This window comes from Malania oleifera, chromosome 9 (assembly GCF_029873635.1).
Source record: "Malania oleifera isolate guangnan ecotype guangnan chromosome 9, ASM2987363v1, whole genome shotgun sequence".
NCBI lineage: Eukaryota > Viridiplantae > Streptophyta > Magnoliopsida > Santalales > Ximeniaceae > Malania > Malania oleifera.
This window is the reverse complement of record NC_080425.1, coordinates 67,855,519-67,927,607: the sequence shown is the minus strand read 5'-3', so window position 1 is coordinate 67,927,607 and position 72,089 is coordinate 67,855,519. Positions and strand designations below refer to the sequence as shown.

General features: G+C 33.5%; 1 protein-coding gene across 3 annotated transcripts; it reads left to right on the top strand.

Annotated features, from left to right (window-relative positions):
• Positions 1 to 21,375: 21,375 nt before the first annotated feature.
• Positions 21,376 to 50,338, top strand: LOC131164065 (kinesin-like protein KIN-UA). 3 transcript variants are annotated; one of them, XM_058121008.1, is made up of 20 exons: positions 21,421 to 21,566; positions 21,675 to 21,925; positions 24,293 to 24,393; positions 24,495 to 24,617; positions 25,223 to 25,408; positions 25,522 to 25,743; positions 25,871 to 26,027; positions 38,684 to 38,833; positions 39,562 to 39,650; positions 40,152 to 40,355; positions 42,685 to 42,831; positions 43,266 to 43,400; positions 43,518 to 43,649; positions 45,104 to 45,242; positions 45,350 to 45,442; positions 46,163 to 46,288; positions 46,370 to 46,495; positions 49,091 to 49,234; positions 49,623 to 49,751; positions 49,839 to 50,338. In XM_058121008.1, the coding sequence occupies exons 2-20, from the start codon at positions 21,718 to 21,720 to the stop codon at positions 49,997 to 49,999; spliced, it is 2,772 nt and encodes a 923-aa protein (XP_057976991.1). In that variant the 5' UTR covers positions 21,421 to 21,566; positions 21,675 to 21,717; the 3' UTR covers positions 50,000 to 50,338. The 3 variants fall into 3 exon arrangements, with proteins under 3 accessions (XP_057976990.1, XP_057976991.1, XP_057976992.1); XM_058121007.1 differs by having other exon boundaries at positions 21,376 to 21,925; XM_058121009.1 differs by having other exon boundaries at positions 21,433 to 21,925; positions 25,223 to 25,336.
• The last annotated feature ends 21,751 nt before the right edge of the window (positions 50,339 to 72,089 follow it).

The window sequence follows — 72,089 nt, the reverse complement described above, 5'->3', positions numbered from 1 at the left end:
GGATATTCTTTTCCTCTTGTACCCTTTTATCAGTTCTTGCACCAAGTATATATTTTCCACCATATTTCTCCGTTTGACAAATGCAGCTTTGGCTAGGTTTATCAGGTCTTCCAGGCATGGTTTAATTCTACCAGAAATCAATTTAGCAATGACTTTATACAAAACATTGCAGCAGGATATTTGACGATAATCACTTACTATACAGGCATGACTAGTCTTAGAAATTAAAACAATAGCAATATGATTTATCTGTTTTAAGAGTTTGCCACTCTGAAAGAACTCATTTACTGCTAAACAAAATTCATGACCAATGGTATTCCAAGCCTTCTTATAGAAACCTGCAGAGTAACCATCAGGACCTGGAGCTTTATCATTCCCAATACTGAACAAAGCCTCTTTTATCTCCTCTTCTGATATAGGTCTTAACATGTCATTTCTTCTTGATTCATTCAATATAGCTCCTCTTTATACTTTTAAAAGTAGTTTAATAGTTTAATAGTCCTGTGCTTGAGAGCTCGAAATTTGCACCTTCATTTTAATTTATAATGTAGTATTATAATGTTCCAATATACTAAACCACTTGAATAAATTTGAAGGAATTACCCAACTAAGAGTTTATATATATATATATATATATATATATATATATTTATGAGAGGAAGCAATCTTAATCCAATCTATCTGTATCCATATCTTTTAGAGAAGCAATCTTAATCCAATCTATCTGTATCCATATCTTTTAGGACCACTTCCCTTGGGACTCCACGCTCTCACGAAAGGTCATAGTCATCACAAAAGTGTAAAAGCAAATTAAGTGAGGAAGAGGGAGGAGTATATGTGCCTTTATTTTGAAGGGACCCCTGCCCTTTTATAAATGTAAACTGAAAAGTGTGGAGAAAGGTCAGGGCTCAGCCGCCAAATTGGACCCTTCTAAATGGCGCACCAGCTGGTTCCCTCATTGCTTCTTTTATATATATTCCAAACACTATAATTAGTTTATTTATTGGTTCAGCATTCTCCTCCCCCAGATCTCGCTGATCAGGATAATGTTCAGATTCGGACATGACTTCGGCACAAATACTATCATTAAGTCATTGCATGTAATCTTGTATTTGGTAAAAGAAAAAATATTAGTCTCCCCAAAAATACTGCATATGAGAGTATTGATTTCAGATTTTGAATTTGAATTTAGATAAATTGGACAAATTTTAATATAATTTTATATCACATTTTATTCAAATCTAATATAAATATAAATTTAAAAACTTCCCAAATATAGGATAAATATTTTTTTTTTCTTTTTACATTTGTGTACTAAGAAAAAATAGAGGTACTATATAACACATCAACTCCTTTCAAAATCTATCTCCATCATCCTAATACTTATATAAAGCTTGAAACTTCTATATAAAGTTTAAGTTTAAATCATAAGATTGAAAGATTTAAATAGAAGAAGGTATAAAATGAAACATAAATTACTTTTTATGGCGTCGGGTTGGTCCAATTCTAATAAACTTTTAATGAACCAAAAAAACATATCAATTCGCTCAACATTGCAATTGTCTCTCTCCATATCTATCAAAAATTCAACACTTATTACTATTAGAACTAGGCATGGTTTAACCAAACTAGATTATATTCTCAACCATGAGCTAAACCCAAACAATTAATTGAAATTTAATTAACTAGTTTTGTTGCTAATGTTTAATGATTAGATGAATCAAATTGTTAGATTCAATCCAAAATTTCAAACTCCCCTAGGAATAATATCTTTTTCTCTTTTAAAATCAAATGTGAATTTTGAAATTCAATCATCAATGGGGAGTCAGCAAAAAATTTATAAGCTTTAAATTAGAATATTACATAAATTTAAAAACATATATGCATGAATTGGGCATAAATAAAATACACAATCCAAATTCTAATTCTTAAAAATAAGGTAAAAGTTCTAAATTGTTATTGAAAAACAAAATTTTATTCAAATTATTAAAATGTTATGTTCTATGTAACCATCATACAATATATATTTTTATATATTCGTAATATATGGAACCAAAACCAAATTGTTAGTAAAAAAAGTGAAAACTCCAAACCAAAATCGAATAGAAAAATCAACTGGAAATATGGTTAATTGATTTTTCGGTTCGATTTAATTGATTCTGTTTTGCAATCTGGCTTGATTTTCCTTACCTGCAGCTATTTATCACTTGTACACCACATATTTTATCATGATATGATATTTAAGGCAAAAATATACTTATCTTCATGTTTGCTAAAAAGATGTAAACCTCTTTTGAGATTTCAAAAATTTTACGGATTTTTTTTTTGAAATTTCGAGAATTTCATGGACCTATACTAACTTTCCCTAATATTTTGGAAGAAAGGGGTATAACTATCACATAAATCAATTATCAGGAAAAAATTGTGTGATTTTTAAAATTTCAAGTGAGATTTATATCTTTATTTCATACATAAAGATTTAGAAGACTTTGAAAACCTCAAATGAAGGTTTTTTATTTTCTATCAAACCTCATGGAAATTGTGTATATTGTAAGATTGGAATATAATGGAAACAAATTGGATGATTACATTTTTCCCTCAATACGTTAGAAGGTTCATCCGAACTAAATCTATGTAACACATCATCCCATATTTACTCTTTACCAATGTTAAAATCCTAAGCTTCTAATATAAGATTCTAGTTTTTCTAGAACACGAATTTATTTGCTATGTAATATTTTATTCTCAAATAAACACTTTGTTAGCTTCATATGCAATATGTCATATGCATAGTACAAACTATATATGAAAGCAAGCAATGGTGAAAAGGGATTCATAGTGAAAGACTAACGCTTTCATTTTCCTTTTCATTGGGTGCAATTAGACCTGACAAAGTGAATCGGGTCGAATAATATGTGACAGATTAAGCAGATTATCGGGTGAGAACATTGTAATCTATATCTGACTTATTTAAGTTGCGAATTTATGACGGTCCAGATCGGATAATCCATAGCGAATGACGGATAATTCGTCATTCTCATCCCTAATATAATTTTTTTTTACCATCTAATAAATAATTTATTTTTACAGCACAATAAGTGAAGTTGTTTAAAATTATAATTTGGTAATATATTAAACATTTAACAACTAATTACAAAATTATAATTGTTACTTTTTAGAGCATAAATTTAGAGACTTTTATTTTGATCACAAAAAAACTGAGCATTTGGGTTTGAGTTTGAATGTGGGCATTGGGTCGACCTAAAGACCTATATAATAGTGCAAAAGTTGAGAATGTGAGACTAGACCTTGGCCAATAGAGTTCGTGCTAATTGATTTGATGTTTAATAAGTATGAGAATATTGGATTATCAATGAATTTAAACATTAGTTGTTAGCGGATAAGCATATATCCATCGAATACAATTCTAAATATGCCAACCGACTCATTTAAAGGCAGATAAAAAAAGTTCAAACCATGTTCAACCCATTTAATATACGGATCGATTATGAGTCAATTTAAGTGGGTTAGATTTGATTTGAATTAACAATTTTTTATCCATTTTGTCAGATCTAGGCGCAATAGATTGTTCTCATTCATATTAATTGCTAACATCAAATTAACATTGATTCTTTAGTCACGTAGATTATTTAACTAGCATAATGAAAATATGGAAAAAATATATGTAAGTGTCGCTTAGGGTATTGTATTCCAACTTTATAATTGTGTGTTAGGACCCTGTGGGCAATCAGAAAGATATGACACTAGAAATTTAATGTGGTTCGATCAAGATCGACCTACATCCACGGAGCACACCACAAATTCACTATTCGCTGGAAAAAATACAACTCTCTCACTCTTTTCCTCCTCTCTCTCTTCTCTCTGCTCTCTGAGCTTCTCTTTCTCCTCTTGTACATATTACAACTTCCTCAGCTCTCTATTTATAGGGCTGATATTTAATCACAATTTAATACAATAAATTATAAATTTGGGAGGTTATAATCATGTAGATAAATGGTGGATAAATGTTCAGCTTGCAATGCATAAATGGGGGATAAATGTCCAGCTTGCAACGCCAATGTTTCATGCCTGGCTCTAGCTGTATCTCCTGTCTCTAGCTACAACAATCTCCCAATTGGAGACGGAGATGCCTCCTCATGAATAAATGATGTGCTCAAAAAATATGTCTTCAAGCATGAAGACCAATTGAAGTCGAACACAATTTCAGCATCTTTATAGTCACCACCTTAGTTAACATATCTGTCGAATTTCTACTACCTTGGGATTTTTTCAAGTATCAACACGCCATCCTCTATCAAAGATCTAACGAAGTAGTAACGCAATCCAATGTGCTTAGTTCTAGGATGAAATGTGAAGTTCTTTACCAGATGTATCGCACTCTGACTATCACTGTACAAAACATTCCTCTCCTACTTTAATCCAAGCTCCATTAACAAACCCTAAAACCAAGTCATTTCTTTACTGGCTTCTGTCACTGCTACATATTCAGCTTTTGTAGTGGATAAAATAACAATCTTCTGTATATGTGATATCCAACTTGTTAGCCTTAGAGGCTACGTAAACTTAATTGTCTTGTTTTGATGATAACAACCCATTAGTGGTTCTAAGTAGGATTATCTTTGCACAATAAGCCTTAGTAAGAACAAACACAAATGCAAAGATTAAGTAGATTCTTAATAGGTTAGACATCATCAAAAAGGGGGAGAATGTTAGCCCTGTCAACTACACTATCTTGGCTTATATGTTTTGATAATATTAACCTAATTGTTGTTTCTAGTATTTTCCATCCTTATAGATCTTATCTAGTATAGGTACATAGTGTCAGATACACAGAGGTACCAAATCAGAAGCAAAGATTGGACCTAGTAGACAATAAATAGAAAAGTTCGGAAGGACACTGACTCAGAAGCACCAAAACACATCCCGAAGTTTTTATTGTGTATAAATTAATTGTAATAAGGGTTGTGTGAGTGAGTGCATATTATAACTCTTGCGGTGTGTGTCTTGCATGATTTTTTAAGAAGAGTTGAGCCATTGCATAAGCATATTAGGACACATGAGTTTATAGGATTGCACTAAAGACATAAACACAAATTCACCTTTCATGGCTTTCTAAGTTAAAATAAGAGTTTGTCAAATGAATCCTAAAACTCAAATATGTTTTCAAAGGGACAAGTTTTTAACATCCTAGTTTTAAGAACATTTTTATATTTAGTCCTGATTGTATTAAAACAAGTTTAATGTCCTAAAGGTTCAAGAAAGTCAAGTATTTTTACAAGAGGACATATTAAGCATATAAGATATCAAAATGGGTTTTCAAATGTGTTTTATTAATTAAAATATCTTATATTCAAAAGGAAACTCATTTGGACAAGTTTTAATCTTCATTAGACTTAATATATTTCATATAATTTTGTCCAAGAATGATTTGAGTCATTAAAACACTTTTTGACAAGGAAAAACAAAGTAATCGTCACTGCTGTAGTGCAATCTTGAGTCTTGAACATCTTATGGTATTTTGAGCATAACTTTTTATAAAAAAAGTACAAATGGGATGATCTTGGTGTCCCTGGAAAGCTAAGACAAAATTCCACAACTTTCATATCGGTGAATTTTTCTATTTCAGAGACCTCATCGACTAAATTCAAATTTCGTCGACAAATTTTGGGCAGAAGCGCTCCAACGGGCAGAAAACGGCTAGTTTGCCAAATAAAATATTTTTTCTTCCCCCCAATGGCTAGTTAACAGCTCCTAAGGTTCTTGGGCTATAAATACAAGCTTTTAGACTTGTATTAATATGGTTTTGAGCATTGTTGATCATATTTGTAAAAAATATTATTTTATCCAAAACCTAAGCATTTTGCACTTTGCATTTTAGTTATTCTTCACAAGTGCTCAATCCTCTCTTGCTCACTTATCTTGTAAGATTCATTCCTTGAGAGAATAGAGTGAGGATTTGGTTGTGTTTCATATTGGCTCATTTAAGGAGCATTAAATTGTATTTCCAATCTCTTGTAAGGTTCTTTGTGAACCATTGTTGTAAGGTTCTTTGTGAATCGAAGCGAAGGCTCTTGGTGAGCGCGGTAGGGATTTGTTCTCAAGTGTAGGGATTTGTTCTCGAGTTGTAAGGCTTCTCTGCCAGTGAAGGAGTATCTTTAGTGGATTTTGGAATCCTTAGCTTGGTGCTAAGGCGTGGACGTAGGCTTGGAGCCGAACCACGTAAAAATACCGGTGTTGTTCTTTCTCTCCCTTACACTCTTTATTTTATATCTTGTGCATGATTTATATTTATATTGCGATATAATTTCTTGTATCTTGCGAAGAGTTTTTATTTTCTAGAAAAAAACGTATTCCGCAAAAAGATTCTATTCACCCCCCCTCTAGACTATATACTTCGGGCTGGGACTCCCAACACAACTAATAGCTGTTGTACCAACAGTGAATATGTACCCGATGGTGCTTCTGCGATAATCAATTTCACTTACAAAATCAGCATCTACAAATCCTCGAATTTTCATATCACTTTTGCCGAAACATAGGCACTTATCAATAGTGCTACGAAGATATCTCAAAATCCACTTCACTACTTCCAATGTGTCTTCCTTGGATTAGACATATACCTGCTAACAGCTCCCACTACTTGGCCAATATCTGGTTTGGTACCAACCATAGCATACATTAGACTTCCAACGGTTGAGGCCTATGGTACCTTAGCCATGAAGTCTTTCTCTTCATCTATCTGGAGAGACTGATCCTTTGAGAAACGGAAATGACCTGCCAATGGTGTATTTACAGCCTTGGCGCTGCTCATATTGAACCTTTGTAAAACATAACTGATGTACTCTAACTGAGATAACTGCAGCGTGCCTTGTTGCTTATTTCTAGAGATCCGCATCCCAAGAATCTGCTTTGCAGGATCCAAGTCTTTTATATCAAATTCCTCTGACAATTGCTGTTTCAATTTTCTGATCTTTTTTATATCTAATCCTGCAACTAACATATCATCAACATATAACAGTAGAATAATATAGCTAGCATGATACCTTTTGAAGTAGCAACAATGGTCAGCATTGCACTTCTGAAAATCGTTCCTCTGCATACAGCTATCGAATTTCTTGTACCATTGTCTAGGAGTACCATACAAACTCTTCTTCAATTTGTATACAAGATTCTCTTTACCTTTTACTAAGAAAGCTTCTAGTTGTTGCATATAGATTTCCTCGTCAAGATCACCATGAAGAAATGTCGTCTTCACATCCAACTGCTCAAGATGTAAACCCTCTGAGGCAACAATACTCAGAACAGATCTGATGGTTCTCAGCTTCACAATTGGTGCAAAGATGTTGGTGTAGTCAATTCCTTCCTTCTGCTCGAAGCCTTTAACTACCAACCAAGCCTTGTACCTCCTAAAGCTGTCATGCTCCTCTTTGATTCTATACACCCACTTATTATGAAGAGCTTTCTTACCATTGGGCAACTTAGCTAGTTCCCATGTTTTGTTGGAGTTAAGAGACTTCATCTTGTCTTTCATTGCAAACTCCCACTTGCTCGCATCTCCTGTTTGACATGCTTCAATATAGTATTTAGGTTCTCCTCCATTTGTAAGAAGTACATGGTTCACATACCCCCTGTTTGGTACGTGCTTCCAAGAAGATCTTCTAAGCTCTGGTGCTGTAGTAGGAGGTGGTGGTGCAACAATCTGCTCCACATGTTCCTCTTCCTAAGGAATCTCGGTATTCTACTGAGGATTCTCGGTGTTCTACTGACGTGTCCTTACACCTTGTAAAACATCATCCACATCTACAAAGGTCATTTCAGGCTCTATAGATTCTATTGTGTGTCTATCTTTGTACATCACCTTTTCATCAAAAATCACATCTTTGTTACTGGTTCTTGTAATGACCAATTTTTCCACAATTCCAGCACTCAATAACTTTTGTGCTCTGTTAACCTATGTCTTGAGAACTTATGGTATTTCTGGATTTAGATCGCTTGGGCCTAGATCCGCCACTGTTTTTTGATTGTCCATGCCTGTTTCCTTTGCCTCGACTTTCCATGTTTAAGGATGAACTCAAAGTGGAGCCATGGTTCGACTGCATTCTGATTTCCTCCGTCAAAATTATGCTAACGACTTGATCATATACAAACTTTGATTTTCCTGCGGAGCTACTGATTACAGTAATAACGCCATTCCAACTTTTGGGAAACTAACTAAGAATCAGTAGGACACGAATCTCATTATCAAACATTATCCCAACTGAGATGAGTTGATCTGACAACTCATTGAAATTATTCAAATGTCTGCTGAAACTTTCACTTGCAGACATGCTCATAGTAAATAGTCTTTTCATGAGATGTAACTTGTTTGCTACTGAAGGCTACTCGTACATATTAGAGAGCGCATCCATGAGAAACTTGGTGGATGATATATGCTTGATATTGAATACCACAGACTTTGACAACATTATTCTGATGGCTTCGAGAGCTTTTCGATCAAGTAACTCCCACTCGTCCTTGTTCATAGATGCTGGCTTACCCTTCAATGGTAAGTGCAATTTCTTTCCAAACAAATAATCTTCTATCTGCATCTTCTAGAAACCGAAATTGTTGCCTTTGAACATTTTGATTTTTAAGCTCTTTTTGCATCTCGATTCACTAATCTAGAGATAAAATTAGCTCAAATGGATAACACGGTTGGATCCGGAATGGTTGAAAACCTTAGAAATTGTTCAAGTCGTTCAAAAAACATACGCAAAATGACTCTGAAAAGCTCAGTCAAAGTTATGGTCAAACTGGTCAACTATGCTGGCGTGGCACGCTGACGTGGCAGTGGGGTTCACCTACTGACGTGGCACTGTGGGCCCAGCTGTCGTGGTTGCTGACTCAGCACCACTGGCGTGGCAGGATGACATGGCGCCCCGGGTCTGAATCAATTTGGGTCGGATATAGATCTGTGAACCAGGTTTTGGGTTGATCCGGTCTGAGTGAGTCTCTGGGTCGAGTCGAGTGTATACCGGGTTGGGTTAAGGAGGTCCAGGAGAAGAAGACGCGTGGCAATGCATAAGGCGCATGAGCAGCAAGTCACCGGCATGTGGTGAAGCGTCCTGCTCCAATTAGGTGCGTGGTGGTGCATGAGGCTTTGTCTGAGCTACTTTTGAGCTCCAGATTACACGGTTGGCTTTGTCTCGGCGAGCTAAAGGTGATGGCGACCTCAAAATTCAGTTTCGAGCCACTTGATAGAACTCTGTTTTCAGTGTACCACTCCAATCTGGGGTTTCTGCTCCAACTGGGCTTTGATCAAGATCGACCTACATTCACAAAACACACCACAAATTCACTATTCGTTAGAAAAAATACAACTCTCTCACTCTCTTCCTCCTCTCTCTCTTCTTTCTGCTCTTTGAGCTTTTCGTCCTCCTCTTGTACATATTACAACTTCCTCAGCTCTCTATTTATAGGGTTGATATTTAATCACAATTTAATACAATAAATTATAAATTTGGGAGGTTATAATCATGGAGATAATTGGTGGATAAATGTCTAGCTTGCAACGCATAAATGGTGGATAAATGCCCAGCTTGCAACGCCAATGTTTCACGCCTAACTCCAGCTGTATCTTCTGTCTCCAGCTACGACATTGTGTTACATAAGTTTGTGTGAAATCATATTATTTATATGACATAAATTTAGTTGAATGAACGCAATTGCCTGAGGGATCCAATGTTATATTTGATTCGTGAAATGTTAATATTAAAAATAAAATACCCACAAATAGAAGAATTTGATAGTTCATACAAATAAAAAATATTTTTATCATAAAGCAAATAACAATGTAAAAAATTTTATGACTCAATAATAAAAAATAAATATGGAATAATTATTTTAAAATTTTAAAATGAGAACATATGTTTAATTTTTATTCCAACTTGAACAGGCACTAAAGCCACTTGATTGGCCAAATCAATTAAATCGGCTAGACAAGTAGTTAGTGATCGAACTAGAAATAATACACACACATTTATATATGTTGATCATGACTATTTATTAGTTAATTATAACAAAACTAATTAATAAATATTTTTTGAACTATTTCCTTCTTACTTTTAAAATTATTCTTGAAATAATAATAATAATAATAATAATAATAATAATAATAATAATAATAATAATAACAGTGATATCTTGAAACTATTTAGTAGTGAGAAAATCTTTGATTCAATTAAAAGTTTACTTAAAGATGTGCGAGTTAATAATTCAATTAATTAACATTCATACTTTAACTAGTAAATGGAATATAAGGGAGAAAAAATGCCTACCCTAACGATATTGCATCCCTCCCACTAAAATTATGCCATGTAAGTTTGTGTAGAGTCGCATTGTTTACATTGTTTACATGACATATCTTTAGTTGACTAGACACTCTAGTCCTAGGGCATCTAATTAAGGTTACATTTGATTAGTAAAATGTCTATTCTTAAGAATAGGGCTACAAAATATATATTCACAATAAAATAAATAACAAAGCCAAATAAAATTATAACTCGATAATAAGAAATAAATACGACATAAATATTCTCAAATTTTTAAATGAGAATATATTTTTCTTTTTTTATTTCATGTTAGATGGAATAATAATGAAAAAGGCCAAAAGTAATTGACAAATATTTCTTTTCAAATTTCTCATTGCAATTCATCTATAGTTTCAAGTAATAATTATTTGTAAACCAAAACTTCACCCTATTATACATTTGACGCTTAGATTTTAAACATTAATTTAAATTGAGCAAAAAAAAATTGCACAAATTATAATTAATTTAAATTGATTTAAATTCATAGAATTTAAGTTTAAACTGCGTTCAGGAGTATAGATTTCAGACTTATAAATTTGAACAATTTTAATTCAATTTTCTATTACATTTTACCCAATCCAATACAAATCTAAATCCAAAAACTACTAAACATAAGGTTAAGATTCAAAATTCATACTGTCAAATCTGTACAAGTCTATCAAATATATATTAGTCGAATTTTAGGGATTTCCATGGTGAATGGTGAGGGTAAAATTAACCCTAAATTTAAGGGTTTTTTTTTTTTTTGATTGATATGAGACATGGCTAACCACCAAAAATGGAAAAGATTGTCCTTATTTAATTTTATTAAATGTCTTAAAAGCATACTTATTATTCATTAACAACCACTAATACAATTTAGGAGGGTAGGGTGAGGCCCATATGGAATTGGAACCTTCAACCTCTCCAAACGTTTGTGTTTACAACATCAAAGAGAAATAGAGAAAGAAAAGGCACATCCAACGAGTCTTGATCATAATGAGATGATATATTTGTGATGGCCCCATTTATTCCCGGCAAATTGAGTTGTGTACAAATTGCACGTGTAGGGTACGATGATCATTCATCTCATTCCCCACCATGCATGTGATCTAATTTTGAAGCACATCATATGGAGTGATGCCTAAGGGATGGATCCATCTCAACCCCTCCTGCCATTAAAATGGAAAAGTGGGGTATCTTGATTTGTCTCATGTTTACATTAATACTATAAAAAAATAGAGAATAATTCTAAAATATTACTATTTCGCAAACCAAACGAGACTTATAAATAAAGAAATTAAATAACATTTCACCCATAAGCTTTACCTTTATTTTCAGAGAGAGAACCCAGTTGCACATGCATTGAGCTTCCTCCCACATGTCAACCGATCTTTGTCTATCCCTCAACCTAGTTCGTGTTGAGAATTAGGAATAAATTCTCAAAACAATGTGAGAAACAAATAGACAAAAATATACGCCAAAGAAAAATCAATCACACGCATAAGACAGTATTTACGTAATTCAACAATTTTGCGTACGTCAAGGAGTTGTAGGGATTTCCCACTATTATCATGAAGAAAAATACAAAGAGTGCGGCGGTACAATGCCTCTCTCATCCGACTCTCTCGCAAGTGTGACCGCATACCCTAATCACCCAAAAACAATCATTTTATATGTTGCGCACAAGGTTCTGAATGTGCTACAAAACGGGTCCAAAATTTTTTTCCCCAATCCTTCGCTCCATAGACTAAACCTTATGATAGAAATATCTTATTAAAGAAGGTCGGATCTATTAGGACCGAAGGAGTCTATGGGCGGGCTTGATACACATAGATGAATACTAACTTGACCCAAAAAACTTAAGTCTATTGGGTCTTTCGTCCAATCAGGTATATAAGCAACCCATTATTCACTTAAATTTTTCAATGTGGGACAAGCGCACAAGTGAATTCTCAACAGGGTCATCATCCAAATTTAACGCAACTAGGTTCCACAAAAAGCCCAAAGAGTTCGAATCTCCCTTTACTTGGTTCAATAAGAAGTTAACAGTCATTTGTTGGTGTAGTTGGTTCTTATTTTTTTTTTTGTAGTTGGTTCTTTTCGTTTTGATCTTTTCTTTATATATGTATATATATAGACATTGTAAATGGTATATTGATTGTTCAAAAGTTAAAAACACCCTTATCTATTTGTTTGAGATCTTGAATTTCAAACTTTAAATTTGAGATTATATGAATTTGTAAAAAATGTTATACACAATTATACTAAGTTTTGTCTAACTATATATATGAATCCTGAATCCATATAGAAAACTCAAAATTTATACTCCTAAATACAACTTTATTCAAACTCTAAAATTTCAAATAAGAATCGGATAAATGAAACGAATAACACAAAATAAAATATAAAAAAATAAAATAAAAAAAGACTTAAAGGTGAAGAGTGTAGATGTGACCTAAGCAAAATCTCAACTTTAGATCTTTCTTTCCTTTTTAAAAATTTCATGATTTGAAGGTAGCTTGCTAGCTAGATTGATGCTAACAACTGAACTCTCCAACAATGAAATCATTTCCCCATTTTTTTTTTTTTTTTAAAAAAATTGTTGCTGTCTTGGAAATAATTGATGGGTGTGAATTTGTAAGGAGATTTAGGCCACGCCAGCACTACCAATATTTAAAGATGCCTGTCAATTGCCTTTATACAATATTTAATTCATATATTTTAAAGCTATGGTACTCTTTTGCCCCCTTTTAAAATTTGTGTTCTTGTTAGTACACAAAATTTCAGGGCCTATTTTATTTTTATGCCCATTTCCCTCTTTTCCCCTTTTGCAATTTGAATGATCTCTCTCTCTCTCTCTCTTCGAATCTATTTCTTCACTTTAAAATTTAAATGCCATAGTCTGTTTTTCAATTATGCAACTTTGTTAGATTGTTATACGCATTTATATATATAGATTTAACTAATTAGGTTTGTGATAGATAAAAATTAAATTGAGTTTAAATTTAATTTATTACTTATTTTTTAATATAATTTTTATTTTATTTTTAGCTATTTCATTTCATTTTTACTCCATTACTTTATGTGAACATAAATATTTTAATGATACATTTTTATTTTGTGGATGAGGCCATCATTATTTGCAATTAATGGTAGATGAGAGCAAAGTACATCCATAAAAAAAGTAACAAATTTATGAAAAAATTTAATGGCTTGCATGTTTTAGAGATGGTCTCTTCACACCTGAAATCTCTTCATAATTATTTGAAATCTTCTTTATATGTTTTTCATAAAGTTGGTCTGCCCCATATAATATTTTATAAAAGAAAGAAACAAATAGGTAAAACAAGAAGTAAAAAAATAAAAAAAAGGGGAAAAAAGAAGAATCTTTATCTTTAAAAGGGGAAAAAGAAAGAAGAACCTTTATCTTTAAAGGAATAAAAATAAAATAAAAGATAATTATTGCTTAAGAAAAATAATGACAAGATTTTGCTCTTCCTATTTGCATTTATGTCTTTCTTTCATAATAACTAGAATGATAAAAAAAATCTAGAATATATTCCCGTGATTAAAATATAAAATTTATATATCGAAGATCTTTTTAGCGTTCGCAAACCTCAAAAGGATACAAACAAAAGATTGGAATATTTTTCTTGATAATCAGATGTTGTCTAAACTATGAAAGAAAAAAAGGAAAAAAGTCCAGTTAGTCACAAGTAATTAATTAGTTGGAGAGCCGCGAGGCATGGCAATTGGCACTCGGACTGCTTTGGAAAATGCTAGCTGGGACTATATTCTTGGTCCACAGATAAACAGTCAAACATGTAGATAGAAAAAAAACCAGAAATCTAATTAGATGAAGATTGTTTGCTAATTTAAGAAGCATGGCCTTAAAACAGGATATTCGTCAATAGCATGTAAGTTTAATTTGAGATATAACCTCGAATGGATAGTGTAAATTATTTTATGAACAAATGTAATTAGAATTTTTATTTTTTAAAAATTATAGTATGGATAAAAAATTATTAAAAGTCTTCAATAGATAAAAAATTATGATGAAAATACGATAAAATTCTTCAAATCAATTTTTCAAATATAAATGATTATTAGTTTTCATATTTTCTTTTTGGATTTTTAATAGTTCACTATAATTTTAAACGTACTAATGTGGTGGTCTTTGTTGATTCGATCACAAATTTTGTGAATCATGTTATTTTCTTAAAAATACGTTAAAATAATTCTTGAACGGAAAAAATCCCGATTCTTTAAAAATCTATATTATAAAGATGTTGGTGGGTAAAGTTATTTGTATTAAAAATAAGACAAACTTCTATTATCATCTATGACCTCAATATAGTGATTACTTAACAATTGCTTTCTGGTTTTGTTTGGACTAAATCTTTTCCTTTACCATCTTGATAATTTCTTATCAAACAAAAAATTGGGAAAGTTTTGAATGATTGAAGTTCATATGTTTCACTATATAGTTAAATTTAAAGAAATAAAGTAAAGATAATTCGATGGCGTGGACAAACCGTGGTTAATATAATAATAATAACAGTGATATCTGAAACTATTTAGTACTGAGAAAAATCTTTGATTTCAATTTACAGTTTACTTCAAGATGTGCGAGTTCATCATTCCTATTTAATTAACATTCATCACTTTAACTATAAATGGAATATAAGGGAGAAAAAATCCTACCCGAACGTATTGCATCCTCCCCCCAAACCCGCTCTGCCCAAGGAGCCACACCGGAAAAAAAAAAAACTCCCCCCCTCACTAAAATTATGCCATGTAAGTTTTGGTGTAGAGTCGCATTGTTTACATTGTTACATGATCATTCTTTAGTGACTAGACACTCTAGTCCTAGGGCATCTAATTAAGGTTACATTTGATTAGTAAAATGTCTATTCTTAAGAATAGGGCTACAAAATATATATTCACAATAAAATAAATAACAAAGCCAAATAAAATTATAACTCGATAATAAGAAATAAATACGACATAAATATTCTCAAATTTTTAAATGAGAATATATTTTTCTTTTTTTATTTCATGTTAGATGGAATAATAATGAAAAAGGCCAAAAGTAATTGACAAATATTTCTTTTCAAATTTCTCATTGCAATTCATCTATATTTCAAGTAATAATTATTTTGTAAACCAAACTTCACCTATTATACATTTGGACGCTTAGATTTTAAACATTAAATTTAAATTGAGCAAAAAAAAATTGCACAAAATTATATTAAATTGATTTAAATTCATAGAAATTTAAGTTTAAACTGCGTTCAGGAGTATAGATTTCAGACTTTAAATTTGAACAAATTTTAATTCAATTTTCTATTACATTTTACCCAGATCCAATACAAATCTAAATCCAAAAACTATCTAAACATAAGGTTAAGATTCAAAATTCATACTGTCAAATACTGTACAAGTCTATCAAAATATATATTAGTCAGAATTTTAGGGATTTCCATGGTGAATGGTGAGGGTAAAATTAACCCTAAAATTTAAGGGTTTTTTTTTTTTTTTGATTGAATGGACATGCTAACCACCAAAATGGAAAAGATTGTCCCTTTTTAATTTTTATTAAATGTCTTAAAAGCATACTTATTATTCATTAACAACCACTAATCAATTTAGGAGGGTAGGTGAGGCCATGATGGAATTGGAACCTTCAACCTCTCCAAACGTTTGTGTTTAAACATCAAAGAGAAAGAGAGAAGAAAAGGCACATCCAACGGAGTCTTGATCATAATGAGATGATTATATTTGTGATGGCCCCATTTATTCCCGGCAAATTGAGTTGTGTACAAATTGCACGTGTAGGGTACGATGATCATTCATCTCATTCCCCACCATGCATGTGATCTAATTTGAAGCACATCATATGGAGTGATGCCTAAGGGATGGATCCATCTCAACCCCTCCTGCCATTAAAATGGAAAAGTGGGGTATCTTGATTTGTCTCATGTTTACATTAATACTTAAAAAAAATAGAGAATAATTCTAAAAATATTACTATTTCGCAAACCAAACGAGACTTATAAATAAAGAAATTAAATAACATTTCACCCATAAGCTTTACCTTTATTTTCAGAGAGAGAAACCCAGTTGCACATGCATTGAGCTTCCTCCCACATGTCAACCGATCTTTGTCTATCCCCTCAACCTAGTTCGTGTTGAGAATTAGGAATAAATTCTCAAAACATGTGAGAAACAAAATAGACAAAAAATATACGCCAAAGAAAAATCAATCACACGCATAAGACAGTATTTACGTAATTCAACAATTTTGCGTACGTCCAAGGAGTTGTAGGGATTTCACTATTATCATGAAGAAAAATACAAAGAGTGCGGCGGTACAATGCTCTCTCTCTCGCTCTCTCGCAAAGTGTGACCGCATACCCTAATCACCCAAAAACAATCATTTTATATGTTGCGCACAAGGTTCTGAATGTGCTACAAAACGGGTCCAAAATTTTTTTCCCCAATCCTTCGCTCCATAGACTAAACCTTATGATAGAAATATCTTATTAAAGAAAGGTCGGATCTATTAGGACCGAAGGAGTCTATGGGCGGGCTTGATACACATAGATGAATACTAACTTGACCCAAAAACTTAAGTCTATTGGGTCTTCGGTCCAATCATGTATATAAGCACCCATTATTCACTTAAATTTTTCAATGTGGGACAAGCGCACAAGTGGAATTCTCAACAGGGTCATCATCCAAATTTAACGCAACTAGGTTCCACAAAAGCCCAAGAGTTCGATCTCCCTTTACTGGTTCAATAAGAAGTTAACAGTCATTTGTTGGTGTAGTTGGTTCTTATTTTTTTTTTTGTAGTTGGTTCTTTTCGTTTTGATCTTTTCTTTATATATGTATATATATAGACATTGTAAATGGTATATTGATTGTTCAAAAGTTAAAAACACCCTTATCTATTTGTTTGAGATCTTGAATTTCAAACTTTAAATTTGAGATTATATGAATTTGTAAAAAATGTTATACACAATTATACTAAGTTTTGTCTAACTATATATATGAATCCTGAATCCATATAGAAAACTCAAAATTTATACTCCTAAATACAACTTTATTCAAACTCTAAAATTTCAAATAGAATCGGATAAATGAAACGAATAACACAAAATAAAATATAAAAAATAAATAAAAAACACTTAAAGGTGAAGAGTGTAGATGTGACCTAAGCAAAATCTCAACTTTAGATCTTTCTTTCCTTTTAAAATTTCATGAGTTGAAGGGTAGCTTGCTAGCTAGATTGATGATAACAACTGAACTCTCCAACAATGAAATCATTTCCCCATTTTTTTTTTTTTTTTAAAAAAATTGTTGCTGTCTTGGAAAATAATTGATGGGTGTGAATTTGTAAGGAGATTTAGGCCACGCCAGCACTACCAATATTTAAAGATTGCCTGTCAATTGCCTTTATTACAATATTTAATTCATATATTTTAAAGCTATGGTACTCTTTTGCCCCCTTTTAAAATTTGTGTTCTTGTTAGTACACAAAATTTCAGGGCCCTCTATTTTATTTTTTATGCCCATTTCCCTCTTTTTCCCCTTTGCAATTGAATGATCTCTCTCTCTCTATCTCTTCGAATCTATTCTTCACTTTTTAAAATTTAAATGCCATAGTCTGTTTTTCAATTATGCAAACTTTGTTAGATTGTTATACGCATTTATATATATAGATTTAAACTAATTAGGTTTGTGATAGATAAAATTAAATTGAGTTTAAATTTAAATTATTACTTATTTTTTAATATAATTTTTATTTTATTTTTTTAGCTATTTCATTTCATTTTTACTCCATTACTTTATTGTGAACATAAATATTTTAATGATACATTTTTATTTGTGGTGAGGGCCATCATTATTTGCAATTAATGGTAGATGAGAGCAAAGTACATCCATAAAAAAAGTAACAAATTTATGAAAAAATTTAATGGCTTGCATGTTTTAGAGATGGTCTCTTCACACCTGAAATCTCTTCATAATTATTTGAAATCTTCTTTATATGTTTTTCATAAAGTTGGTCTGCCCCATATAATATTTTATAAAAGAAAGAAACAAATAGGTAAAACAAGAAGTAAAAAAATAAAAAAAAAGGGGAAAAAAGAAGAATCTTTATCTTTAAAAGGGGAAAAAAGAAGAACCTTTATCTTTAAAGGAATAAAAATAAAATAAAAGATAATTATTGCTTAAGAAAAATAATGACAAGATTTTGCTCTTCCTATTTGCATTTATGTCTTTCTTTCATAATAACTAGAATGATAAAAAAAATCTAGAATATATTCCCGTGATTAAAATATAAAATTTTTATATATCGAAGATCTTTCTTAGGATCAAACTCTCAAAAGGATACAAATAAAAGATTGAATTATTTTTCATTGTATAATTCATATTTGTATAAACCTCTAATGAAAAAAAAAAAGGTAAAAAGTCCAATAGTCACAAGTTAATTAATTAGTTGGAGAGCCGCGAGGCATTGGCAATTGGCATCGGACTGAATTTGGGAAATGCTAGCTGGACTATATTCTTGGTCAAAGCTACAAAAGTCAACATTACATAGAAAAAAAACCAGAAATATAATTAATGAAGATGTTGATAATTTAAGAGCATTGCCTTACAACAAGGATATTCGTCATAGCATGAAGTTAATTTTGAGATATAACATAGCAATGGCATAGTGTAAATTATTTTATGAACAAAACATAGATATTTTTATTTTTTAAAAATTATATTATGTATAAAAAATTATTAAAATTATTCAATAGATAAAAAATTATGAAAAATAAGATAAATTTCTTCAAATCAATTTTTCAAATAAATGATTATTTCGTTTCCTATTTTTCTTTTTTGGAGTCTCACTATAATTTAAACGTACTAATGTGTTGTCTCTTGTTGATTCGATCACAAATTTTGTGAATCTATGTTATTTATAAAAATACGTAAAATAATTCTTGAACGAAAAATCCCGATTTCTTAAAAATCTATATTATAAATGAGTTGGTGGGTAAAAGTATTTTTATTAAAAATAAGACAAAACTTCTATTATCATATATGACCCTCAATTATAGTTGATTACTTTAACAATTGCTTTCTTGTTTTGTTTGACTAAATCTTTTCCTTTCACCATCTTGATTAATTTCTTATCAAACAAAAAATTGGGAAAGTTTTTGAATGATTGAAGTTCATATATAGTAATTAAAGAATATAAAGTAACAGCTAATTCGATGCGTGGACAAACCTTGGTTAAAAAATTTGATCAAAATTTAAATAGTTCTAAATCTGAAAAATTAAATTTACATCGAATGCTTAAATATTTTACTTATGTTCACCCAATAATTCATTTATGTATGCTTTTGATTTTGTAAGAATTTTTCAAGAAATAAAAAATAAAAAATATTTATTTATTTTTGAAAAAGAATGAGGCTTATGGTTTCACTAATTAAGATAATCATATTTAATAATCTAGTCATCTCATTTCTTATAATATTGTAATGTTTCTTGAAATTTGTGTTAACAAATTTACATCAATCACTTGCAAATAGAGAGTAGGTAAAATTCCAACTTCATACTTTAGTTTCTTCAAAATAGTTCCTTGCCTATACTGTCTATTTTCAAGCTGGCTAGTTTTTATATTTTTTATTGTTATATCTATTTTAAAAAGGATTAATAAAAAATTAGAAGCATAAAATGGTCTCTAACTATTAATATTTTAACTAGTATATAGATTTATAAATTTAATAATCATTTGAGAAAATATGCGATGTGCACAACAAATTTACTATATTCTCTTTGGACTATGAAAATAAAAATTAAATGAATCTCTGTTACTTCATAAATTATGCCAATAAACAAGCATCATGTCTGCATTGAAAATCTAACTATTGACTTTTTCATGTAATGAAGAATAAATATAATTATTTTTAATTGACTTGTTGCATAATCAAATTAAATAGTAGATTAGACCATCTATAAAATTAGCAGACCATTCTCTTATCTTAACTTTTAATTTTTAAAAATGCATTTTAGGATAGTGTTTCTAACCATAAAATTTTAAAATTTTAATTTTAATTTATTTAGATTTAAAAGGAATTTAATATTATCTTATGTTATATTTTTCCTAAATTTATATTAAAAAAATAAAATTATAATTGGGTGGGTCTCTAATAGACTAAAAAATAATTGATTGATGGGAGGGATTGACCAACTTAGGCTAAGAAAACTTAAAAAATAAAAAATAAAAAATTTATATTTTATCACTATTATTAAAAGTCGTAGAATATATATGAGATAGAATAATTATTTTGTTTTGTTTACTCGAGAAGTCAAATTTTACTTAAGAGTTACCGCAGAAATTTTTTTTTTTCAAAGAATTATAGGCATGTAATTTTTTTTTCAATGTCCAACACTTGTATTAAAATATTTAAAAATAATAAAACTCAAATTTTAATAAAAAGATTAAAAATAAAAAATAAGGTGATATTTTTATAGTTTAGAAAAATTAAAAATAAAAATAACATTATTTTTCACAACTATATATACTGTAGTTGTGAAAAATTAATCCATGTTTGAGGGTTAAAAGCTCGAATTTTAAATTTAAATCTGTACGAATTATAATGTAATTTAAGATAAGATTAAGATATAATTTTTATTTTTATATTTTTGGCCTCAAAATTTACAGAAATACAAACAAATACGGAGTAACGACTAAATATTTGTAATATAAAAAGCTAATAACTGTACGAAGAAGCTTGAGAGATTAGTTTGTTTTTTTAATCCGATCCCTCCCGCCTGTCGGTTTCCAGCTTATGGCCTATGGGGTGAGGGTGGAGGGGTAGTTCTGACATTTCAGTTCTCCCGCACCATTACACGACGCGCCCGGTCGGCGCAATTTAAGACCCCTCACGAGCGAGCACTCTACGCCAACATTATTCAAATTTTGAAGGCCATTTTCGTCATTCCAAGCAAAGGCGTTTCACCGGACCCACCTAACCGCGACCTGGACGCTTCCCTCTCCCCTGTTCTCCATTTCCTCCTCCTCTCTGGTCCTCTCTTCCCCCTCTGGCCTCTCTCTCTCTCTCTCTCTCTCTCTCTCTCTCTCTCTCATCTGAGGGAGCCAGCCCCCGATATTTCTGAGTCACACCTCTCACGATTTGGACCACTTCTGTAGTTCGGTGCCCCTCTGTACCTCTGTTTCTTCAATTTTCCATGACTTTCTCTGGGATAATTTTCGCTCCCCTCAAGTGAAAGAAAGTTTCTGAGAGAAAAAATCTGCAGGTTATTCAATGGTCGAAGGCTTTTAGGCTGTTCTGGGAGTGTAATGGCTGCTTCAGGGGCTTACAGAAACGGCACTCATAGTCACAGGGGCAGTGGGAAGGTCGAGAGGCCTCTCTCTCTCTATTCGAACACCAAGGCTTCTTCTCTCAAGTCCAAGCCATCGGTGGCTTCGCCTGCCGCTTCTGGGCTCCGCCGCAGCACCACTGGCTCTCTCGGCGGCTCCGCCGCAGCTCCCAAGGACGATGCGGGAGGTTAGTCTTTTGCTTGGATTGTTCCATTTGTGTAACGGTTGCTTTGTTGTGTTGTAGATGTAGTAGTACATTTGTTTCAAACATTTTGTTGAACTGTTAAAGGTCATGTTTGAAGAACGCATGAGCAATTGAGTGTTTGACGTTCATACGAGAACAAATCGCAGCAGAGAAAAAAAGGAAATTTTGTTCTTGTGGTGTGGTTAACTACTCCTTATATTTTCTTTTGTTATTTTGCGTTCAACTTATTGTTGCATAATTCCTTTGAGGCGCTGGTGATTGAAGATTCAAACTGTTTTGTTGGATCAAGGATCACATTTTGTTTGTATTATGTAGCTTACTGATTTGGATGATTCGACCTCCTTTCGCTAGAAGTTTATAGATTTGTCTCTGTTTTTTTTGCGCTTGTGTGATTCCCTGATTTTTAATGAAGAACTGGATTATAAAACATATCCTAGGCGCAGCTCCTGAGATGGGTACTAATATACGCCATTGATCAAACAAGACTTAATGAGTAGTCTGAAAAAATTGATATAGCGTTCAAATATTTGCTTATTTTAATAATGACTATAGTTTAGTTAGTTCTTTTTTACCTGAAATATTTCCCGATGACACACTCAGATTTTTAAAATATCTGTGTTTACATGTTGATCTTGTGGGGTTGTGGGCACAGGTTTTAATGTGGAAGATTTTGTCAAGTTGGTATCCAAACACTAAAAGCATTAATAAATGCTATCTTCCAAGGCTCTGCTGCTGTAGCTTGTTTGTCAAGAAGTTTTTAGGCAATTCATTGAGGAATTAGACGTAAAGTTCTATGGTTGGTTTTAGAAGAGAAGGGAGTATGCAGTAGGTATATTAATTTATATATTAGAATAACTTCTAGTGTTAGGACTGCAGAAAGAGAGTCTAGAGAAATTTCAATCCACAATAAGGGTACATCAAGGTTTTACCTTGAGCCTTTGTATTTTTGCTTTATTGACTGATAAACTTAATAGGAATAAATGAGGCTTCATGGTGTATGTTCTTTGCAGATGATATTGTTTTGATTGATGAAAGTAGGAGAGTAGAATCTAAGTTAGAACTATGGAGAGCAACTTTAGAGTCTTGAAACTTTAGGATAAGTAGAAATAAGACATAATGTAATGGATTGCAATTTCAATCGCTCAAGGAGGAATATTGGAGATAAGATTAAACTCAATGATCAAGTAATGAATAGTACTAGTAGAATTAGATACCTTGGATCTATAATGCAAGCGGAAGGAGAAATCGAAGAGGATGTAATACACATAGTTAAAGCAACTTGGGTAAAATGGAGTGGTTCAAGCGTGCTATGTGATCTTATAATACACCTAAATTAAAGGGAAAATTCTATAGGATAGCTATAACATCAACTGTGCAGCTTTGCTTTTATGGATTAGAATGTTAGGCAACTAAGAAAAAACATATTTACAAAGTAAAAGTTGCAAAAACTTGAATTCTAAGGTGGATGAGTGGTATAACATTAGAGGATAAATTAACAAACGAACATATTCGTAATAAGTTAGGCATAACACTGGCAAAAGATAAGATAAGGGAGGGGCGGCTGAGGTGGTTTGGGCATTTGAATCGCAGGACAAATAATGCCCCATTGGGGAGGAGTGAGTTAGTTGTTATTGCTGGTAATAGAAGGTGTAGGTGTAGGCCTAAAATAACATGTAATGAGACAGTGAGGAAGGGTTTAATAGCTCTTAATATGGCCAAGGGAAATGCCCTCAATGTTGTGAATTGGTGGGAAATGATTCATATAACTAACCTCACCTAGTTGGACTTAAGGCTTGTTGTTTTTGTTGTGCGCAAGAATCAGATACTCAGGTAATTGTCAATCTTTTATTTATAGATCCCAATGTCTGTGATGTAAATTGTTTGAAGGAAAATTTCTGCAATCTAACTTTTGTGCAACTGATCAAATACTCCTCAACATATTGAATGCCTTTCACCAGATTCCTCTTTAAACTAGGGTTTAAAACTAAATGCAAATTACAAGTTCCTTTGAAACCAGATGTTCTTTAGACTAATGCTGATAAATCGTTGCTGGCCCTCAGATTACTGCAGCAATGTTTATTTCATCTGATGCTCTTGACTCTTGCACTTCGCTTATTTGAGCTCTCCCTCTCTTTATTGCATGCACGGGAGTTGTTCAATGCGTAATGCTTCATTGTCGAATGTCGTAGTATGGTTCATTTGAAAAGTTTGATCATCATTATCTTCATTGGGATATCCGTTAGAAAGGGGATTGCTGGTGTGATTTATTTCTTGATGCTTTATTTATTTATTTTTACTTTTATGACTATCAAAGTGTTATTATTAATTTGATGTTATACTTGTCTGCAGTTCCTGGAAGAGTACGAGTAGCTGTAAGGTTACGGCCGCGAAATGCAGAAGAGTTGGTTGCAGATGCTGATTTTGCTGATTGTGTGGAATTGCAGCCAGAGGTACTTCCAGTGTCATTTTCACTGTCGTACAATGCCTAATAAAAATGGATAATTCTGCAGTTTTTGATGCTTTTTCATGGTTCTATTTTCACTTGATTCAGCTTAAAAGGCTAAAACTTCGAAAAAACAATTGGGACTCAGACACCTATGAGTTTGATGAAGTGCTTACTGAATTTGCATCACAAAAGCGTGTTTATGAAGTTGTGGCAAAGCCTGTTGTGGAGGTAGGCATGCATGAACATCTTGTTGCAATAATTGATGCACTCATATATTCATAGAAGTACTCATTGATATAGCAATTTATCTATTTATAAGAAAACATTTCCCTGTCTAGCCAGATGCCTATTATAACTGCAATTTTATTTGAATTGCTGTATAGTCTTGAAGACAGCTTTCTTTTCTTCCCAAGTGATGAGTTTTGCAACTTGGTATATCTACTTCTGGCTGGCAGATGCGTCATAATTTTAACAAATTTGTTACCTTTATCTCACATAATATATAGGTGGTGCGTTGTTCAGGTAATCAGGTTATTCATGCATTTGTAGGATCGGGGTTCTGGTCCGTAGGTTGGATAAAGTGATGCTGATTATGATTGAACTGAGAATCTAAAGATCATAAGTGGTGGAAAAAAAAGTATAATGCTGCATCATCTGCACATATTTTTTAAGCATAGTTTTTTTGTCATATATAAAATCGCCATGTTGTGCAAATGCTGTCATAATTTACAGGAGTACTTTATTTGAGTTGGGATGACTTTTTATCCAGTCAATGTGTTCGTATGATGCTTGATGGAGCTCATCAGATTTTTATTTGCCATTTACTACTGCAGAGTGTTCTGGATGGTTACAATGGGACAGTTATGGCTTATGGACAAACTGGTACAGGGAAAACATACACACTTGGACGACTTGGGGATGAAGACACAGCTGCTCGTGGAATAATGGTGCGTGCGGTGGAAGATATTCTGTCAAATATTTCTGTGGAGACTGATTTGGTCTCAGCCTCCTATTTGCAGGTTTTTGGCCTCTGAAACATATCTTACTTTTAAGGATTTTTGACGTGTTATATCATGATTGTTTCTGCCATCGTGATTTATCTAACATTCATGTTCTTATTCACATTTTGCAGCTTTATATGGAAACTATACAGGACCTACTTGATCCCACTAATGATAACATATCTATTGTGGAAGACCCAAAAACTGGAGATGTTTCGTTACCTGGGGCGACCCTTGTAGAGATCAGGGACCAGCACAGTTTTGTGGATTTACTAAGATTAGGGGAAGCTCATCGCTTTTCTGCAAACACAAAGTTGAATACTGAATCTTCTCGTAGTCATGCTATTTTGATGGTGAATAAATGCATGCACTATTCACTTATGATCCTTGTACATCTGACCTTGCTATGAATTTGTTCTAAGTTAATTGAATAGTTGTTTCTTGCTCAATGGAGTAATATAAAGTTCTGTATTGTTACAGGTACAAGTTAAGAGGTCTGTCAAGGAAAGAGATTTATCTCTTTCAAGTGAAAATGGTAACAACTCCCATATGGTCAAGACCTTTAAGCCTCCTATCATACGGAAAGGAAAACTGGTTGTGGTAGACCTTGCAGGTTCAGAGCGTATTGATAAGTCAGGTGTGTACACTAAAAGTTTTTCCTTCCCCTTATTATGATGTAATTGTTATATTATTGCTTATTTTGTGCTTCTTGGTTCCAATTTTTTAGTTATATGCATAGTACTCTATTTTTTTCTTGTTCCTTTTCAGCTGTACCGCAATTTTGAATAGTTCCATGTGGATTTGTAAAAATTTGTCCTTGTAATAGATGATTTAATTGGTCTCTATGGTTCCCTATGGTTCAAACTTTTAAGTTGTGTTTTCTGGGAGAGTTTTGGACAACTAGGAATAGAAATGATTCAAAAAATGTAATGAAAAAATAATGCAACAATTAGGACTAGATTTGTGATTGTTTGGGGGAAAAAGATGAAATGAAAAGTTTAAAGAATGCTACTTGAGTGAAGTAGAGACTAGAGCGTAGGGACTAATAGCTTAAGGAAAAAAAATATATAAAAACAAAAATTGAAATTGGAGACCAGTGCACCCATCCACATGGTAAGGTGGCTTTAGACACTGGAAGGAAGGCACCAACTGATTGAAGTCACTAAATCTTGTGAACGTGTAAGCAAAATAATTTATAAATGATGAAGGGTATTTACTTGTTCCATCTAGGGAACCTAGCCACAGCAACCCCTTGCATGTGTGTCCACTTAAGAGGATACAATGTTGATAGTAAACCTCATTGTATAAATGCAATTAACCAACTAATAATTAGTTACTTCAAGTGATTAAAAAACTTATTAAATATGACTCTCTAATTCATGGAAATATGATTTTACTGATTAAAAATTTCCTTTTCTATGTACAACTTATACAAAAGAAGACTGGGTCTTTCCAAATTATAATCACATTTTTATGTAAAATACGTATTATGTGAGTGAGCCAGTTGTAAGAAATTTTTTTTCCCCCAAGATGTATGCGTAATGACAAACAATCCTCTTATTGTTTTGTTGGAAAATATTGTCACTTATGATTGGTTGTCTCCATCATTCTTTGTACAGTCTTCATCCTTGATTCTTGATGGGGAAGAGGTATCCCACCATGGAAAGGGGGACCAGCCCAGAAGCTATGTTCGTCATTTAGGACATTTGAGAGATTTTAATTTATTTATTTTAGTTATTTATTTTCTAAGAGTATATATCTTTTACTTTTGAAAAATGGATTTTAGGACTCTACATATATATATATATATATACATATATACATATATATATTTGTATGTATGTAAATAGACAAGCGAAATACAGCTTGAGTTATGGAATTGGAAGGATTTGAGAATTTGAATTAAGGGTTTTTACCCATGTGGTGCATCTGCATCAATCGGTATCAAAGACTTGAAGAGCCAATTCCACTGCCACACTAGGAAACACGGACACTTCTGAAAGCCCAAAGTGTCGTTGTCCGACATGTATCAGATATCAATACCTGTTGGACACTACCCGACACGTATCCAACACATGTCAAAGATTAATTAATTTATTTTTATTTTTGGACATGGCTAAAACACTTCCAACCCTCCATGACACCTCCAGGACATTTTTTGCGCTGAAATGTTGTGCTTGGCTTCCCTCTTTAATTCTGTTAATAAAACCCCATAAAACAATTGAGGAGAAGTTGAAAGATTGAGAGTCGAGGTTCTTTGACATTTGAGTGGTTAGGATTTGAAGCACTAGTGCTATGTGCCGGCCTTGTAGAGCACTGCTGTACCTCCCAAACCCTAGAACCCCCCAGTCCTCTTTGAAAAAAATAAAATAAAATAGAATAAAACCATCATTCGTTTGCCGATCTATGTTCATTATTATTATTGTTATTATTATTATTATTATTATTATTATTTAATTTCTTGATAGAACATGCCCATTGCCCCCATTAGCCATGTTGTTGAGTTGTGTTTTTGTTGTTGGACCAATACTCTGCAATATGAATGTAGTTTATGATTGTATAACTATAGTTTGTAAAATGTGTAATTGATAATTTTGCATAAATGGTGCTTATATGTCTTTTAAAATCAAAATTACTGCAATATTTGTCATCTAAAAGGAAAACATGCCTATACACACACACACACACACACATACTTTTACATTAATTAATTAGCGTATCCCTAATGTGTTGTATCCTCATTCTTTCGAAATTGTTGTATCGCCATGTCAGTATCATGTCGTATCTGTGTCTCGTGTCGGTATCAGTGCTTCCTAGCTGCCACCATTGCTCCACCATTCCCATATCTAGCATCAAATGTGTAAATAGTAATGTAGGTTCTATTTTTTTATTACGAAATTGTCTCAGTGTAAAAATAGGAGTATGACTTAAGAGCTAGAATTGTGTAGAAAGCTCTTTAGGGGAGGGTGAACGTTCGTCATTCATTGTGAAACTCACTAGCTTTCGTAAACATGTTCAACCTACTGGCCTCCCTTGCTAAACACATGTAGCCTATGTAGGTGTTGATAATTGTGTTGCTTTACAATTTGTCTACTTTCATACTTGTTTAATGTTTTTGCTTAGTTTTGGATTTGATGGTTGAGAATTTGTTTATGTGGTGAAATTGGAGCATATTTTCAGCTGATTGTAACTAGTGCTGCACAACCCTTCACAAGGTGTGAAGTGTTTGCCCTGTGACACTTATTTGTTGATTGCTGTTGCTGACCACTATCGTTGAGGCGTCGAGCTCTTCTTTACTTTGAAGAAGAGTCATAGGGTTTGTAGCAGTAGCAAAATGTTAAAATCCCAAGTATTTTTGTGTATAATGAGTAAATTAGGAAAGTGGGTAAATGTAGAAGATTATATATTATTCTGTAGGGGGATTGTTTCCTTATTAGAATAGGTGATTGTATTATAAGATTGGGATGTACATAATGTTTAATTCAGAATTGAATAGTCAGCTCACATGGTATCAGAGCTATGGTTTCTCAACCTTAGCTAACTATGGCCTGCGACACCGTTAATAGTAGAGGGTCGACCTCTTTTGAAAATATCGGGGGTTCTAATGGGCTAGACAACACAGCCTTTCCACTCGCAGTGGAGAAATTAAATGGAAAAAATTTCCGTGAGTGGGCTCAATCCATAAAATTGGTAATTAAAGGAAAAGGGAGGCTAAGTTATCTTACCGGCGAACGGAGGAAATTAGACTCCACTGACGTTGTAGCCTTGCAAAGATGGAGGTCTGAAAACTCCATGGTTATCGTTTGGCTCATCAACTCGATGCAGTCTTCAAGCGGGAAAATCTACTTGTTCTTGACAATGGCGAAGGATGTCTGGGACGCCGTTTGTGAAACATATTCTGACGTCAAGAGTTACTCGCAGATTTTCGAGATCAAGACCCGGTTATGGCAGATGAAGCAAGGCGAGAGAGGCGTTACTGAGTATTTCATGGAGATGACTCATCTCTGGAAGGAGCTCGACCTGAGCATCGAAGAAGAATGGGAGTGCTTCGGCAACAGCGCACGATACAAAAAATGACTCGAAAATGAACCGGTGTTCGAGTTCTTGGCCGGCCTCAACCGAGATTTGGATGACGTACGGGGAAGAATTCTTGGCCGACGACCTTTGTCATCAACCCGAGAGGTGTTCGCCAAAGTAAGGAGGGAGGAGAGTCGACGACGCGTGATGCTGAAGCCACAGGCTGATCGTGTTGGGCCTGAAATACCAGCCCTAAATCCGAATGGGCTTGATGTCTCGGTCCTAACTTCAAAAGGCCCAGCAGGATACAGGCAAAGATCACAAAAAGGCAAATTATGGTGCGAGCACTGTCGAAAGCCTGGTCATTCAAAAGATACTTGCTGGGAGATTCATGGAAAACCTGCAGATTGGAAGCAGAGACAATATAAAAAAAATCGTGGGTATCAGGCTACTACTAAAAGTTCAACTGAAAAATTACAAGGTGAAAAAACCAATAATACCACTCCAAGTAGTGCATTCAGCCCTGAGCAGTTGGATCAACTATATAAAATGATTACCTCAATTCAAACATCGGGTCAGTCTTCCACTGGTTCTCTAGCTCACCGAGGTAATTATTTATCAGCCTTAAATACTATATCCTGTCACAAATCACCATGGATAATTGACTCGGGTGCATCTGATCATATGACTGGTTCTTATCAATTGTTTTCATCCTATTCACCATATGCTGGAAATCTGAGGGTCAAAATTGTAGATGGTTTTCTCTCACCAGTTGCCGGTAAAGGAAGTATTCACATATCTGACTCTGTAACCTTAAAATCTGTCCTACATGTTCCTAAGTTATCTTGCAACTTGTTATCCATCAGCCAGTTAACAAAAGACTCCAATTGCTCTGCTAAATTTGTTTCATTTCATTGTGTTTTTCAGGACCTATCATCGGGGAGAACGATCAACACTGCTAAGGCGTATAAGGGACTCTACTACTATGAGGAGGCAAGCTTGAGTGAACAACGTAATACTGCAATTTGTGATTCTGCATCTATTTCTAGAGATAGTGAACTTTTGTTATGGCATTGTAGGATGGGTCACCTAAATTTTCAATATTTAAAACGTTTGTTTCCGTTTATCTGTTCAAATAAATGTCTTCTGAGTTTCAATGTAAAGTGTGTGAGCTTGCAAAACATCGGCGTGCTTCTTTCCCAACATCCATATACAAACCATCCCGTCCATTTACTATGATTCACAATGATTTGTGGGGACCCTCAAGATCCCTCAATCGCACCCATACAAAATGGTTTGTTACTTTTATTGATGACCATACTCGTTTTTGTTGGGTTTACTTGTTGAAAAATAAAATTGAAGTTCGTTCCATTTTTGTCAGTTTTCATTCCATGATTCAAACACAATTCCAGACTCACATTCAAATTTTACGTACTGATAATGGTATGAAATATTTTATTGATATTCTGGGAACTTATCTTCAAGAAAATGGGATTGTTCATCAGAGTTCTTGTGTGGATACCCCTCAACAAAGTGGGGTTGCTAAGCGAAAAAACAGACATATACTTGAAGTATCCTGGGCATTGATGTTCTCTACAAACATGAAAAATTATTTTTGGGGAGATGCCATCTTAATAGCTACACATCTCATTAATCGAATGCCGAGTTAAGTACTTTCCTTTGCCACTCCTCTCTAGAAATTCCAGGAACATTTTTCTACCTCTCGACTCCCCTCCAATATTCTGCTGAAAATCTTTGGCTGTACGGCATTTGTTCATGTTCATGCTCACCATCGGGATGAATTGGATCCTCGTGCCGTTAAATGTGTCTTCATTGGTTACTCCCCTACCCAGAAAGGCTACAAATGCTATGACCCTATCTCAAAGAGAATGTTTGTTAGCCTTGATGTCACATTCTTTGAAACAACTACTTATTTCCCAAAGTCCTCTCTTCAGGGGGAGCAATGGAGTGAAGATTGGTTCTTTGACTTCCTTACCATTGACTTTGTGCCATATATTGAGTCTCCCATTACTTCATTCCGTGACCCATCTACTGAGCCTCCCATTGCATCACTTCCTGACTTGTCAAACACAAAAGAGCACTTAGCCTCAGGGGGAGATGCAGGAAAGCAAAACAACACAGACATGCTTGTTTACTCAAGAAAGCCAAACACAAAGAACAGGGAGAATCTCATACCTAGGGCACCAAAAGCGTTGGAACCGGTGATGGCTTCGAACAACCATGAGTCCATGCCCAATCCCGATTTGGTAATAGATAGTCACGAGCTCTATTTTGATAATCCTGTACCTGATGACATCAATTTACTTATTGCAGTCAGAAAACAAACCAGGTCATGTACTCAATATCCCTGGTCTAAATACATGTCTTATAAAAGCTTGTCTATAGGATATTGTGTTTTTGCCTCTAACCTTGACAGGATGAGAATTCCAAAAAATATTTAGGAAGCTCTGGAAATACCTAAATGGAGGGAGGCTGTCATGGAAGAAATGTGGGCTCTGGAGAAAAGTGGGAGTTGGGATGTAATGAATTTGCCGTGAGGGAAGAAACCAGTTGGTTGTAAATGGGTTTTCACCGTGAAATATAAATCTGATAGGACAGTTGAACAATATAAAGCCCGACTTGTTGCAAAAGGATTTACACAGGCTTATGGCATTGACTACATGGAGACATTTGCACCGGTGGCAAACTTGAATACAGTTCGGGTCCTCTTATCCTTGGCAGCCAACTTAGATTGGTCACTACAACAACTTGACATTAAGAATGCATTTCTAAATGGCGAGTTAGAAGAAGTCTACATGACAATACCACCAGGCTTTAGCAAGAAAGGTGAAGAAAACAGAGTGTGTAAACTCAAGAAGTCCTTGTATGGACTCAAGCAATCTCCCAGGGCATGGTTCGTTTGCAAAAGTAATAAAGAACCAAGGATATCGACAAGGGCAATCTGATCACACCCGGTTCTTCCAACAGTCTGAAAGAGGTAAAAGAACAATTCTAATAGTGTATGTTGACGATATAATCTTAACTGGGGATGATACAGTAGAGATGAAAAGATTGAAGAAAGTTCTAGCTACTGAATTTGAAGTTAAAACTTGGGACAAATGCGGTACTTCTTGGGCATGGAAGTTGCTAGAACAAAAAAGGGTATTAGTGTCTCTTAGCGAAAGTATATCATTGATCTCCTAATTGAAATTGACATGCTAGGATGCAAACCTAGTGAAACACCCCGATTGAAGCAGTAAAGAGGGTCGAAAACTGTGGAATACCTGTTGAAAAGGAGAGGTATTAGAGGTTGGTTGGTAAGCTAATCTACTAATCACATACCAGACCAGATATTGCATTTGCGGTTAGTGTGGTAAGTCAACACATGCATTCACCAAAAGAAGCTCATTTAGATGCTGTATACAAGATCCTTTGATATCTCAAGGGCTCCCTGGGCAAAGGACTCTTCTTCAAGATATGTGAAAGCAAGGAAGTAGAGATCTTTACAGATATAGATTGGGCAGGATTAGTGGAAGATAGAAGGTCCACCACCGGTTATTGCACATTTGTCTGGGGAAATTTGGTAACTTGGAGAAGCAGAAAACAGAATGTAGTGGCTCGTAGTAGTGCCGAAGCTGAGTTCAGAGCAGTTGCTCAAGGAATATGTAAAGGATTGTGGTTACGAAAGCTTTTGGATGAACTACAGGTCCAGGTGAAATTTCCTATCAAACTCTATTGTGACAACAAAGCAGCCATCATTATCTCTCTCAATCCAGTTCAACATGATAGGACTAAACATGTAGAAGTGGACTGACATTTTATCAAGAGAAAGTTGAAGAAGGAACTATCTGTATGACTTATGTACTTACCAAGGAACAAACTGCAGATATCCTTACGAAAGGGTTGACATGACAGAACTTTGATGATCTCATTAGCAAGTTGGAGATGATTAATATCTATGATCCAACTTGAGGGGGAGTGTTAAAATCCCAAGTATTTTGTGTATAATGAGTAAATTAGGAAAGTGGAATGTAGAAGATTATATATTATTCTGTAGGGGGATTGTTTCCTTATTAGAATAGGTGATTGTATTATAAGATTGGGATGTACATAATTTTAATTCAAAATTGAATAGAATTGAATTCAGCTCACACAAAATGTAGATGATTTTTCTGTTTGTGCCTTAAATCAGTTGTCTTGAACTGTTGTCCATTCTTGAACCTATTGGGGCTCGCTTTGAACTTGTCTGACAGAACTGAAAGGGAACAACTGAAAAAAAGAAAAGGAAAGGAAAAAGGTTATGGTGACCAAGGTTCAGTTTGTGCTAGTTCAAGGAAGTTACCAACTTAAAAGATAGGAGAGAGCATGTTTATGTGCTCATGGAAACAATTAGTATGGTTGATCAGTTGATCAAGGAAGCCGTGGACCATTGTGCGAATGTTGTATACATTTGTAGAGATGTTATAGACCCTAGCATCCATTTGAGCACAATGATGGCCCACCTAGATACATTGGTAAAGGAGAAGGGAGTTATGGATGCATTTGCTAAACCCAAACCTGACTTAAACAACTAGGTAATGGGGCATTCATTTGTTCTTAAACCTGTTTTGCCACCCCTACTATCAAGTTCATCAACAATTCTTGTGAAAGAATTAGGAAGATCATGTCCTAGGACTCTGACTGCCATATCCTCAGGGAGAGACTCTATGTTTAGTAACCCTAGGTGAAGGACCAACTAAAGGTTGCCCATGTTCCATGGCGTGGCAACAAGGTTTTGTGGCGCAGGATCCTGCATATGTTGTGTCTGTGGAAGAATTGAGTTAAAGATTGGACTAGACCTAGCAGTTAAGGGATTGAACTAGAGTAGCCAGTACCTTGGGTTGACTCAAAGATTTAGGTATCCTGTAGACCTAGCAAAATGGATAAAAATCCGTTAATCTGAACTAAATCCAACTTACTTAAACCAACTCATAATTGATCTGCACATTAAATGAGCTGAATATGATTTAAACTTTTTTTATCCGTCTCTAAATAAGTTGGTTCGTAGATTTAGTATTTTATTCGATGGATATCTGCTTATCTGCTAACAGTTAATATTTAAATTCATTAATAATCACTTATGCCCCTACTTATTAGGCATCAATTTAATTAGCATAAGCTTAAATGCATGTTCTAAAAATAAAAAAAATTATAATTTTATGATTAGTTATTAAATGTTTAACAGTTACCAATTTATAATTTTAAAAATAACTTTAGTTATTATGTTATAAGATAAATTGTTCATCGGATGGTAAAAAAAATTATATTAGGGATGGGAATGATGGATTGTCCACTATCCGCCAAAGATTATCCGATCCAAACTGCCAAATCTGCAACTTAAACGAGTTAGATATGGATTGTGTAACATTCTCACCTGATAATCTGCCTAATCCGCCACGGATTATCTGACCCAATGCATTTTTCCAGGTCTACTATCCTGTGGTTCTACTTGGGCTTTCTCAATAGATAGCTTACTTGGGCACTTTCCATGCATGGTTGATGTTCAGTTTGTTGACCTATTAGAGTTACTATTTCAGTGTGGAAATTAGTCTCTCGTTTACAGAATTCGGTGATTGTGTGCTGGATTTGATTAACTGAGTTGTTGATATGGGTTACAGTTTCTTGAATAGGGGAATGGTTAGTTTTTTAATCTCAATTTCTTTTTCCATGGTAGCATTGGCTTCTTTTAAGTTTCCAATGGTCATGATAGAAAGAAATTTAGACAAATAGGCAAGGTGTGCTGATATTAGTTTCATGACAACTTAAATATTGGCAATTTTCACTATTATTGATGCTCACAATAAGTATGAAAAATGAATGAGTCGTTATGTCTGGGTGTGTGCTGTTGGGTTAGGGGAAATTTGGGCAAGCACCAAAATGAAGGTTCATTTTTATTTTTAATATTTGGCAATGAAGGACTGCAGAGGGACAAAATAGATAAGCTTGTACCTTTCCCAAAACCCCAAAGCCTACCGATTGAATCTGTCCTATTGGAGATGATTAGGCTGATGGATGCAACAATTTGATGAGTTACTTTGAAACTTTGAAATGGTCGATGAGTTCGTTGAGAAACGGAGAATGAACTAACAAGCCATGTAGTTGTTGAGAAGAGAATGTAATCTTTTTTTGCTCCCATTTTTGCTACTTGCTTTTTTTTTTTTTTTTTCCTTTTTTGCTGCTCATTTTTTCCCCTAAGAGTGAAGTGGATCAATGGTGCTAAAGCTGGGTCAGTCCTGCTTTGAAAATATTTAGGTGATACAAGAAGTATATGGTTAGTTAATTTATTCACATTGTTATAAAAACCAAGAAAATGTCGAAGGGATGGAGGAAAAGGAGGTTGAAATGAAACAAAGGCGATATTCAAAATTGTAATGACTATCACGGAATTAAGATTATGAGTCATACAATGAAACTATAGGAAAGGGTATTGAACAAAAAGTAAGGCTAGAAACGAGGGTTTCAGAGAATCAATTTGTTTGATGCCTGAGAGATCTAAAATTGTAGCTATTTATCTTTTGAGAAGACTAATGAAAAAGTTTAGCGAAAACAAGAGGGACTTGTATATAGTTTTTATTGACCTAGAGAAAGCCTATGATAGAGTATCTAGGGGAGTTCGTTGGTGGGTCTTAGAAAAGAAGGGGTATGCAATAGATATACAGAGGTTATTAAGGATATGTATGATAGAGCAATGACTAGCGTTTGGACTGTAGGAGGGGAAACTATAGATTTTCCAGTCACAATAGGTGTATATCATGGTTCTACTTTCTGTCCATATTTTTTTTACTTTAATGATTGATGAACTCACTAGAAATATCCATAGTGAGATCCGATGGTGTATGTTGTTTGCAAATGATATTGTCTTGATTGATGAATCTATGAGACGAGTGGAATGTATTTACTAATGAAATGTAGGAATAAGATATAATAAATGAAATGTATTTACTAATGTAAGGAGGAGTAATGGAGAGAAGATTAAACTTGATAACCAAGAAATTAATTGCACTTGTAGATTTTGATATCTTGGATCCATATTGCAAGTGGAAGGGGAATTGAAGAAGATGTGATACAGAGAGTTAAAGCGGGTTGGGTGAAATGGAGGGCTGCGTTTGGTGTGTTTTGTGATTATAGAATACTTTTAAAATTAAAAGGAAAGTTATATAAGACGGTTATAAGACCAACTATGCTTTATGGTTCAGAATGTTGGAAGCTAAGAAATAACATATACAAAGAGTAAAAGTTGCCAAATGTTAAGTTGGGTGAGCAATATAACATCAAAAGATAAATTAAGGAACGAGCATATACATAATAAACTAGGCATAGCACTGGTTGAAGACAAGATAAGGTAGGGACGACTTTGATGGTTTGGGCATTTGAAATATAGGCCTAGTAGCGCATCTTTGAGGGGGAGTGAGTGAGTTATTGTTTTGGCAAGAAAAAGGGTATGGGTATGCCTAAACTAACTTGGAATGAGGTAGTGAGGAAGAATTTAATAGCTTCTTAATCTGGTAGAGGAAAATGCTCTCAATCGGCTGAATTCGTGGAAAAGGATTCATGTAGCCGACTCGACTTAGTGGGGTTTAAGGTTTGTTGTTGTCGTTGTATGTTTTACCACCTAGTTACTCTTGCATTAATCCATGTTATCTTTTCTCTTCCATTTCTAATGCAGATATCTAACACTAACAATGTTAAGCTTTTGCCTTTGTCCTCTTTGAAGGTCTTTCTTCTCAAAGCATGTATTCATTGTTTTAAAATCACATTTTATAAGATCACATTACATGGTGAACACTAAGATCATATCACCAAAGCCACCAGAGTCATTTGTTCCAATTTCCATGTCCTCTACATATCCTTTCATAATCTTTCTTATTCTTAGAACATATACATTGAAAGATATGACACTAGGCACAGATATAGATCAAATGCTAAATGGACTAAATAATGTGTTTCTAACCTTTCTTGACAGGGTTCATTTGGGTAATTTCATAGTTCAAAAACTCAAGTTTAGATCATATCATTATCATCGTTGATATTTAAATGAAGAAACCAAGTTATGCACAAGATTCTAAGGTCTTCTGGTGTTCCACATGTCCTTTATGTTTATGTACCCAAAAAAGGGTACTTGCATTTGTTATAAAAGTTAATATTGGCCAGATAGCAAGAATTTTTCTGACATTTTCAAAATTGATTTATAGTTGCAACAGAACTCATTTAATAGGGAAAAAGATCTTTGGATTTCATTGGTCTCATCAACTTCAAGATTAAGGTTTTAAATTAAGGTACAAATTATTCATTGAATAAAGTGTAATATTGTCTGAAATTTCAGTTGTATTATTGTCTAGAATGCTGGATCTTCTGTAGATTCAAAAATTATGTCCTGGATTAAGATGATATATTCTTCAAATTTTGGAAATTTGTTGAATTTTATACCTTGTTACTTGCTTGGAACAAGTAGGTGAATATTTAATTTCAAAACCTCCAAATGATAGTGTCTTTGGAAAAAAGTCTTGATTATTATGGTCTCTAGGATGTGTCTTTCTTCCTTTTTTTCTTTTTTGGTTCAAATGATGGTCTCTAGGATGTTATAATGCCCTATTAATGCATTTCATGAAGTTATTTCCATGAGCTTGCTAATGTTCATTTTGCTTTCTCTTGTCATCAAATTCCTCATGATCATGTTGTTGAGAAGACACAGTTCCACTTACAAATAGAATACGTCAAATGACATGGATGCTTTCCCTTTACATGTTTCTCTTTTGGTCTGGAAAATCAAATTGATGAATCAGTACCAAAACTGACTTCATTGATTATGCTTTTACTTCTATATCATTCTACTGGTAGGAAAAATGGTTATTCTTCCAACTGCTATTGTCATTTGTCTCTGGTGAGTGGGTTCTAACTGTGCTGGTAAATAATGTTATATATTCCTCATGCTAGCTTGTCCTTGCAAGGAAAAGGTATCTCTTTGTCAATGGTATGTATGTTGAAGTCAAACAAATTTAGATATTGAGTGCCTACTGCTGTAATCTCCCAAGAAACTCATCTGTGGGTTATTAATCTGTTATATTTCTTTTTAGCGATAAGCAAAGTGTTTAAACAGAATGAATTGTTTGAAACCTAGACATGCGCATTTATTTTTTTAAATTCAAATTATAGAGGTGATTTTTCAGGCAATACCAATTTTAACGATGATGCTATCACTTAAACGTTGAAGTTAGTTTATGTGCTCTTATTTGGCAGGGAGTGAAGGACATACCCTTGAGGAAGCCAAGTCTATTAATCTCTCTTTGAGTGCATTAGGAAAGTGCATTAATGCGCTTGCAGAGAATAGTGCGCATGTTCCAGTTCGCGACTCAAAGCTTACAAGATTGCTTCGTGATTCATTTGGAGGTGAGATGTTCATATATGTGTGTACATGTGCACGGGTATGGAAAACATTATCTTTTGGTTCTAAGTTCTATCATAGGAGGACATTATTACTTCATTCAAATGCTCATTTAAATATTGGAAGTCTCGAGGGTGCTTGGACTTCATGGCAATGGTTGGCTTGTAGAGAACTTGCACTTATACTCTAGTTTTCGTTCTTCATACAGAAATTCCATATGATCTTATATTCTAATAACAAGTTGCAAGTGCTAATTGCTCGGTTTGTAAGTAAAGGAGGAGATGGAAGAAGGGATGATAGAGATGCAAGGAAATACTCCAAATAAAAATAACTAAACAGTACGATTCTTTTGGATATGAAGTATATTAATAAAAGATTGGATCACAATCAAATGGTCCCAAATCTTTTGTCCATGATGGTTTTCTGCACCTTGAATATCCTATGCAGGTTCTATCTGAAATGTGAAAATATGCCAGATGTTTCATATTAGTGCTTAAGGAACCCTGGTCTTCATTTAAGATCTTGTATATTAGGTAAAACCAATTTAAATTTTCTGAATATAGTTTCAGAGAACTTTCTTTTAGTTGCAGACAGTTCATCTTTGTCAGCATCTTCTATTATATAGGTTTCCAGATTTTAATTTTTATTTCCATGAATGAGCATTCTATGGATCAAGAGTCAGTATCTCTCAATGTTGATGTATGTTTTTCTTGATATTTTTAAATTCTTACAGGCACAGCAAGAACTTCACTGGTTGTTACTATTGGTCCGTCTCCACGTCATCGAGGAGAGACAGCTAGTACCATAATGTTTGGACAAAGGGTGGGTTCCAAAGGATTACCTTTTTATATATATATATACACAAAGATGTGTGTGTGTATGTCTGCGTGTGCGTATAAATTCTTACTCAAGGGCTCCCATGTTGAATTTAGTTGCTATGGTTGTCAACTTCTCCCATAATCAATTTTTAGTTATTAAGCGACCTCTTTCTTGCAGCCAAACAGTGTATTCTTCACTTGAAAATTGTCATTGCATTTTAGAATCTTAAATATGCAGTTTAACGTAGGAGTGTTAGGATTTTTTTTGGGATTATTATTATTTTTATTGCTATTTTTTTTGTTGTTCTTGGTGGTGATGTTGTTACACATCATAAATTTTTTTGACGATTTTTTTTATTTGAACCTAGTATTGCCATGTGTTGGGGTAAAATATGACATTTGGCGTGACGAGGGGAGCCTAAACTCCTCCTTAAGCCAATGTATAGATTATACATGTTAATGCCTTGTGTCACTGAGCTGATTGCTAAATTTTTTTGTCTTGCAGGCTATGAAGGTGGAGAATATGTTGAAAATAAAGGAAGAATTTGATTATAAAAGTCTTTCTATAAGGCTTGAAATACAATTAGACAAACTCATAGTGGAACATGAAAGGCAGCAAAAGGCATTTGAGGACGAGATTGAAAAAATTACCGCAGAAGCACAAAATCATATCTCTGAGGCTGAAAGAAGCTATGCAGATGCATTAGAGGTAGTGTTTGTCTGTATTGTGTACGTATGTGTGCATGCAAGTGATGTATTTTCCTGTATTTAGCAGGTCAATCCTGTTGCAGGCTTATTGCTAGTGTCTCAAAGATGTGATTCTGTTGTGATGTCTGGTACATTGGTGACAATCTATATCTATATCTGTATATATATGATTTTTGAACCTCAGCACTCAACCCAGTGCTGACACGTGGTGCTGGTTTTTTTTTTTTTTAATATTTTTTTTCTTGGTTTCAGTCCTTTATACAGCAGAGGGAGGCCCCATGCAGGCCCCACAGTTTTTGCACACTGAACTCTCACTCTGACAGATGGGGGACCCATGCAGGCCCCACAAATTTTTTTAATGTTCTGATTTTTCCCCTCTGCCTTTCTCTCAGCAGTAGTAGAGGGCTCCACGCAGGCTCTACTATTTTTAATTTTTTAAAATTATTTTAAAACTCCTACCTTCCTCTTTGGTCCTGCACGGGCCCCAATAAATTCCTTTCTCTACATTGATTCCATTAATTATTTTTAAATTTTTTTCCTTTTTTATTAGACAATTTAAAAATTTCAACATTAATGAATTCCACTAAATAATTTTTTGAAAAATGATCCCAACTCAACAACTTTCCATCACTTTCTTTCTCAATACTTATATATTATAAAATTAATTCAAATTATTAATTCTTACTTTCCTTATCATTTTTTTATATTTGCATCTACTAAAAGTATAGAATTAATTTTAATTTATATTGTTAAAAAAATATAGAAATATGTATACCGTGTTACATTTCTGTTTACATACATTATATACATTAAAATTAGCATAAATGATTGGAAGTATTTTTAAAATATTCAATATAACATATACAGTACAATACAATTTTTCTCCACAAAAATTATAGAATTTATTTTAATTAATATTATTCAAAAATATAGAAATATATATGCTGTGTTATATTTTTGTTTACATATATTGTATACATTAAATTAGAATAAGTGATTGTTTTCTCGCTTACCTTCCACCAAAAATTTATAATATCAAAACATTACAATTATATACAAATATATATTTATATATAAATACATAAACACATATAATTTAATAAGTGTTCAGCTTTCCATATGTTATAAAATAAAATATTTAAATTTTACTCAAATTTTATATTTTAAATCCTCTTTCAATATTATTATGGTTTATATCTGTATTTTATTTTTCTCAATTAATTATTTTACATTTAAATTGATCCATCGCAAATCAATTTATATCATATGTACATGTCCATAATATGTTTAAAGTTTTACCTACTACATGCAATTTTTATAAATATTATATTATTCATATGAATTTATCAATATTTGTCAATTATGTTAAACAAATAATATAAAATAATGTGTTAAAATATGATATTATTGTTAAAACTAATTATCGAAATACATATATATGACAATTAATCTCACTAAAAACACAAAAATGTTATACCTAAATATTGTTTGTATTATGTGTTTTAGAGGTAATGTTTAATGGAATAGTATATTTTAAATATGCTTTTCCTATGCACCTTTACTGATAATAAGCTTGTATTTACATTCAAGTTCCATGCTAAAATGATATATTGTTGAAATTTTATATTGTTAGGATTGATCTTAATATTTGGATTTTCTCATAAACAGTGTCCATTATCAAAATTCAAAACTCAAATTCATTTGTTATCTTTGGGAAATTTTTATTCTCCTACAGACAGACTTAATCATTCCAATGTTATTTACATAAATTCAAACTTCTAATCTTTCTTTTTTAAGTTACCTTATATGTTTTGACCTTTCCTTTTTTATTATATTATCCCTCCGTGAAGTGCGGGCAGTTTTATTAGTTTGTTTTACTTATGAAGGGTATCTGCTTGGAATGTCATATCTGTTGCACTTGTACACGTAGCTTCTGTTCCAAGTATATGAGAATTCTAGCTTCTATTCTATATGAGAATTCTGTGGATTGTGATGTACACCTCTGGATGGTTTTGGGGTTGAAAATGTTAAAGCGTACGAGGTCATTTCCAAATGTGTGTATTCAAAAACCGAATTATGTCCTATATGATGTCAAGTTTTAAAAAAGCACCATCTTGAGTCTGCATGATTGTACAATTTGAAGGGAATCAAATTACATGTACTTTTTCATTTTTCCTTCTTGCTTTTTCATTGTTCAAAGTTGTATTCTTATAGAAGTTGTCTATATGTCTTCAATTTCTCTATACAACTCAAGCTTAGTCACTTATTGCCTGAAGTTGGTTTTACTTGCTAATATAAATTTTCTGAAATTTATGTTGACATTTCTGTAGGAGGAGAGACTGAAATATCAAGAGGACTATATTGAATCAATAAGAAAGCTAGAGGAAAAATGGGCAATGAATCAGCAAAAACATGGCAACGAAAATAGTACTGTGGGGATAAAAGATGATGACCCCAATATGACATCTGATGCTAAGGTAATCTTGTCAGGGAACATTGTTTTCCTGTCACTATGTGGCACTGAGGATTTGTTGTGCGACTGGATAAGCTTGGTTTTTATATGGATACCATCATTATGAAGTCCAACAGAAATGAAAATACAAAACACTATATAATTGCCCTTTTACCATCATCTGCCCCTTCCCACTTTGCATATTGGCATCATTGTTGTACTCTTACGTTCTTGGTTCATTAATATATCACCTCTGTATTTCTAATCACTTCCCACTTACTTTTGCATGGTGGCTTCTTCCAACATGTTTTAGATGTTAAAAGTTCTGCTGAGCTCTAGTCAGTCTGGTTGATCACTTTTTGGCTTTATCTAAGACAATATTTCCTAAAGAGAATTCCAAATTGTCCATCTGTTAGCATGTCTCTATATTTTGTTTTGTTTTTTTGGGGTGGTACTCAGGCTTCTGTGGTTCGTGCTGTTGAGGAAGTTGCTGCGGTAAAAAAGTTGCTTCAGAGTGAAACTGCTTTGAGAAAGGCTGCTGAAGAGGAAGCCAATAATCTTAGAAACCAGCTAGCTCAATGGAAGAGGTCAGAGGTATTTTTTTTCCACCTAGTTTCTTCTTGTTTTAGCTTAATCTCTTCTCCTTTTTTTTTTTTCACATTGATGTGAATTGGGTAGGCAATGGATAATACTGTACTTTTGGTGTACTAGGCAGAAGGAAAATATGAGATCTTAACCCTTCGCAAGATGCTGGAAGATGAGGCACACCAGAAGGAGAAACGCGAAAAAGAAATAGCAATACTGCAAAGCCAGTTGTTGCAATTAAGTTTTGAAGCTGATGAGGTTTGTTCTCTACAGAATTTTAAGTATTTTTGTATTTTTAATAATTAATTTTCCATGTGAAGGCACACAATGTTGGAAAATGATTCCTACACTTATATAAAAAATCCTTTGCTATGTGGTTTACTTTTGGAATTTTCTCCATCTAAACTGGGAAGCATCTAGTGTAATTTGACTAGTTGGTCAGATCAAGGTGGATTTTTGATACTTGTTGATGGATTTAGTTGGGAAATCTCAATTCTCAACCCAAGCTTAAGGAGGGTGAGCAACCCAACTCAATCCAAGCTCGAACTAATAAGTAATATCTTTACAAATGGTTGCAAGTTAATGAAAAACGAGAGTAATATGATTTCATGCATTAAGAAACTCAAATGACAAGGAGAAGCCTTATTCTGTCTCCTAAAAAAGAAAAGAACCCAATTGTCTTACCTCTTTCCTTTTATTTTTGTTTAGCTGCCTCCTAACAAATCTCTTTCATATCCATGCAACATTGTTCAAAAGAATGCTTTTTTCTAGTTTTCAAAAAATTAGTTTATGATTCTAAATCACTACCTGATAGTTGCTTTTACTGTAAAGAAGATGAACTATGGAGCTTCTCTCTCTGGGTGTGCATTAATGACTGCATGTAAGGATGAATAATATGATTATGGGATTATAGTTAAGATGATAGCATGGTTTTTCCTACCTGCATGACCTCTCCTGCGCATAATATCAGGTCAACCTGAACTCATATGATTACAGGGTTATACTTAAGATCATTGCATGGTTTTTTCCTGCCCACCTGACCTCTTCTAAGCATAATATGAGGTCAACCTGAACTCAATTTTTTTTCTTTGGTTGAACTGCTTGGATTGTAGGTTGAACGTGTTCTAATCAAGTTCAAGATTTTGCTTAAACTCATGTGCACTGCATGCATCTTCATGTGTCATATGACAACAATAAACCAAGCCTTAAGTCCCACTAGGTGGGTCGTCTATATGGATCCTTTTCCGCCAATTTCTGCGATTATATACCATTTCTTTTGACAGATTTAGGGATATTAAATCCTTACTCACTATCTCCTCCCAAGTTATTTTGGGTCTGCCCTTACCCCTTCTACTGCCCCCTACAGTAACTAACTCACTCTTCTTTACTGGTGCACTATGTGGCCTACATTGCAAGTGTCCATACCATCTGACGTGTATATTGGTTGTTAGATCTAAGATTCTCGTTTCAGTCTTTTTCTTAAAAGTGAAGGATGCATCCTCGTCCATAAGATAAACAATCAGAATTTTGTGTCATCTAGACCCAATCAAGGGAATGGTTGTGCACAGCTCAAAGCGAAAGAGATGTATGCTTTTCCTGTAGTAAAAAAGACTAAATTTGAGTTCAAATCTGAATCTCATGCTATGTATTTGACATTTTATGCATGCATGACTTGACATTTTCCTGGAAAACGAATATATGTATCTTTGTAGACAAGAAGAAGACTTGATCAAGGTGGGCCTGGGAAAGTTCTTGGTGGTCTGGATTTTCTCCCATCTCAAGTTGGGCACCCACAGGTTAAAGATTCAGGAAATGGGGAGAAGGCCTCAATAGCCACCCTATTTGAACAAGGTAACAAATAACGCCTGCACTCACAATTCTGTTAGTTGGTTCTATTTATTTTTTGTCTATACATATATTTTCTTCTTCCTTCCTAATATGATCAAGTGCCCTAACAGTGGGATTGCATAAGATCTTGTCACTGCTTGAAGCTGAAGATGCTGATGTTCGAATTCATGCTGTAAAAGTGGTGGCAAATCTTGCTGCTGAAGGTGCGCCTTAGAAACCATTTTTCCGTAGTCTTTATTTGCATTAGCATGTTTTTTTTTTTGGTCTCTCTAAACTACTCTTCCATCTTGTTCATCATAAGGCAATTATGTAAGGTTGGAAATTGAAATATGGTTTTACGTTGCTGCTGCACTGTTATTAACACTTAAGTAGTGCATTTTTTGGGGTCCCAATACCATGACGCGCTGCTATTTCAGTTGGGATGAAAATCACAATTGTGCTGGCAAGTGCACGCCCCACTGGTGAAGTGGAGTGTTGGGGAGTAGGGACCCTGAAATCTGCAAGTTTGTCCAAGGGCTACTCAAGAAGAACAGGTGATCGAAGGGGCTACTCTTGTCACAGGACAGCTTTTCACCCCAGAAGGAAAAACCAAGGCTTTACAACAGAAAGCCCATGAAAACATGCTTGCTTTTTGAATCTTTCTTTTGTTAATTGTCTAATTACGATATGCACTATTTTAAAAATATTTATTAGCAAAAAAAAAAAAAAAAAAGTAAGCTAGAACAGGAAATATAGTCAGTTGCTGTCAAGAATTCTCTCTCCCTCTCTGGTTATCGACAAAATTTCATTGGTTTATATGGTTTTATTTTTATTATTTTTCTTATGGATGTGGGCTATGAGATTATGCCACTAAGGTTCGGTAGATAAGCCATCTGTTATCCTTTTAACATCTTTCAGCAATGATTGTTTTGGCTTATGTGCAGAAACTAATCAGGAGAAGATCGTAGAAGCTGGTGGTCTTACATCCTTGCTGATGCTTCTTAGAAGCGCGGAGGATGAGCACATACAGAGAGTTGCAGCGGGTGCAATTGCCAATCTTGCAATGAATGGTAAATTTAGAAGTTTAATGTATTATGTAGTTTGAATAATATATAATTAACTTTGCAAATATTTTTGCTGTGCCCTTGCAGAAACCAACCAAGAGCTTATAATGGCACAGGGGGGCATTAATTTGTTGTCAATGACGGCAGCCAATGCTGAGGATTCTCAAACCCTTCGAATGGTTGCAGGAGCCATTGCTAATCTCTGTGGGAACGGTAATCTGCTTGACCTCTCTCTATGTTCGTCTATAATAAACTTATTTTTTTGTTTGTGTTATTAAAATTATAAGGAGCTTGTAGCAAATTCAAATATCAAATTTAGAGAGTAGCTTGTGGACATGTTGCAGAAAAAATTGAAATAATTAGAAAAAATTGTAGTAATATATGATAACTTGTCTATACTATTAACTATGACAACATGAAGCAGTTTTCAACCTGCATGTTGTCTCTTCTTCCTAAATGCCCTCCATCTTACTGGTTATCTTTTAATTACAAATTTACTAATAGTGGGAATACAAGTAATTTAGCAAAATAATTTTAAATTTAAAATTTTAAAAAATCTTTTTAACTTCTCCTTATCTCCTTAATTCTTACCATCTCCTAAAAAATAGGAAATTTGAAAATTTGGAGTGCAAAGTTTGTGCCCTCAACTCGTACTTAGTAGAAGGGCAGATTTCCTAATACCAGTAAAGATAGCATTGCATGTGACTGCATTTGGTTAATTTTAAGCAAAATATTTTGATAATTTCTAATGTAGATATTTTTAATAAATAAATTGATGATTTATTGTTATGATTAAGTTTATAAATCGATGTACAAAAACTTATTTATAGGGATCTAGATTTTCTTTGCAACTATGGAACACAGATGGATGTGGCATGGGACGCTGCTATAACGCAACGTAGAGAGGAACACGGCAAATCCTAAAAGTGTAGGACATAAGACTACTACAGAGTATAGATGTGCTAATTAAAGTTATTCACTATGAAATTATGTAAGATCAATATTAAAATTTAATATTTATAGAAGCACTATATCAAAAAAAAAAAAAAAAAACATTCTAATAAATACAGATGCATCTTCTTTCTTTTATTTTGTAAAAATTCTACGTGTGACTTCATTCATTGAAAATGTCAATAAGTTTATTGTTGTTTTCTAAGAAACCTAAAGTTGTGTTTTTTTGTAGTTATGATTTTTATAAATAAGTTGTCATATTACAATGCTTTGCTGTATGTCTTAAGATGTGCTAAGAAGAAGTGTTCGTGTGTCTAATGAGTGTTCAAGAAGTGTTGAATATTGAGATTGCATTTAAAAAAAAAAAATTATCAACATGTTTTTGAAGTGTCAGATGAATGTTAAAAAAATGTTGAGTGTTAGTTTTAAGGACAAAACTCAAACATGACAACCGTATAGAATTGCTGGTGCTATATGGTTTTACAATAACAAAATTTGTTACTTATAACATATAATATTGAAGTTTTAGAAAGATGAAGCATGTGCTACTTTTTATTTCTTTTTTTTTTCAATAAAATTTGTAATTGTATATATTTAAAATAATTGATAATAGCTAGTTGTAATTATGCTTAATTTGATATGATATTTATACTATATTTATAAATAGAAAATTGCTTCTTGAAATTAAAATTTTAGAAGGAAAAATTTATGTAGTCTAGATGAAGATTTCATGAGACAATCCTCATTAACAAGAAAGAATAGATTTTCGTATTGTTTTAAAAGATGTATGCATGCATAATAGGTTTTTATAGGATGTGTATGTGTAAGGTATTCTGAAGAAGGCATGGGCATTATTTTCTGAGAAGAATTTTTTTTGAACATATTTGACATTTTCCTTAAAGGAACTTCTCTAGTTATTTAATTTTATGAGATGCATGTGCATTGCATGTAAAATTTTCAATATCTGAGTTTCTGTTTTTTTATAGGTAGGATAAAATCTAATTTTTTGTACAAGATTTAAATGTTTTATAGGAAGAATATTACACTTTGTGCTGCATATTTGCAAGTTATGCTTTTAAATGGTGTTGCACACTTTACAATAGTTTTAGAAGATGCTTGATGGGTTTGCCTATTCTACATTCTTTCAAGATATACTTTCTTTATTTAGCGTTTTTAACCATTTTTTTGTTTTTGTTTTTGTTTTTGTTTTTGTTTTTTTGTTTTGTTTTGTTTTGTTTTGTTTTGTTTTTTTTTCAGATTCAAACTTTAATTCCTTAGACGTATCTACAATAAACTTTCAAAATGCAATTTAACAAGAATGTTTGAATTTAATTCTTTTTAATAATGGGTTGACTTTAATTCTTTTTGGGAATATTTGGTGTTACTTTCCAAGGACAAGGATATTTTGTCCACAAAATGATTTAAACTATTCGTACTTTAATATATAGTATAGACTTGGTTTATTAAAAATAATAATTATAAAAGGTGATAACCAGGGAAAAAAGCTGTGCTAACATAGACTTGGTAATAGAAGGATAGACTTACTGATATTTAAAAAAAATAAAAAATAGGCTTCATCCAGGAATGGTGGTAAAACCACCCTCTTTGAGAAGAGTGGGATGGGGTGTGAGAGTGTAGAGTGTTAGAATCAGCTTGTCTTTGCTTAGCCCCACCCCCGCCCCCACCCCCACAAAAGAAAAAAAAAAGAAAAAAAGAAGACAAGAAAAATGAAAAAAAGAACTAGCTTGTCTTCCGGCTGCTTCAATTCTACCCTATAATCTGGGTTCTCAGAGATGAATTTACCTGGGCTCATCGAAGCCATCCTGCTGGAACTAACTTGGTTATTCTGTCTTCCAGATAAGTTGCAGATGAAGCTAAGAGGTGAAGGTGGTATAAAGGCTTTGCTAGGAATGGTCAGGTGTGGTCATCCTGATGTTCTAGCTCAAGTTGCTCGTGGAATTGCTAACTTTGCAAAGTGCGAGTCTAGAGTATCTACTCAAGGTAAGCAGTGTATGTAGAGGCCCCTTCTCATTTTTATTTTACTTTTTTTAAAAAAATTTGATTTAAATTCTTATGAATTTTTTTTTGTTGCTGTAAGTCATGTTGATGCACAATGATTTTTTTTTATTTTACTTCTGAAGCCTGACTTCGTATTTCCTAATTTTATAGGTTAATAATCCCATATAGAAAGTTGTGATTTTTTTTTTTTTTTGTTTTGGAAGCCTGGTCTTACAATATATTTGTTTGTTCATTTTGTCATCGCTAAATTATCAATTGTGAGATCCTGAGTTTTAACTTGGGAAAAACTGTAGCTGAGATTTCACCGGAAGGTAAATAGTAGCATCTGTTTAACAGGGAAAAATAACTGTTAAATGGCTGCACGTTGCAGGGACCAAAGCTGGAAGATCTCTTCTTATTGATGATGGCGCACTTCCATGGATTGTACAGAATGCTAACAATGAAGCCTCACCAATCAGGCGCCATATTGAGCTTGCACTCTGCCACTTGGCACAGCATGGTCAGTCTGTTTTTCTTAAAAGAGTTCTAAAACATTGATCCAATCGTGCATGCTGCCTGAACATGTCCTGAATTTTTCAAATTTCAGAAGTCAATGCAAAAGATATGATCAGTGGAGGTGCCCTGTGGGAGCTGGTTCGCATCTCGCGAGACTGTTCACGGGAGGACATAAGGACTCTTGCATATCGGACATTGACTTCCAGCCCTACTTTCCTGGCTGAATTGAGGCGGCTACGGATTGATTATTGATTTTTTGTGCAAGTAGACGTGGGCTAAATAGATCAACCAGCCCGGGTTAGTTTTATTACCTAGATGGATCAATTTTATTAGGATAAAAAACGAGCATGAATGCTGTGAGACGTGAGATCCTCCCAAAGAGTTTGGGTGAAAAAGGGCCAGGTAGAGGTTTTGTAGTCTTCATGTAATTGCTTTCATGAAAAACAAATTTATTTGTTAATTATTTTTGTTGCCGTGAAATCTCATTTTTTGAATGGGATTAGGTTCAGTTGAGTAGAACGAGTCCAGGAGTAGCATCTTCTTGTTGTATATATTGATTGTATATGAAATGAAAAGAAAACATTATTATTATTATTATTATTATTATTATTATTATTATTATTATTTATGATCTATGACATTCCAATATCTTGTGAGTGAATTCAGCATATTCATGTCGTAGGATTGTTTTGCTGTTTTTAAGTAATGGCACACTAAAATGGGTTGAATTGAAGTCTGTTTACCTCCCCTGGTACAAAGGTCAGCTGTAGCCTAATGCTTTTTCGGAAGAGAGAGAGAGAGAGAGAGAGTATTAACTCACAAGTCACTAGTTGATCTCCTAGTAACCAAAAACCAGTTGATCTCCTGGCCCCAGATTCTATCTTGCCTATACCATCCTCAATAATCATTTTCAAAACACCATTCGAGTTCAAAGGTAAACCCTCAAAAATAAAATGTTAAATGACAGTAACAGGACTGTTCACTGATGCCCAAGAAGACCAACTAGAGAAAAGAGTAGGGACCTCTAGGAGGGGGTTAGTAGCCTGCTGGTAATGAGTTTAGGGAAGAACACTCTTATACTAATAATAATAATAATAATAATAATAATAATAATAATAATTCCTTCTCTCTTAAGTACTGATGGGAAAAGGGACAGGGGATTATGAAATCTTCCCTAGGGTGCAATTCTATACAAAGTCTACAATCTGTTCCACAAATAGGAAGTCAAGAGATAAGCATGTTTTGGAATACAATCTTTGGACATGAAGCTTTGGGTTCTTATGCTCTAAGGGTGAGTTTCACCTCCATTGTCGTCCTTAATATGTTTTTTTTTTTTTAAATACTACAAAATGTTATGAAAATCATAAAAGAATAATAGTTGTCACCCCTTCGTTTTTCAGCACCATAAATTTTTTGCTATCCTTATTGTCCTATAAAAGGGCACTTTCTCCCTCTCATTTTGATATGCACATGCTTGAAATAGACATATAGAAAGGATGAGAGAATATGAGAGAGAGAGAGAGGAGATATATTTCCACTCGAGATGGTGAAGTTTTTGATTTCATCTGCCCGTGGAGTAGGCATAGCCGAATCACATAAAATTTCTATCTCATCTCTATTTATTTTCCTACATCTTTTATGATACGCTATCAGCACGAGATTCTAACTATATAAGATATTTCTTTAATTCATATTTAATTTATTTCTTGTAAGTTTTAGTTCACAAGAGCATAATATTTTCTAGAAGAGAATCTGTCTTTTAAAGTTTAAAGAGTATCAATCTCTAAAAGAGATGGTAAGATAAATCTCGTAAAGAGACTATATATTTAATTTCTCGAAGAGATAGACCTTCTGAAGAGGCTATGTATCTAGTTTCTAGAAGAGATGATAAATATTTAGCTCTTAAAGAGGGTATATTTTTAACCTCCCGAAGATATATTAAAATCGACCTCGTGAGAGACGTTTATCCTTCGGATGAGATAGTACATTTAACATTTAACGTAACCACGGTTTTCCTCCGCCATAAGTGAGGGGTTTTCTAATAAAGTTAGGAGGTGCCACCCTCTTTCACAAAAAAAAAAAAAAAAAAAAAGGAAAAAAGAAAAGAAAAAAGAGATAGTACATTTAACCTCAAGAAGAGGTGATAAATTATTACCCATTTTCATATTGTAATTGAAATCATACTCCTGAAGAGTACAAATTGAGAAAAAAAAAAGGTTCCTAAAGAAACATATTTAAGTACCTCCGGAAGGGTGAAAGTAATATTGTATCTATTATTATCTCAGTTTTATTTTAGTTTTTACATTTTATTTTTCTAAATTGCTTTATTATTATTATTAATTTTTTTCAAATGTCGAACTTAAGTAGAGTTGAATTTGTTCCCCTTGATATCAAAGGCAACAATTATTTATCATAAATTCTTGATATTGATATCCGTCTAAATGCAATGAACTGGGAAACACTATTTTAGATGAAAATAACGCATCCCTGTAGGATCGCGCAAAAGCCACGATCTTCCCCCATCATCATTTAGATGAAGAATTAAAGACTGAATACCTCACTATCAAAGACCACTTATCTTAGAGAAATTTAAAGGATAGATTTGATCATCAAAAGACTGTGATTTTACCAAATACTCGACATGAATGGTTGCACCTGAGGTTGTAAGATTTTAAAATAGTCAGTGACTATAACTCAACTCTACATAAGATTAGTTCGAAACTAAAATTATGTGGTGAAAATATTATTGATAAAGACATGCTTGAAAAACATTAACTACTTTTCATCCCACTAATGTGCTCTTGCAGCAGCAATATAGGGAGATGAAAATTACTAAATTTTCTAAACTTATATTATGTCTTCTTGTTGTTGAGTAAAATAACGAGCTTTTGATGAAAAATCACCAAACTCGTCCAACTGGTTCAACCCCATTCCCTGAAGTGAATTATACATCTAATGGTCGAGGACGAGGTCATATACATAGTGGTGGGCATGGTCATGGTCATGGTTGAAATAATCATTGACATAGATGTAAGGCTACAATCCCCCAGAAGAGGGATGACCCTTAGAAGTGGGATAATGATTAGGATCAGCGACCCAGACATCATGAAAATAAATGCTGCAGATGCGAAGGAAAAGACCATTGGTCGTATACCTATTGTATGCCCAGACACTTGGTAGATCTATACCAAACCTTTATAAAAGAAAAGGAAAAGAACAAAGAAGTTGAAACAAATTTTGCTGATAATTTTGTTATAATAGACCTTGATGCTGGACCATCTAACTCTGTTTATCCTGATATTGCCGATTTCCTTGTAAATCAAGACAAAAATAGTGATGTACTATTTTCAGATATAAAGTAAGTAATATTGTAATTGGATTTCAATAAATAAATTATCCTATTTATTGTTGCTATGATCAATTATAATACTGAGTTTTTAAAATATGTGTTGTAGTGTGAATTGTCATAAAGTTTTGATTGATTCTAAGATGTCTTAGGAAGAAGATTATTTAACTGACAGTGCTACAACAGAAATAATTCTTCGAGATAGGAAATATTTCCATTAGTTGAATATATATTCAACAAATGTTAATACAATATCTAGTTCTACAAATTTGATTGAAGGTTCCGAAAGAGCTAAAATAAAGTTACCCAATGGTACTTTATTACAAATTGATGAAACTTTATTTTCCAACAGATTTAGAAGAAATTTATTAAACTTTAACGATTTAAAATTCAATGGATATCACATTGAAACTACAAATGAAGACAGTAAAGAATTCCTTTATATTACTTCTATTGTTTCTAGGAAGAAACAAAATTTTAAAAAACTATCAACTTTATCTTCTACATTGTATTATACAAAGATTAAAGTAGTTGAATCATATAATGTCTTGCACCAGAAGTGCAATGATCCAAAGTTATTTACACTTTGGCATGATCGTCGTGGACATCCTGAAGATGTAATGATGGGAAGAATAATTGAGAATTCACATGGTCATCTACTAAGGAACCGGAAGATTCTTTTATCAAATGATTTCGTGTATTGCTCTCAAGGGAAATTAATTGTCTAACCATCCATTTCAAAGGTAAGTCTTGAATCTCCTAGTTTCTTACAAAGAATTCATGGTGATATATGCGGACCAATACATCCACCATTCGGACCATTTAGATATTTCATGGTCTTAATTGCTGCATCACATGTTTCTCTACTTTATACTCGTAATATTACATTTGCTAGACTTCTTTCTCAACTGATTAAATTATGAGCTTATTTTCCTGATTATTAATTAAATAAATTCATTTGGATAATGCTGGTGAATTTACATTCCAAACTTTTGATAACTATTGCATGTCACTTGGAATAGATGTTGAACATCCCGTTGTTCATACCCATACAAAAATGGTTTAGTTGAATATTTTATTAAGAGACTTCAACTCATTGCTAGACCTATGATTATCAGAACAAATTGCCTTTATTTGTTTGGAGACATGCTATTCTTTATGCTGCATGTTTAGTTCGTGTTGACCTTATAGCTCATATTTCGTTTTGATAATGACAAATATAAGTGTATCTAATCTATGCCCTGAGTTTGTGTGCAAGATCAGTCTTGCATGATTGGACAAAGTCTTATATCATATGGTGGCGCATGGTGACTCAAGGAAATGAAGGAAAAATTGTTTACATCTGTATTTTATATTTTTAATCATTCGGGTCTGTAATAATAATAATCAAATGTCTGTAATAATTAATGCATGACATGCATGGTAGGAACTATAAGCTCAATGACCTTAGATCGACCCTAGGTCCCTACACATCACTTGCACAAATCCCCTCTATCTTACAAATAATAACTATGTAAATAGAGGTAAACTACACTTAAAATCAGGACCTAAATAAATAATTGAAAGTCACTCGGTCGATCGAACATAGCTGGTTATATTCAGCTCAGTCGACTAAACAACTTAGGGGTCAACGGTTTGACCAAGGTTTTGCTGACCGAACGGTTTTAAACGCATCTTCCATAATCGACTGAACTAGCTCGTGTCTGATACCCAACTATTCAGCCGTATAAGCCTCTAGTTCATTTTTGATTGAGTCGACCGAATCCTATGAGTAGCAGACTGAACTTAAAATATAGTTGACTGAACCTCAAACGCTTTCAAAATTGCTTTAATTCAGTCGACTATATCTTTAGTTCAAAAGTGTCTCGGTTGACCGAACTTAAAATATAGTCGACCGAAACCCTCGGGTTGCCATATTTTTTAATTGCGGTAACTGAGGATAATTAAGGGTAAATTGGATTAAAAGCTTATTAAACAAATTTAATAATTCCCTCTATGTCCCAACGGTCATTTTTTTGATAGGGTCTATATATATATACCCTCATTTGCAAAGATTAAGGATTGATTAGCACTTTGATTAAGAAAAATTTTCTCTGAATTTCTTTGAGCTACACATTCCTATACAAGCCTATATTGCTTACCTTTTACTCATTCCATTGCAAAATCATATTGAGTGAGTGTACCTTGAGATTACCTACATTTCTATTGCAAGCTTATACTCTCTTGTTTGTGATTGTTTGTTGATTTTTAAAGAGAGTTAAGCCCAAAATTTTTCCCTATTGATTTAATCCATAAATTTATTTTGTGGGGAAACTTTTATTATCTTGTGAGTCTTTACATTTTTATTACAAGACTCTTGAGCTTGTCTTGTGTTTTCTTTGAAAAAAATATCTTTTTGACAAGCTTGTGTTCTAAATATCTCTCGTGCTTGATTTTCAGGAAATCTTTTTGAGATATTCGATTATACCTCTGAAATCTTTGAAACCCTATTTGTGGTTGATATATTCATATATATTGTTTCAAAGATATTATCGTAGTATTCTCTCACACTTTGATTGCCACACTGACATTATCTTGAGAGCTATAATATTATCTTCACTGAGCTTATAGATCTTAGCATTGTAAAGTGCATTGGTTATATTGGTACAAATCTTCTTATTGGAGAAGCACGTATTTTTGTACACGAAAGTTGTATTGATTATTTGCTGTATTCCAGGCATGGCCTTAAGGGGTGAAAATCTAACCTGGAAGGATTGTATATAATGGTTGAGGTCAGCCCTAGTAATTTGACCTGGTCCACCCGTTAAGTGAGCCGTAGTGGAATCCTCGGGCTTGTGAGCCGAGGCGGGGATGTAGGCACATTTTCCGAACCTCGATTACATATTTGGTGTTATCTTTACTTGACTTAGTTTACTATACTATGCATGCTTGGTAAATTTTCTTGTGGAATTTTAATTCAGTCATATTTATTAGTTTTTTTATATATGCTCTAGATTGACCCTAGGTTTGTGAAAAACTACTACAGGCTATTTGACCTAGGAGAGAAAAACTTTAAAAATCCAATTCACCCCCTCTTGGGATTACAGTAAAGTCAATAATTGGTATCAGAGCCTAGTTGCTTAGACTAAACCGTTTTTTTGCAAAAAACGTCCTCCTATTTTTAGCGGTGTGAATTACACCTTCTGGAAATGAAGGATGCCTCTTTACCTTTAAACTATTGATTAGAAGGTGTGGAGAGTTGTCTATAAAGGAAACTTTGTTCCCATGAAAATTAAAGATGAGGTTAGAATACCCTAGACTAAGGAAGAATACACTGATGATGATATGAAGGCTGTAAGTATAAATGCAATTGCAATGAATATCTTATACTGTGGACTTGATGTAAATGAATTTAATAGGGTTATGACATGCTCTACTGCTAAGGAAATTTGGGATAAGTTAGATGTTACTTATGAAGGCACTAGAGATGTCAAGGATAGTAGAATTGATATGTTGGCTAGTGAATATGAAGGATTTAGGATGAACACTAGTGAATTTATTCAGAGCATGTACACTCATTTCACTCATATCATTAACTCACTACATGCATTAGGCAAGACATATCCCACGTATGAGATGATTAGGAAAATTCTTAGGGGCTTGCCACCTGTGTGGGAAGCTAAGGTTGCTGCTATAGCTGAGGGTAGAGACTTAAAAGCAATGTCCCTATATGAACTAATAAGGTCACTCATCACATATGAGTTGGCCATTAGTGAGAGAATAAATGCGCAAAATAGAATAAATATGGTGACTGCTTTGAAAACATCAACTAACACGTCTAGTGATTGTAGCGAACCAGAATCATGAGATGACATGACTATGCTTACCAGGAAATTCAATAGGTTCTTTAGCAAGAATAGCAGGCCATATAGAAGGTTCAGAGATTCACTATCTGAAAAGGGAAAACCAAGAAAAATAAAAGAAAAATCCAATGCTCCCACAAGTTACAACTGCAACAAAGTCAGGCATATCAAACTAGACTGCCCGTTGCTGAAAAAGGAATCAAAGAAAAAGAAGAAAGCAATGAAAGCCGGCACATCGTGGGATAAACAAAATAGCAGTGATTTAGACACTGATGGTAGTGACTTTAAGGTTGCTAACCTGTGCTTGATGGTGCACGATGATGAGGTATTATCATCCTGCTCCTAATCCTCTTATTATTCTGATGATGATGATTGTGATTCTGATAACATGTCAACATATAAAGAATTGCAGTATGAATACATTCGTGTCTCAAAATTGCTAAATAATATGACCAAAGAAAATGATATTTTGAAAAAGAAATGTGAAAATTGGTCAAAGCTTTTACAAATGGGAAAATCTATTCACTCTACTTGGCAAGAAGAAAAGAATTTGAAAATGGTGGAACTTGAAATAAAATTGGAGGATAGCTCCAAAATTATCTACAAATTTACAGAGGGCCAAAATAACTTTGAAAAACTTCTTGGGGCCCAAAGAAATTCACTTAGTAAAGAAGTTCTTAGATTTAATGGAATTGGGAATGTTAGGCGAAATGATCTTTATATGGGATACTTTACTCGTAAATCAAAATTCTACATTCCACCTAAAGAATCAGTCAAGCAAAAAAAAAAAAAAATGTTATAAATGCAAACAGATAGGTCATATTCAATTTGAATGTCCTTTTAGAAATAAACAAGTGAAAATCAAGAAAGTGTGGAGAGTCAACGGTGAACCAGACACTAACCCCTTTGGACCCAACAGAATTTAGGGACTAGCATCAGTTAGTTAAATATTTTTGCAGGCATGCTCAAGGTCGTCCTTATCAAAGGATAAGTGGTATATGGATAGTGGGTGCTCACGTCATATGACTGGTGATAAGGCCAAGTTTACGTTCATTACTCCCAAGGAAGGAGGGTTCGTGACATTCGGGGACAATGCAAAGGGTAGAATCATCGGAGTAGGTAAGGTTGGTAAGGAACCTTGCCTTGTTATTGATAATGTCTTACTTGTTGATGGCTTAAAACATAATCTACTGAGTATTAGTCAATTGAGTGATAAATGTTATAAAGTATCCTTTGAAAATGAAAAATGCATTGTTGAGAATAAATTTGATAACAAAGTTCTATTTACTGTTGATTGTCATGAAAATGTGTACACCACTAGTTTTGAAAACTTAGCTTCATAGCATGTAACATATTTTTCTACTATAAATGAAGCAAGCTGGTTGTGGCATAGGCATCTAGGGCATGCTAGCATGGATCTTTTGTCAAAACTTGTGAAAAAAGGACTTAGTTAAAGGCTTACCAAAAACACCTTTTGTGAAAATAAAATTTGTGATGCATGTCAAATGGGTAAGCAAACAAGGTCAAGTTTTAAGAAAAAGAAAATCATATCCACCTCTAGACCACTTGAAATGCTACACTTAGATTTATTTGGTCCTAATCAAGTTCAGAGTCTAGGAGGAAAATTGTATTCATTTGTAAATGTAGATGATTTTTCTAGGTTCACATGGGTACTATTTCTTTCACATAAAGATGAATTATGTGAACAATTTACTAGACTTTGTAGAAGAATTCAAAATAAAAAGGGACATAAAATTACACATATCAGAAGTGATAGGGGAATTGAATTAAAAAATGATGGCATTGAGAACTACTCTTATAGAGACACGAAGAATTATAATAATTAAATAATAAAAGGAAGGAGGAAAAGAGAATTTTAAAAGGGGATTCAATAGGGTCTCGTCGACGAATGCTGGGCGCTCGTCGACGTGGACTCGTGTCTTGTTGACGAGAACTTACCAAGAGGGGTTTAGCAGCCTGAAGTTCGTCAATGAGGGTTATGAGTTTGTCGATGAACTCCTTTCATGAACTCGTTGACGAGGTGATGTGTCTCGTCGATGAATTCATATTTTATAAATACACTAACCTCAGGATTTCAGTGTGAATTTTTCATGCAAAACTCTCTATCTCTCTAAACCTCATCTCTCTAGATTTTTGGCTTTGTCCTTCGCCGGTTTGACGATCGGAAGCCACCACACTACTCCTGGGAAGATTCTCTACAAGTCTGCTGCAGTATTTTCTTGGTTAGGCCAACTTGGGCACCATACCAAAATTTGGGTAAGTTGGTTATGTTGAGTTTTATAAAGTGTTTGGTATTTCTGGACTGAGGAAAGTGTAGTGGATGAAATAATATTGAAGTTTTGTTGAGAAAATATAAATTTCAGGGTGTTGAACTGGGAACATTATGGGTGTAGATTTGGGTTTAATTGCGAGCTCTCAATAAGCCAGGTAAGGGGATACATTAAGTCAGCCTTTTTCATGAAATTATTTGTTATTATATAATATTTATTTTCAGGAAAATATGTATGCTATAGAATTATGTTTGGGAATACTCCTGTTGAGCAGAGAAATGATTTTAACACATTTTATAAGAGAATATGATTTTAGAACAAATTATGAGTTTAGAAGGCTACTTATATTTGTGTGGCATGAATATAATATTTTCATAAAAATTATGTTATATTGAAATATTATGATTTTTCCAAGATAAGCAAGTTATAGCAGTTTTTAGGAAAACCCTAAAAACAGTACAGGAACTATGGTTTCAAGATTATGTTAAGTAGTGCAAGAATTTATGTTTATTATGTTATGAATTATGCCGGTGTAAATGCCATGATTTTTAAGTTATGAATTATGTCGGCGTAAATGCCGTGATCTTTATGTTATGAATTATGCCAGCGTTAACGCTGTGATTATGTATGATATGTAAGTGTTGGCCTTACAAGAGTTAATATCCTATTTTGATGCTAACAAACAAGTAGAACTTAACATGTTGTGTTAAGTGATGTATTTTCAGGACTCAAGGATAGAGCGTTAAAGAATTTATGAGAGCTTGTACTTCAAAGAAGGAATTCAATATGAAGCTAAAAGTATGGATTCAAAAATGAATTCAAGGATTAAAACTTGAAGATCATGAGAGCATGAAGATTAAAGAGAACTTGATGAAAGCTCAAAGAAATATGAAGCAAGCATAAAGACCTCAAGGAATTCAAGAATTGAAAATTCGAAAGAGTCTAGGAAATGTCATGTAAGTACTTTAAATAATTTCAATATGGATACATGAAGCTCTTAGGATAATTTATTGGACCTAGATACCTTTGAACATACTTGAAAAATATTTTTATGAGGTCAAAAATTGTTTTAAAAAGGTTAGAATCATTTTTGGAATGAAAAGCACCAAAAAGAGGATTTTCCAAATGTTGTCAATTTTTCTGCATCCGCATTGAGGTACATTTTTATATATTAAAAACTCATTATTTTAAAATGTGTTCAACATTAAATTTGTAGGATTTTCTCTTAGATTTCATTTGACACCAAGAACGTCAAATTTAGAGTTACACAAAAAAAGTTATGATAAAAAGACTGAAGGGTGCTCGAAACTGACAGCATGACAGACGACTGTCAAGAACTTGATAGACGACTGTCAGTGCAAAATGAGGCGCCTGTGCATGTTTGGACAGACGACTGACATCCTACTCCCCTTTGGTTTAACTGGATAGATGACTACAAAAAATGAACAGTCATCTGTCATGTGGCTGCTTTGAATTTTTTCATAACGGTCATATTTTTAAATGAGGTTTCTTGGGGTTCAAAATTTGTAAAAACTTGGGAAATAATCCAAGACACTTGGGGATCAAGTTACATATATTTTCAAGCCTATAAATAAGCCTCAAAGATCATTGAATCAATACAAAAAAAAAAGAATTCAATTCAGCAAAAATTCAAAATGTCTCTCAATTGCTCTCAAATTCTCAAGGCTCTCTCTTACTCTCAACTTGCACGAATTCAACTAAGTTTTTGCTAATCTTCTTCCACTGGAATTGTGCTACAAATTCTAAATCTTTCAATCATTGAAAGAATTAATAGGTGATATAGTTCATTGGTCTTCAAGTTATATTCCATATTGTTGTTTACTTTGAAGTATGTTATAGTTCTGAATTGTTGTACTAATCAGCTCTTTGAGGAGCAAAATTTTTGTACACATATTGTGGTTGTATTTCTTGTAGATTGATGATTCCAAATATTGTTTGGATCGTTTTCTAAGCAAGGGGATATTACTTAGAGAAGCAGGCTCTAGTCTAGTTAAGGAGTGACTGCACGAGGGGATATCGTTTGGAGAAGGCGGGCTCTAGCCTTACCCAAGAAGTGTTGTAAAGGTTTGTTCCACCCGTTAAAGGAACATGTTTAGTGAATCCTTTGGTGGTTTACCAAAGGTGAGGACGTAGCAGGCTGGGTATAAGCCAAATCTAGTAAAAATATCCGTCTCACTCTCTCTTTCCCTACTCTTTATTTTCAGTACATATTTAAATTGTGTGGATGATTTAAATTGGAAATCATATATACTACGTATATTTGGAAATCAAATAAACTTGAAGTCTGATTTTGATTTGGGTTGCGGAAACCGAAAGGGAGTACGTTGGTTAAACCATATTTTGCGGAAACCATATGGGAGTACGTTACTTGGTTAAACATCCCAAAGATAAATTAACTAAGAGTTTATTTGGATTTTGAATATTGGGGGAAAGTGTTGGATTCTATATTACACATCACATTAAAGAGGCAAATCCATTCATACAGGGCTTTATATCAGCAAGTGTAACATTTCATATATACAGGACTTAATTTAATTTTATATCCAAGGCTGATAACATAAGCTATATTGTGATTGAATGGTTTAAAGTTTGATATTGAGTGGTTTGTGTTTATATTCCAAAGAGCGCTGAATTTTCCATTAATCAAATAGTGCTGCAGTTAACTTATACTTGACAAATCATTTGGTTGTTTGGTTTAAACATTGTGCTTGATTGGTTCGGTTGAATGATTGATTACTTGTTTGGCTAAGCAATAGTGTTGTTGATTGGATAAAAGAATTTAAGTTCTTTTGTGATTAAAGAGTTAAACAAACAAGTTAAGAATTGGATAAAAGAAATAAAAGAAGTTTAAGAATTCTCAAAAGGAATTAAAAGAAAGTTTTTAAATCCAATTCACCCCCCTCTTGAGACTACACCTTACTTTTCAATAAGAAATCATGAAATATGTTTATGTCAAATATTATTATGAAATACGAAACAACTATGTTTTAATATGGATTGTATTATATGTTATCAGAACCTGAATAGCTTAGTTCAGTTTTATAAAGCACGGTACTGTAGCTATATGTTTATGTTTATGTTTATATTAGTGCTACCACACATCTTATGTAGAGTGTGGGAGATGACAGTCGATGTGGCTTTATGGGAGTGTCGTAGTTCCCCTGGTATTTCGGCACAGGTAGAATAGGCCCATCGTACTTACACACCTATGTTTGACTTAGCATGGTCGTCCAGCCATTGCTAGGTCCCACCTTCGAGCCGCACAACCCTGTCATGTTGGGGGGGGGGGGTAAGACATGACAATAGCTAACTATCTATCCTGGGTAATAATTCAAGTATGATATAGTTTTATAAGATGATTTTTCTGTACAAAAATATAGTCCGTTAAACTATGTTATGTTAAATCATGTTTTACTCAGATATGATACTACTGTTTATACCAATTATGAATTATGTACTATTTATATGTATGTCATGGAAAATACTCATGTTGCTACACACTAATATTAGTTTATCTTCCTTATTGAGAGGTTTATCACTCCAGCCATACAAACATTTCAGGAAATCCAAGTAGAAGAGCGGATAAAGCACCGCAGTGGTAAGAGTTGGCCGAACTACCCTGTCACAAGGGTAAATAGGTGAGATAGGGTCAGATGGGTTTTTGTGTGATTATGACCCTAGGATACTTTTTGGGTCTTTTTTTGGATGACTGTATATATATGACAGATTCAGTAGAACTCTGGTATGATTTCTGGTATTGTGTATGCTATGTATCTAATTTATGTTTTCCGCTGCTTAGGTATCAGAGATGTATGACAAGTTTATCCTTGGCACCCATGGGTTCGATTTGATCATGACTATAGCAGTTTAGCAGGATATAAAGATTATTATGTATGTTGTTATATATGAAAGAAAAAAAAATTTAATAAATATGAAAATTAGGTAGGTCGTTACAACTATGACCTAGAGGGTATATCTCATAATTTCTCTGCAACTAGGACCCCACAACAAAATGGTATTGTAGAAAGAAAGAATAGGTTCTTCCAAGAAATGTGTAGGACAATGCTTAATGAAAATAAATTACCCAAATATTTCTGAGCCGAAGCAGTGAACACTTCTTGTTATGTAATGAACAGAGTATTAATCAGACCCTTTCTTAATAAGACTCCCTATGAATTATGGAATGACTATAGAGCAAACATATCTTATTTTTATGTCTTTGCTTGTAAATGTTTTGTACTTAGGGATAATGAGCACCTAGGAAAGTTTGACTCAAAATCTGATGAAGGACTTTTTCTAGGTTATTCACTTAACAGTAAGACTTACAAAGTATTTAATAAAAGAACATTAACTGTTATTGAATCCATTCATGTTGTCTTTGATGAATCTAATCCTTTTTCAAAAAGAGATGATGTGGATGATATTAAAATTAGAAAAGGATTAGATAAGCTCTTCATTGAAAATAATGTAGATAAAGATTCAGAGATTAATGATAAATCCATTGAAGATAATAATGTTGAAAATGAGGTTCAGGAACTTCCTAGAGACTGGAAATTTATTAGGAACCATCCCTTAGATCAAATCATAGGTGAACCCTTTCGTGGTGTTGCCACACAGTCTTCCTTAAGAAACTTAGTTAGTCATTTTGCATTCTTATCTCAGGAAGAGCCTAAAAATATTAAGGAAGTCATAGAGGATGAATCATGGGTAATGTCTATGCAGGAAAAGTTAAATCAATTTGAAAGAAGCAAAGTTTGGACTTTAGTTCCTAGGCCCGATGATCACACTATTATTGGAACCAAATGGGTTTATAGAAACAAAAAAGATGAAAATGGTGTAGTGACTAGAAACAAAGTTAGGCTAGTAGCCCAGGGGTATAATCAGGAGGAAGGAATAGACTTTGAGGAAACCTATGCTCTCGTGGCTAGGATGGAAGCCATTTGCATACTACTTGCATATGCCACTTTTAAGAACTTTAAACTGTATCAAATGGATGTTAAAAACATCTTTTTGAATGGTTATATAAATGACAAAGTCTATGTAGAAAAACCATAAGGTTTTGAAAAGCATAAATATCCTAATCATGTATATCGATTTTTTAAAGCCTTGTATGGATTAAAACAAGCTCCTAGAGCTTGGCATGAGAGGTTTAGTGGTTTTTTTTTTTCTAGAAAATGGATTTACTAGAGGCAAAATTGATGCTACACTTTTCATCAAATCTAAAAATGATCATATGCTCCTTGTACAAATATATGTTGATGATATTATCTTTGGAGCTACAAATGATGAACTATGTAATGAGTTTGCCAAATGCATGCAAAATGAATTTGAAATGAGCATGATGGGTGAACTAAGTTTCTTCCTAGGACTCCAGATTAAACAAGCCAAACATGGGACTTTCATATGCCAATCAAAATATGTTAGGGACTTGTTCAAGAAATTTAATATGGAAGACGGTAAAATTCTAGGAACTCTTATGAGCTCTTCCACTAAACTTGACAAAGATGAGCAAGACATCCTTGTTGATGTCAACCTTTATCGTGGCATGATTGGTAGTCTCTTGTATCTTACTGCTAGCAGGTTTGACATTATGTTTAGTGTTTGTATGTGTGCTAGATTTCAGGCTGCACCTAAGGAGTCTCACTTGTTAGCAGTTAAGAGGATACTTAGGTACTTTGTTGGTACTATTGAGTTAAGTTTGTGGTACCCTAAGCACACCTCATTTGAGATTGTTAGTTACACGGACATTGACTTTGCCGGTAGTAAAGTAGATCGTAAAAGCACTAGCGGCACTTGTCATTACTTGGGAAAATCTCTAATTTCTTGGTTCTCCAAGAAACAGAACTCTGTTGCCTTATCCATAACCGAAGCTGAATATATTGCAGTTGGAAGTTGTTGTGCTCAAATGCTTTATATAAGAAACAACTTATGGACTTTGGGTTGCACTATGACACGGTTCCAATCAAATGTGATAACACTAGTGCAATCAATATTTCAAAGAATCCCATCTTACATTCATGAACCAAACACATTGAAATTAGACATAATTTTATTCGTGATCATGTGCAAAAGGGGATGTGGCACTTGAGTTCATGTACACTAATGAACAGTGGGCTGACATTCTCACAAAACCTCTTCAAGAGGATAGATTTATATAGACTAGACGTGAGTTAGGTCTAATAGATGCCACCTAGAAATATGATAGAGTGTAAAAACTGAGGGGGAGCTATTTAACCTAGAAAACTACGACTTTGAAAATTTAAGTCTATCATTGCTATATTTCATACTTTGTGAGATTATGTCATTCATTGTGCATTGCATGACTATTCTATCTCTTGAATGTTGATAGTTATATTGATTGTTTTGATCCATACTGGATTGTTTGAGTTGATTGATGCGAATTATTGGAAAATTGAACTCAATCAGGTCCTTGATATACAATTTTTTTTTTTGGGAAATGCTCCACTTTTTAATGACATTCTGTCGAAATTTCTACAAATTCTTTTACCAAAACTGTATCTTATTGACTATTATTTATTGCTTGCCTATAAGATCTTATCTTTTCTACCTTGGCCCTTTTGCTGATGCCAAAAGGGGGAGAAGTAGGCAAAACTGGGGTAAATTGCATGTCTTCCTTTCCTTGTATGCTTGATATTGCCGATTTCCTTGTAAATCAAGACAAAAATAATGATGCACTATTTTCAAATATAAAGTAAGTAATATTGTAATTGGATTTCAATAAATAAATTGTCCTATTTATTGTTGTTATGATCACTTATAATAATGAGTTTTTAAAATATGTGATGTAGTGTGAATTGTCAAAGTTTTTTTGATCGATTCTAAGATGTCTTTGGAAGAAGATTGTTTAACTGACAGTGCTACAATAGACACAATTCTTTGAGATAGGAAATATTTCCATTACTTGAATATATTTTCAACAAATGTTAATACAATATCTAGTTCTACAAATTTGATTGAAGGCTTCAGAAGAGCTAATAAAAAGTTACCCAATGGTACTTTGTTACAAATTGATGAAGCTTTATATTCTAGTAGTTCCAGAAGAAATCTGTTAAACTTTAAAGATTTAAGATTCAATGGATATCACATTGAACCTACAAATGAAGGCAGTAAAGAATTCCTTTATATTACTTCTATTGTTTTTGGGAAGAAACGTTTTTGAAAAAATCTATCAACTTTATCTTCTGGATTGTATTATACAAAGATTAAAGCAGTTGAATCATATAATGTCTTGCACTAGAAGTGCAATGACCCAAAGTTATTTACACTTTGGCATGATCGTCTTGGACATCCTGAAGATGTAATGCTGCGAAGAATCATTGAGAATTCACATGGTCATCTACTAAGGAACCAAAAGATTCTTTTATCAAGTGATTTCATGTGTTGCTCTTAAGGGAAATTAATTGTCAAACCATCCATTTCAAAGGCAAGTCTTGAATCTCCTAGTTTCTTACAAAGAATTCATGGTGTTAGTCTTGGTGCAATCCCAAGGGGAAGGGGGGTGAATTAGAGATTTAAAAATTCTTCCTAGGATTATATAATCCAACAACAGTATAACTTAACCTAGGGTCGTCTAAACATTCCTCAATAACGCAAAAAAATAACTAAGCAAATATTTAAACAATTAACACAATCTTAGTATTTCCAAAGCATTAACAGAATTTGAAATATAAACAAATATCTATGAAAAATTAAATAGTGCAAGGAAAGAGAATGACAAAGGATATGTTATTGGGGTTCGGCCAACTGCTTATGTCCCTGCCTCTAGCTCGCAAGCCCCAAGGATTCCACTAAAGTTCACTGAACGGGTGGAGCGGCACCGGTTACAATCAGGTCAAATTCACAAGGTTGACCTCAACCTTTACACACTCTCCTTACGGGGCAGAGAATGCCCTAGCAACTGATCCTTACGGGTTAGATCAATACCCCCTCAAGCCACACCTGGAATACAACAGATTTCACAATAAAGTTTGCGTACAAATTATATGCTTCTCAATCAAGAAGATTTGCACCAATACAATCAACACACTACAGAATGATAAGATATGATAAGCTCAATGTAGTCTTAGTGTCTACTCTCAAAGATTTATGCAAATATTGCAATCGGTACGTGAAAGTGTAAGTGATAGGATCTTTGTGTCAAAATAATAGTCTCAATCACAATGCAACAACAAAGATCACAAGCACACTTCAAATATCTCAACAAATATTTTTTTCAAAATAAACCACAAGAGATATTCAAAAATGGTTTGTAAAAATTATTTGATCTTTGTGTCAAGATGATAATATCAATCAAAATATATAACAACAAAGATCTTCACAACACAAGCAAATATCCCAAAAGTATTTTTCTCAAAATAAGCACAAGAAATATTTGAAAATTGTTTGTAAAAAAATTATTTCACAAACAAAAGGCAATATGAACTCTTAAGTATTGCAATGATGATGCAAAACTCACAAGCTCTATGAAGTTTTCCTACAAAAGAGTTATTAATGAAGTCTCCTAGAAAAAATCAAGCTTACTCTTGGATAAAAATAGATCTCAATCAATTAGAACTAACGAGAGTGTAAGCTTAACTAGAAACTCACAAAAACACTCTTACTTAGTAAGGTTTGCAATGAGGATGAGTAAGAATGAAGGAATGAAGCTTGAATGTGAGAAATAGAGCTTTTGAAAATCAAAGAATATTTGTTAATTGTTTTTTCTAATCTTCTTTCTAATTTTTGCAAATGAGGGGGTATATATAGACTTCCCCAAAATTATAACTGTTCGGGACATATGAGTCATTTTTGCAAAAGTTTAACTGAGGTTAATAAAAATAAAAGCGTTTTTAACCTCAGTAAATTTTGACAACTTGAGAGGGTTGGTCAACCATCTTGAGGGTTTGGTCGACTAGGGAAAATTTGAACTATGTGTTTGGTCAGCCATTCGTAAGGCAATTCCAGAACCTTCGTGGTTCGATCGACTGAAGTGAGTTCGGTTGACTGAACTGGTCGAACTTCGGTTGAACAAGATATTTTGAACTTAAGGGTTTGGTCGACCAGGCGGTTGGAATTTTCCACGTAGGGGTTCTGTCGACCAGGGCGTTGCCTATATATTTCTGGTCGGTTGACTGAAGGGTCAACTTGTTGACCCAGTGGGGGTTCGATTGACCGAAGGTCTTAGTGTAATTGAGTTTGGTTGACCAAACATGCCATCCTTGGGCATTTAGATCTTTTTCCCTTTATTAAATTGTCCCTATTTATATGATGTTTATTTTCAAGACTATGTGGGACATTTTTATGCAATATTTAGGGTCCTAAAGACAATCTATGGTCTTTGTGAGTTAACTCAAAAAATCTGGCGTCGGTTAACCGAAGGGGATCCCTAAGGTCATTCAATAATCCTTTGAGCTTATCTACCCTATCATGCATGTAATGCATTGATTATTACAGACCATTTCCTATTTACAATTACAGACCCGAATATAACTCAATTAAATTATAACAAATAAATGTTCTGGGTCTTTATCTTCTTCAAGTCCATGTGCGTGGACCATATGATACTTCCAATTGATCCTGCACACAAATTAATCAACCATTAAATATCAAAGTATTTGTCATAATCAAAATGGGATATGACCTATAAGGTCAACACATGGTGATATATGTGGACCAATACATCCACCATGTGGACCATTTAGATATTTCATGATCTTAATTGATGCATCTACTAGATGGTCACATGTTTCCCTACTTTATACTTGTAATATTACATTTTCTAGACTTCTTTCTCAACTGATTAAATTATGAGCTCATCTTCCCCATTATCTAATTAAATAAATTCATTTGGATAATGCTGGTGAATTTACATTCCAAACTTTTGATAACTATTGCATGTCATTTGGAATAGATATTAAACATTCATTGCTCATACCTATACACAAAATGGTTTAGCTGAATCTTTTATTAAGAGACTTCAACTCATTACTAGACCTATGATTATCAGAACAAATTGCCTTTATCTGTTTGGGGACATGCTATTCTTCATGCTGCATGTTTAGTTCGTGTTGACCTTATAGGTCATATCCTGTTTTGATAATGACAAATATATGTATATCTAATTTATGCCCTGAGTTTGTGTGCAAGATCAGTCTTGCATGATTGGACGAAGTCTTATATCATGTGGTGGCGCATGGTGACTCAAGGAAAATGAAGGAAAAATTGTTTACATTTGTATTTTATATTTTTAATCATTCGGGTCTGTAATAATAATAATCAAAGGTCTGTAATAATTAATGCATGACATGCATGGTAGGAACTATAAGCTCAATGACCTTAGATCGACCCTAGGTCCCTACACATCACTTGCACAATCCCCTCTATCTTACAAATCATAACTATACAAATAGAGGTAAACTACACTTAAAATCAGGACCTAAATAAATAATTGAAAGTCACTCGGTCGACTGAACATAGCTGATATTCAGCTTAGTCGACCGAACCACTCAGGGGTCAACAATTTGACCAAGGTTCTATTGACTGAATGGTTTTGAACGCATCTTCCATAGTCGACCAAACTGGCTCATGTCTAACACCCAACTATTCAGCCTACCGAACCTTTAGTTCATTTTTGATCGAGTTGAACGAATCCTATGAATAGTAGACTGAACTTAAAATATAGTCGACCAAACCTCGAATGCTTTCAAAATTGCCTTAATTCAGTCTACTATATCTTTAGTTCAAAAGTGCCTCGGTCGATCGAACTTGGCAATTGGGTTGACTGAACTTAAAATATAGTCGATCGAAACTCTTGGATTGCCATATTTTTTAACCCCGGTAACTGAGGTTAATTAAGGGTAAATTGGATTAAATGCCGATTAAACAAATTTAATAATTCCCTCTATGTCCAAACGGTCATTTTTTTGATAGGGTCTATATATATATACCCTCATTTGCAAAGATTAAGAATTTATTAGAACTTTGATTAAGAAAATTTTTCTTTGAATTTCTTTGAGTTACACGTTCCTATACAAGTATATATTCCTCATCTTTTACTCATTCCATTGCAAAATCATATTGAGTGAGAGTACCTTGAGATTACCTATATTTCTATTGCAAGCTTATACTCTCTTGTTTGTGATTGTTTATTGATTTTTAAAAAGAGTTAAGACCAAAAAGTTTTCCCCATTGATTTAATCCATAAATTTATTTTTGTGGGAAAACTTTTATTAGCATGTGAGTCTTTGCATTTTTATTACAAGTCTCTTGAACTTGTCTTGAGTTTTCTTTGATGAAAATATTTTTTGACAAGCTTGTGTTCTAAATATCTCTTGTGCTTGATTTTCTGGAAATATTTTTGAGATATTCCATTATACCCCTGAAATCTTTGAAACCCTATTTGTGGTTGATATATTTATATGTATTGTTTCAAAGATATTATCATAGCACTCTCTCACACTTTGATTGCCACACTGACATTATCTTAAGAGCTGTAATATTGTCTTCACTGAGCTTATAGATCTTATCATTGTGAAGTGCATTAGTTATACTGGTACAAATTTGCTTAGTGGAGAAGCACTTATTTTTGTACACGAAAGTTGTATTGATTATTTGCTATATTCTAGGTGTGGTCTGAAGGGGTGATAATATAGTCTGGAAGGATTGTATGTAAAGGTTGAGGTCAGGCCTAATAATTTGAACTGGTTGTAACCGATGCCGTTCCACCCATTAAGTGAGCCGTAGTGGAATCCTTGGGCTTGCGAGCCGAGGCGGGGATGTAGGCACATTTTTCGAATGTCGATAACATATCTGGTGTTATCTCTACTTTCCTTGCTTTACTATACTATGCATGCTTGGTTGATTTTCTGGTGAAAATTTAATTCAGTCGTATTTATTATTTTATTTTATATATGCTCTAGATTGACCCTAGGTTTGTGAAATACTGCTGCTAGCTATTTGACCTAGGAGAGAAAAACTTTAAAAATCTAATTCACCTCCCCTCTTGGGATTACAGTAAAGTCAACAGTTCGTATAAGACCAACTGCTTATAATAAACTTTCACCTACGCAGTTAGTTTTTCGGCAACAACCTGATATTTCTTATTTAAGAACTTTTGATTGTGCGGTATATGTTCCTATTGCCCCTACTTAAAGAACTAAAATGGGTCTTCAACATAAGTTTGGTATCTATGTTGGTTTTGATTCCACTTCTATTATTAGATATCTTAAACTTTTAATAGGTGATTTGTTTAAAGCACATTTTCTAGATTATCATTTTGATGAAGTAGTATTCCCTACATTAAGGGGAGTAAAATCAGTGCTTGAAGCACGTAACATGAAATCACATTGAATGCTATGAGTTTATCTCATTTATATTCTCGTACAAATCAAAGTGAACTTGAAGTTCAGAAGATAATGCATTTGCAAAGGGCTGCAAATGAGTTACCAAATTTTTTTTGCAAATACTAAGGCCATATTAAAATCTCATATACCTACTGCAAATATTCTAGCACGTATTGATGTCCTTGATGGACAACAACCGGTTAATGAACCTAAACCGTAAGTTAAGCATGGAAGGCCTGTTGGTGCAAAAGATAAAACTCTCGGAAAGAGAAAATTAAAATTTGAAAACACTCCAGAAGAGGTTATAAAGGTGGATAATCCATTTGACATTTACAAACCCGCTTCTCTTGAAAATGAAATCCCTATTATGAAACCTCTTGAAGAGGAATCTCTTGAAGAAAGAACTCTTGAAGAAATATCTCTTGAAAAGGAAGAGGAACCTGAAAATAATAATGAGATATCAATTCATTACACATGAGAAATGTGGGATAAAAATAAAGT

Bases quoted from the DNA above. Each gene is read 5' to 3' on its own strand.
- LOC131164065 (XM_058121007.1), top strand. From the start codon at position 21,718: ATGGCTGCTTCAGGGGCTTACAGAAACGGCACTCATAGTCACAGGGGC. The intron at 40,356-42,684 runs GTAGTGTTTGTC...ACATTTCTGTAG, and splicing joins GCTATGCAGATGCATTAGAG to GAGGAGAGACTGAAATATCA. The intron at 42,832-43,265 runs GTAATCTTGTCA...GGTGGTACTCAG, and splicing joins ATATGACATCTGATGCTAAG to GCTTCTGTGGTTCGTGCTGT.